The sequence below is a fragment of the Psittacula echo genome (genome assembly GCF_963264785.1).
Source record: "Psittacula echo genome assembly, chromosome: 6".
Lineage (NCBI taxonomy): Eukaryota > Metazoa > Chordata > Aves > Psittaciformes > Psittacidae > Psittacula > Psittacula echo.
Window position 1 is genome coordinate 61975645 of NC_137743.1, and position 72089 is coordinate 62047733.

The 72089-nt window shown below is 38.6% G+C and overlaps 2 protein-coding genes across 2 annotated transcripts in view; both read right to left on the reverse strand.

Annotated features, from left to right (window-relative positions):
* Positions 1 to 513: 513 nt before the first annotated feature.
* Positions 514 to 25239, reverse strand: LOC308223269 (secretory phospholipase A2 receptor-like; the record flags this gene model as incomplete). Its single annotated transcript, XM_080622024.1, is given in 24 exon segments — positions 514 to 922; positions 1159 to 1188; positions 1854 to 2030; positions 2420 to 2536; positions 2949 to 3089; positions 4455 to 4623; positions 5157 to 5395; positions 7723 to 7867; positions 8419 to 8549; positions 9428 to 9545; positions 10351 to 10493; positions 11832 to 11935; positions 12323 to 12387; positions 13628 to 13785; positions 14321 to 14356; positions 14827 to 14959; positions 15882 to 15966; positions 16467 to 16612; positions 16906 to 17079; positions 17083 to 17108; positions 18307 to 18313; positions 18318 to 18477; positions 23543 to 23624; positions 25230 to 25239. Coding segments are annotated over 24 exon segments (2814 nt in total). The 3' UTR covers positions 514 to 704.
* Positions 25240 to 44155: 18916 nt separating this feature from the next.
* Positions 44156 to 72089, reverse strand: part of LOC308222611 (secretory phospholipase A2 receptor-like) — a gene marked incomplete at its 5' end in the record, with an annotated part of 37964 nt that continues 10030 nt past the window's right edge. Inside the window, 24 exons of the mRNA XM_080620877.1 lie at positions 44156 to 44564; positions 44801 to 44830; positions 45496 to 45672; positions 46062 to 46178; positions 46591 to 46731; positions 48097 to 48265; positions 48799 to 49037; positions 51359 to 51503; positions 52055 to 52185; positions 53064 to 53181; positions 53987 to 54129; positions 55469 to 55572; positions 55960 to 56024; positions 57264 to 57421; positions 57956 to 57991; positions 58462 to 58594; positions 59517 to 59601; positions 60102 to 60247; positions 60541 to 60743; positions 62601 to 62770; positions 64780 to 64892; positions 67878 to 67985; positions 69328 to 69485; positions 70983 to 71171. Of these exons, the coding sequence (XP_080477003.1) occupies positions 44347 to 44564; positions 44801 to 44830; positions 45496 to 45672; positions 46062 to 46178; positions 46591 to 46731; positions 48097 to 48265; positions 48799 to 49037; positions 51359 to 51503; positions 52055 to 52185; positions 53064 to 53181; positions 53987 to 54129; positions 55469 to 55572; positions 55960 to 56024; positions 57264 to 57421; positions 57956 to 57991; positions 58462 to 58594; positions 59517 to 59601; positions 60102 to 60247; positions 60541 to 60743; positions 62601 to 62770; positions 64780 to 64892; positions 67878 to 67985; positions 69328 to 69485; positions 70983 to 71171 (3296 nt within the window). The 3' untranslated portion in view covers positions 44156 to 44346. The remainder of the gene's footprint in view (positions 44565 to 44800; positions 44831 to 45495; positions 45673 to 46061; positions 46179 to 46590; positions 46732 to 48096; positions 48266 to 48798; positions 49038 to 51358; positions 51504 to 52054; positions 52186 to 53063; positions 53182 to 53986; positions 54130 to 55468; positions 55573 to 55959; positions 56025 to 57263; positions 57422 to 57955; positions 57992 to 58461; positions 58595 to 59516; positions 59602 to 60101; positions 60248 to 60540; positions 60744 to 62600; positions 62771 to 64779; positions 64893 to 67877; positions 67986 to 69327; positions 69486 to 70982; positions 71172 to 72089) is intronic.

Here is a 72089-nt window from a genome sequence, read left to right on the forward strand (position 1 = left end):
TCAGGACACTGGATGCACCTCAAATGAATATATTAACTTGGGGATGACAAAGCCCAGATGCCATTATATCTCTAGACTAACTTGTTTTATAACACGAAATATGTATCACAGGCCAAACTACCAAAACTCTGGCACCTTCAATTCAAAAGTGACTTCATCTCTCTGCAAGCTTGAAAATCCACCTGGCAAGAATCCACGGTCTGAAAAGTAACTGCTCATTCTGCAGAAGGAATGGCTATTAAAAAAATAAAATCTATCCCATAATCCTTGGGGTATGTTTCAGAGTTCCTAAATTCGATGCCAAATTTTAATGCTGGCTCATGAGCAGATTCTGCAACATACAAAAACAAAACAAAAGCCCAATCGCTCCCAAAGGAAAAGGTTTCATGAGAATGCCTGCTGCTCTGGGGCCTTGGACATGACTGCCCCACATGAGCAGTTGGAAGTTTATAGTGTGGGAGTGTCTTCAGTTCCTGGCTTGCCCCAAAGGAGCCAATTTCTCAGTGGTTCTGCCTTGCATCCTCACTTCATCCTAACACAAAGCAAAAGCTCTCCAAGGGAGGGAGCCCCTATGGTATTCATATGAATGACTGCAAGAGTTTCTCTGGATATGGGTGCCCTGGGGGAACTCCCAAGAAGGAGAAAACCACTGCAGATCATGGAGTTTCACACGGAAGATGTGACCGCTTGCTAATTCTGAACAATTAATTGTTGTCACTTCTCTCAAAATCAGAAATGAGGATGCTTTCTTCCAAAGCAGGAACATCAGCATTGATCTGTGGCAAATAGGCGTTTCTGACCCACAGTATCCTGCGGAAGAGCTGGTTATTCTGCTTGTAGAGGCACCACAGAAAAAGGGAAATGGCAGCCAGCATCACCAGTGTCACAAGAACAGCCAGAGCGACAAGTCCATGGTCTGATGCTGAAAGGAAAGACAGAAATTATTCAAAAGAAAATATAGTTATAATAGATAATTCTAAATATAAACACATAGATGTTTTATGGAAAACATATTATTACTCCCCATATGTCACACATTTTAAATTACAAGTTTAACAGTGAAAAATGTTACCTCACAAAATACCAGCTCAAAATATTTTGTTACTTCTCATAAAAAAAAAAAAAAAAAGAAAAAAAGAAAGTACAGAGAGAACTTACCATTTTCAGAGGGTTCTGTTGCATCAATATCTGAAATCAAATACAGAACCATCATAAAATTGCCCACAGAGATAACAGAAGTTGTTATACATACTCACTGTAGAATTGATACTGAGAAGACAATCTATCTAAAACCATACAAGAGCAGACTGTTCTTTGTTTAATTTGACCCATGTCAACAGGATTCCAAATGGCCAAGTTAAACATGATCTAATCTGTTCCCTAAAATCCCTTAAACTTGGCAGGATATATTAACTGATACTTGTGCAAGGATGAGGAGCAGTATTTATCCACTTTTTAAAGTATAAATGCATGAGCAGAAGCCTGCAGTGGTAGCTACTGTGTCCAACTCAGGCACTTGGAGTGGGCTCTGGAAACACTCCAGTTCTCACAGACTCGCATTCCTACTAATGCAGTGTCTTTGTGGCTTTCCTATCATACGGGGTCTGGGGAGGTCAACCTGATGCTCTGCACATGGCTCACCCATACAACAGCAAGTCTACTGCAGTCAGCAATAACACAACGGCTGCCCAGGTTCCTCAAAAGGAGGGTACCACAGATGGGGTTTTTCTATTTTTAATAATACCAAGGGATGGAATTATTCATGAAAACTAAGAGCAAGTAAGCAAGCAACGAGGAACATGTAAAACAACGGTTATAAGGACACAACTGCCTTCTTTTATGGAAGCACATACCTGCATCCATTTTACATACAAATCCCTTTTTTTCTCTGCATGAAGATAATTGCCAGACACCATCTGTGGTCCTCAGGCTGACGCAGAAATTCCCTTTGAGATGATCAAATTCAGGCTCCCTGATGCCCCAGTTGGAGTAATTTAAGGGAGAACCATCAAACCAGGAGACTGTCTCATCTACCGGCAGAAGTCATAAATCATTATAAAATACACAGCATTTTGATAAATATCTCTGCTTCAGCTGGACTTACCCTCACATAAAAAAAGACTATTACAGAATGCCAGGATTTTGTCTGTTTGACCACTATATCACTTCATTTTTTTACATGAAGGATTTAAAAACATTCTATGTATTTGACATAAGACAGCCTGTAGTGCATCTTTAAGACGAAGATAAAGGCATTCACATACACACATTCATACTGAGTATTCAGTATACTAAGGAGTAACGATTACAAGAAAGCTTGACTGGTTTTACTACATCATAAACAGGTAATAAGAATAAAAAAAACCCTCAAAGGAAGATGGTAGCATTAAAATAACCAAAACCCACTGTCAAAACCTACTGTCTGTAACAAGCAGGATGTTCAACCAAACCATTTGCACAGAATAACCAAAACTGTGCAATTCTTCCAAAATGAAAGCATTTTCGTCTTCATCTTGAATAGTTAGAAGATTTGATCCTACAAATTAAACACAGAACAAGCTTTCAAACAATCTGTGCCATTAAAATGTAATACTGCATTTCAAAATGTTAATAGTGCGAGCCTTAATTGAAAAGCTTGGAAAAATCTGGTTATACATTATAAATTCTTAAATTTGCAATTAATGCGAGAATGCTCAGGCTGATGCAAAGCTGTTCTCACATGATTTTTAAAAAGTTTGAAGGGAAAAACTAATTTTATGTGTTATTCCAGAAATCAATATTTTGGATGGAAAGGAACTTAATTTTTTTAATGTAAACTGCATCCAACTTTGTAGTTGGCTTATGAACTTCACTATCAGCATCTTGAACTAGCGAAAACTCATGCCATGATTTTAGTAATTCCAGATAATATGTATCACAATGATATTTTGTAGCTACAAAATAGTTACCTTGATTTTTGCAGACTTCATATGCAGTATCCAAACTTGTGCCCTGCAGAACTGTGGAAAAGCTGTAGCAACTGTTTTTGAATTTGATCCAGGGAACACTTTTTTCTGAACATAAGCCTTTATAGACAGTGAGTTTCTTTTCTGTGATAGAAATAACAGCACAGCTTTATTGGCACAACAATATACACATTAATATAACATTCCACATTCTGATTTGGAGTAGCGCTAATAAGCATGTTATTGCATCATGCCTCTATTTTTCCAAGTGAAAATGTAGCAGTTGTATATATTTGTATCAGAATTGTAAAGCCGGCTTTATTTCTGATCAAAATCCTTGCTGGATTGCAACAGCAGTACCAGGACAGTCTAACTGGTGCTGTTGTGCAGATGGGAGTCATGAGCTAACTACAGGCACATATGAGCAATCCGGGCTTCCCAGCATCTCTCAGAGGGCTGGGGATTTCCAAGGACTGCATTGCACACATAACTGATGCCAAATACCGTGGCACAGAGGAGGGTTTCCCCCAGTAAGCAGCAGGCAGCCTTTCCAGTGGGCAACATGCTGCAGCAAATTCCTCTGACTCAGGGCAACTCCATCAGCTCACTGCAGCATCCCTTTTTGGCAGTGCTGTAGATCTGGCTGTGTTACCTATGGTCTCTCACACACTTCCTACTTTGCCACAAAACACATTAAAAAACCCCCTACATAAACCTTAGGCTGTATATGATTACAGAACTCGACATAAACAAATTAGAAAATTAGCCAGCTTAGTCACAAAAAACATGTGAAGGAATCATGTTTGTCTTGAAGGATTCCAAAACAGCCTTCTTCTCAACAGATCCTTAAGCTATAAAAAGCTGTAGGCAAACCCTTGGTGATAAATACCACCAAACAAGAACTATTTTGGGAACCGGATGCTGCCAAAGACTCTGTAGTCCTGGACTGAATGGAGTTCCAGACCAGAATTCTGGATTCAAATGAAGCCCAGGTAATGGACAGAGCAGTGCAGGAAACACATGGTTTAGGATACAGCAAAATATTCTTATCTTTACAGAAAAAAGCTGCAAAATATTTTATGTGCAATCAGTGAAGATGTGACTAATTTTTCACTTCTCTCTAAATGTTTCCCTTCTTCCATCCTATAGTTAGTTGCAGCAAACTGAATTTATTTCCCTTCAAGCTAGGTTATTAGCAATCATCATTTTTCACAGATAATATAGTGTTCACTGAAGAGACGAAGTAATTTTCCTGTGTCTTTTTCTATTATGAAAGTGCTCTTTCCATTTCCCTATGGACCAGACCTTATGGCAAATATTTCATGGGGAAAAAATGGTTTCACAAATAGGAGATGCAGCAAGGAAATGCTAGAAATATATTTAAGTTTTGAATAATACTATCATCACTGTTTAACCTCTAACTAATGAGTTTCTTTTCATGTACTTCCACTGTCAATGCACACATGTGCAACTACAAAAAGATTAATACAAAACTGAACTCCGACTTACTAGGTGGCACATGGCAAACGGCTCCTTGCAGAAGTCTTTCACAGTTAGCACTTTTCCAGTGCCCCCACGTATCGATGTAAACACAGCTGCCAAAGGCCTGTGACTCATCATCTTCCCAGAAGGTAAACAAAGACCTTGTCCCATCCGACCATTCAAAGTTAAGCCCATTCTGCCAAAACAAACTTCAGGTTAACTTTCTTATAGGTTTTTCTGATAGGCTTTAGCACCACAGAAGTTCATCTTCTGGTGGCATCCTCCCCAACTATTACAGAATGGCTTTTACTTTTCCGATGGCTGGTAGATCTAGAAGGATCTACAAAAAGCAGTTCCAAGGATCCTCACAACTTACTTCTGGGAGACCACAAACTACATCTAACCGGCTGTTTTCAGCTAGTGGTTATTTGGGCCATTGAGCCACTACAAATGAAGCAACATAATTTCATTGTTGACCCTACCAGGGATTTTTTTGTGTTTTAAAATGTTTTCTATGGCTTTTAGTTTTCAGTAGTCATTGCACCAAACCAGCTGTCATTAGATTTACACATTATGTTGCAAAAAACTTGTTAGGGCTCAAATTTTCCCGGGTTTCATTTCCAGATGCAGACTTCCTGTGACTTCAAATGAGTGACACAGCTCATTAGCTTGCTTCTGGAAACACTCCTTTGCAGAAACAAATTCACAGCCAGGGAATCCACTACATACATCTGAAGTGAACAGGCCGATCCAGTGGTTGTATCCCAGGCGATTCACAATGACTGTGAGGAAAGCTTGGTGATACTGGTTTGTGATGCTGACCAACTCTGCGCCGTTTGCCATGCAGGTTTTTAAAGCCGAAGACCATGTAAAATTCCCACGTAAGAGTTGATATGTTCTGTTTCCATATTCTAAGGTATCCGGCACAGGGTACGTTTCAGATGAGTTGATGACATGTCTGGATGTGTCTGTTATGAACAAAAAGAAAGGAGTTATTCATTTTTTAAAACAAGCAGCTTGAAAGTCAGTAAGAAATCACCTGGGATCTGGTCAGCCACAGTGGGCTGCAGAGTGCTCTTACCCCAGATACCTTGCATGTAATTTAGATTACTTCTTTTTTGACACATTATTTTTAGTTATTTCCAAGATCAGTTTACAGCACAAAGCCTGGCCTCACAAATGACTGCACTGGCACAATGAGAGGATGACAAACTGCAGTTTGTGGTACAAGTGCTTGGGAGCTTCTTGAGCTCATCTTTACTATCCATGAGCAAATGTATGGAAGACCACAGTACGGGCACTTGAAGAGAAATCCTTTGTGCATAGAGACTTCAGTCTCTTTTTGATAATAAACTAACACAGCAATGTCTAAAAAAAAAATGCAGGGCAGCAGTGGACTTTTTAGATTTAAGAAATAGAGAGTCTCCTATGAGAATAAAAGGTCAGGAGAAAGAGACCATTTCCATCCCAGCCCCATCTGCGATGCTGCTGTGGCTTGCTTTCCTACAGGAGGCAAATTCCTTTACTAATATGATGAATGCTCACAGTATACTTTAAGCAAGACTATTAAAATAAAGCAATGCCTCAGTTTTAATCCTGTTTGTCAGTTTGGATTAATTACCTCTGTCTATAAAACTTCTCTGTGATTACAAACTGAAGTGGGGTACTATGAGCTGGAGTGGTTTTTAGACTGGGCTCCCCTTAAGACTAAGAGTCAAGTATCTTAAAAAAGTAAATTAATTCATTATTTGTCATGCATAAATCATTTAAAATTAGAAATTTCTAAGCAAGGAAAGTTCTGCTCTTGAGCTAACTGAAGCACTCTATTTTGTTCCAGCTTTCACAGTGCACGTCACTGCTTGAAAAAAATGAAAAGGCAGGGAATGCAGTAGAACGCTGCCACAATCCTAAGCCAAGCATCACTAAGAGATCAGAACTCAGTTCAGATCAGCTGCTGGTTTATTTCATTTTAGTTTCCTATAGAAAATAATTATAAAAAGGGGAAATGGGATGCTGGCAGGATGGCAGAAGCAAAGCACTAGTTCCTCTTTCCAGGCACTAATACATTTACATCTTACATTCATCCAGCCAGGAAAACATGGGGTGTGTCCTGAGCATCCACTGCAGCCCCATTTCCCCCCAGTGCCCTGTAGCCTGGCTGCCCTATGGCAATAGTTTTCCTTCTTGCCTTTGAATGCCTTTTCCATCTGCCCGACAGAGCAGCAAGGGGTTAAAATACAAACGATCAGGAGGTAAATGAAACAAACCAGCACGAAAATGTATTTATTTATTTTTTCTACAGCTTGTGCAGGATTACTCCAGCATTCCCCGTAACTGCAGTTCACTATAAATGATGGCTATGGTTTGCTACAACCACACCTGAGCACTGCCCAGAGTTTGTATTTGTTTATTCTACTTCTCGACTCACTCTCCCACACCTCCTAGGCAGCCAGCAGGAGAGGTCGTTTCTTTAGACTCAGAGCTTAACTAAGAGGTGATATATGAAGATGAAGCATATTAAACCACACCTGCAGTATGTACAGCATCCAAGAACACTCTGTACAGGCTCAGATTACAGCCCCCCCCCTTTGCTTACAGTTAATAATTTGCTGCTGATCTATTCCGGTAACATGTCCTGACAGCTTCCCACTGGCAGGTCTGCAGCTGCCCCTGGGAGATGGCTCCAAAGCTGCGCCAGCACCCTGGGGAACCCAGCAGCTCCCCATCCCAGAGGTAATACAGGAATGCGACTGGAGGAAACCAAACAATGCATGGTCCCCGCAAAAGCTTCGTGCTCCTAACAAGGGAACTTTATGGTAATAAAATTAGACAAGTGTGAAAAGAAAAGCCAGACTCTATTTGATCAACCTGCCCATTGGCACTGTTTGGAGAAATATATTTTCTACAGTCTATTCCAATTTAACATTGCAAATCCCCCCCCAATAATCATATATTCCTCAAAATTACCCTCATTTTTCCTTTTGTGATTTCATGCAGTAACTCTGCTGCCATGACAGAAAACATGAAATTTCATCTCTATTCCTGATTCCAAGATAGGCAACAAAAAGCTCAAAGTTTGAAAGAAAACAACTTTTTTTTTTTTTAGAAATTAATTCTATATCACAGCTATTAATTAATTACTGTAGAGCTTGTCTGTCTAAATATCAAACAGTCTTAGAAACCTCTTATGTTCTTGGTTTTACAGACACCTATAACAAGTTGCTTCTGGATGAAAAAAAAGTACAATGAATTCAGTATAGTAAGAAAAGAGAAGCAAAGCAAAACAAAGCCTTACCCTGATCCTTTTGGCAGACAAACCCAAAATTTTTCTGACAGTTTTCTAAGTACCATTTTCCCGTAAAATAAAAATTAGGGTTATTTGATACCACTGTACATAGTGGAAGTTGTTCTTCGACGTTTGCACTGTTATAGCGCTGTCTCTGCAATCAATACAGAGCCTTATATTAAAAAAGACACTGTGTAAAAACAATAGATAATTATTACAGTAAAGTTGGAAGAATAATTATCTGAAAGTCAGTATTACAAATATTTAGGTAGAACAATGAACATACAATACATATACAAATAAAGAGAATTTAAAACAATAAGCTTACTTTCACTGAATAAACTGAAATGCTAAGACAAGCATGGATTAACACTGTGTTGAACAATAGAAATATGAAATTCATAATCTTATTCCTAAATTTTGCTCAGACCCAGCATATGGTACTAACCGTATAATTCAAACTTTGGTGCTTAAAAGCAATACAAGAGAATATGACTATAGCCACAAATTGCATAAATAACTGTCTCAATGGTGTCTTTTTTGCTACCTGTAGTTATACCCATAAATTTGTGCCCACAGCTGTCTGAAGCTGAAAAAATTAAGAGAAGACGAAGTTGCTCTAACAAGTTAGGCCTTGTCTTTGGGACATGATTTTGACGGCTAAACCAACTTCGTGCTGTCCCTAAACCCCCTGGAAATACTCACATGCACTACTTCAACTGGAGACCAGTTGGAATACATTGGAAGATTTTCATTTACCCACTTCTCATAATCATCACTCTGGAAACCTATCCAAACATTAGTTTTCTGTCCAAATAGATTCATTGTTATGAAAGCTGGAAAATGAAACAGGAATAAAATATTAACTGATAACCACTTATGGATAGATGAAGTCTCTTCCAACACACTAAAGCGCTGAAAAATTTCATTACTAATCAAGCACACTACATAGGTACTAGGAAGTAAGAACATGAGCAGTATTTCAGTGTCGTCTAACTATAAATTCAGTCAAGCTGCTTAATTTCTGTTGGGTTAAGGTCTAGTCCATTAACTAAGAAGTCTTCCAGAAATGTTTACAGCAGCTTGAACAATTTATGTATTAGTTCAGGGTACTGTCCCATTGAAAAAGCTTTGCTCAGTTTTAGTTGAAAGTAAGATTTCTCAACTAAAGACAGCCAGTGAGATTCCTCCCACCTCCAAATAAGTGATTTTACAAATGTATGAAATTCAATCCCAGATTTTTATAAATAGGGAATATAAATACTTCCCAAAGTACTGGCATTTAGTTCTGATAGTTCCAGTCTAGCACTGTGCTTATGGGCTGTATTGTAGCTCAGCTTTTAAGTGCTATTAAAGGAAGAAAAAGAGATTGCTTTCATAATAGTATGACGCTGCATTCATAATGTAGAAATTTTACATATCAAATTCTTAAATGAGCATTCCATTATATTTTTGTATTTTTAATGCATGGTAGTAAGCACAAAGAATTTTTAACTACTCCTCAAAATGTACCTGTCACACTGCTCAGTGAATATTTGAACCTTTATATTTTGGGAAATCGGGAAAGAGAAATGCTAATTTGTTTAAAGCAGTGGAACCATGAGTAGGATCTGAATGATCTTTTTTCCTAAATCACTATCCAAGATGAAACTTTACCACAGCATCCTAACAAAGAAGAAATTTTATTTATTTAACAATATTTTCAGTACTCAACCTTGTTCCAGTTCATCTTCAAGGGAAGCAAGTGACCCACCATAGCTACTGCAAAACACTTGTGCAGCGTACCAGTTCCTTAGATGCTCTGGATCCTTTGGAATTTGTATCAAAAAGCACTGTTCAAAAAACAAAAAACAAAAAAAATAGGGTTTGTTTTAAAAACTGTTTATCAATTACCAAAAGTAATCACCAAAACATTTCATTTAATATCAAATATTTCATTAGTTTCTGTTCTGCAATGGACCTCTCCAACACGCTTGGTATCAGTTTTTAGCTGCGATCAGGCTTGGATTCAAATCTGCTCTTTAAAGGCAAATGCAATCTGGGTTAAATTTATCATTGTGGTCACTGCACTTCAGCACTGTGATAAACTGCCCACCTCCATGCATACTGCTATTAAGGAATACCTGTATTTATGAGAAGCATGATGAAATAATTGCCTTTTGATGTTCAATTGCAAATAGACTTTGTTTTATAATTATCTTCGATGAACCCTATTTGAAAAAGCATCTTATCAAGGATGACAGCAGTTAGGGATCCATTTAGTTCAACAAGGGGTCAGAGATCTCTTTTGACAACATAAAAGACTCTTCAAATTGTCGTAAGTGGAAAAGAGAGGATGAAGCACGTTTTTTTATGCCAAACGCACAAATACACTTAAGATAGCTTTTGCATATCTGAGTATTCATTTCCTTGAACTAAAGTAAAATTTTTGACACCTTATTAAGACACCTTATTCTCTGTGCAAAGCTACTTAATCAGTGCAAACCTCTGTATCACTGTTTCAGTAGTTAAAACCTAAGGGCCCTGCTTTCAAAAAGGGAGAAAATCTTCAAATATTAAATAATCTTTAAGTGTCCCATTTCTGCCATAAACATGGAAATCATTTTGAATAATCAAACAGCAGAAAAAATGTTATACTTTTAATCCAAAGTGCAGCCAGCCTTTGGGACATACTCCTTGTTGGTTCTGGTCTTTTGGGATCTCTTTCTCTATTTTCCATGCAAATTTACGTTTGCAAATACAGGGAAGAGAGACAGTACAGTTTTCGTCACCCCAGAGTCCTGTGTAAAAAGAAAAATCACAGTTCAATACCGGCTTAAGAATTGGAACGGGTTTTTCCTTAGGTAGCTTAGACATTGTTAAGAAGGGTATCCTTTAGTGGTTGAGTAAGATGACATTCCATATCAAACACATTCGGACAAATCTCATTACAGTGGATCTGATGGTCCATGGGGCTCATACTTTTATCCCCAGTTTGATTTCATTAAATTTAACCAATTCCTCTACATTGAGTCACATAACACATGCCTGTATTGTCATGTATTTGAAAAAAAAAAAAAAAGGCATAGAAATGATGCCTTCCAGATAAAATAGTTTGACTGCCTTGACATTGAAAATTTTTGGAAGATCCAGGTACTGACATAAAATGCTGACCTGCTTAGGAGGAAAATACTTTTTCAGTGCACTGAACAAGCTGTTGACCAGCTCCCATCTGCTGGCCAGCTGAGGGGTGAGGGTGGGCATCTCTTCCTTTTGTCTGGTATTAGCTATAGTAACGCCAAATTTAACAATTTGAAAGCCATGAACCAAACCCCAAGATTACATGAGGAAAAAAAAAAAAAAAAAAAAAAGAAGGTTTTAAATCTTTTCAGTTTTGGCTTTTGAGGCTGAGATTACAAGGGAGCAGCAACTGGAATTCTTTTTTCCAGCTCTTCTCACAAATACAAAGCTGGGTATTTTTTCTTTGCATGGAACCTGACATGTTTACTTTAGCATATGACTTGCAGATCATCAGAAAACAGACACCGTGAGATGTTAAAAATCACTGGAACCAGCAGCACTGTACTTTATTTTTTAATTACTATAGTAAAACACAGAGCTGTGTGGTGATGTAAAGGCTAGCACCACGAACACAGTACCTCAAAATCCCTCAGCAGATGGGGCACGGGACATGACTTTGATGGATCAGAAATAAGCTAGAAACCTGAGTATCTGAAGTTGTATGCTGATGTAAAAACAGTTTAAAAATGTAGGAAAAATTGCTGCTCAGCCCATCTGGCTCATTTGGTTATGTGAAAACTAACTGTGAAAACTAGCAATGCATTAACATTTTTGCTGTGCCACATAACAGATTCTTAAGTAAAACTAAAGTATCAGTATCACTGGAATCTTTGTATTTTTATATTAGAGAACTGGAACTATTAATATACTTTTAAATCCCACAGATTAGTCTCTGGGCATATTAATGATATTTCATTATTCTTTTCATAACCATGAAAGCAGTTATGAGAATTATAACCATGGACTTGAATACAGATTGCACTTCCTCAGAGCAGTTATAAAATATATACAACCCCTTTGGCCAACAACTTAGCAGCAAAAGGAAATAAGAAATAAACCTGTTTGTGATGAAATGAAGCCACATCTTTTCCCTGGTTTCTCCTGATCTCTTTCCCTCCCTTCATTCCAGTTCTGGTATGTTACTGGTGATTCATCTCTCCAGCTGCACAGAAATGTTAAGAGTGAAGTTACACTTTCTCCTATCTTTACCTAAAAATATACCTTCCATTACAAGCATTTGTAAAGGAGATTCAAGGTAAAAAGGGCCCCTTTATTAACTAAGCATTAAAAAAGATCAGACAACCAACAACAACAAGGTTGATATTCATGCATTTGGCTTGCCTCTTTTATAACCCTTTTGGAAGAAATACTGTAACACAGAGATAAATTAACTGTAATATATTCTGAATGATATTTAATGAGAACCAAAGTTATCTCTTGGATATCCCACTCAGTTATCAAACCATTTTAGTGCATCAGACTGAATGGCAGCCTGCAAACAGGGCATGCCAAGTGCTACTGATGGCAGCTGAAGTGTAGGTATTCTTACCGAAATTCATCACTGAAGTTTTCGGCGTGCAATCCAATCCACCAGTGAACATCACTGTTTGATAGCTATAAAAAAAACATTTTGCCATATGTTTAGCTGTTGCTGCCTTCTTACCAAAGCATTAACAAACTCTAAACTCAGACTCTGTATTCCGACTAACAGCATTTCTATTCTGTTCCAGTGGGAAGAACAGGTGCTAAATCCTGCCCATGTTAATTTATGTCACTTCAGTAAGGTTATTCATGTAAGCAGAGCGTTATTTAGCCCCGTTTCCACTGGACTGCTGATGTATCTGCTGTAAAGTAGGAATTTACGATTTTATTAATTTGCAGCCCATCTGGCTTGAAAAGGACTGTAGACTTAGACCAGAATTTGGTTTTCCACAATTTCTAAAAAAATACAGTAGCAAATATTTCGTTTTAGCATTAATATACTGCTGGTTGTTAATGTTTCCAAGACATTTTCTATAAATGTTTACTGAGTTTGTATATCTCATGCAACAGATTCCTAGAGATCCTTTACAGACCGACTGTCGCTCTCATGGAAGGCTCTAGACCTTCACTCCTAAAAGGCAAAGTATTATGGAAAATCACAGAAATAATGTAATTCAAACACCCACTGTGCTGACTTGATTCTGCCTTAAGCTATGAACAGGCTTTACTTTCAGGGTTAGCCACTCAATAGTCACAGTTTTGGGGTCTTTGGAAAAGAGCTGCCAATAACAACAAAGTTCTGAATGTGCAGGATACTGGAAAAGCCACCCTGAAAAGCATAATTTTTTTTCCCCAGAAAGAACTGAAGTGCAGCCTATGTTGTGGCACCCACACTGTCCTTGGAGTTGCAGTTAGGATTTCAACAGCCTACAGCTTATAGAGCAGTCACAAATGAAGGAATTACACATTTCTGACAAAGAAAAGATTCAGGAATGTTGTCCAACTTGGTATTGCCTGCTCCTTGAGTTTGTTTTCCTAATCACAGCACGCAGCCTACACATTACAGTTTTTGAAGAAATAGTGAAAAATGTGATTTCAAATTCCATGCTAAAAACTGCCAGGGTCTTTTGAGGCAGAGCCACGCACCTGCACATTAGCAGAGATGATTCTGATATGTTACTGGCTTCCTTAGCTAAATAGGGCTTCAGGAAGGGATGTGGGAAATGAAGACAGCAAAGGAATTATTTCTAGAGTAAAATGTGTTTGGGATTCTGTCTGGAGCAACCAGCAACCAGACACTCCAAAAGACACAGTGGAAAATAGCCAGTTACTGCCCGAGGGTTTATTTCTTCAAAGGGGTAGTTTTTGTTACCTTCTTAATTTTATTTTGAATAAAGGCTTGTTCACCAGAATTATTTATTGTTGCCATTCCACTGCGAAGCCAGCCACAGACAAACTCATACGTTTCCCAGTCCGTTTGACTGACATGGAAGAGATATTCTGCTCCTTGATAATATGACCACGGCAGTTCTAGAAAACAATGGAAAGTGTCAAAGGTGTGCAGCGGTAAAAACTCATTTCAAGTCTTATTCTTTGTAACCACCATGGCCTGCTTTTAGCCATGTGTCAGAGGACAAATATGCCACAATTAACAGCAGAGCCATATTTAACACACAAATTTGGGGGGGGGAGGGGGGGAGGGGAGGATAGGAGGAGGGGAAGCACTAAAAATGCACTATGAGTAAATGTTTAAAAATCATTCTGTAGTGCAGTAATATTAAAAGAGTTGCCCAACCATTGCAAAAAGGCAGTTCTAATGCAAGGGAGAGGTTATCAAACTCGTGTCTTATTACTGGCAACATTCCTTTACCTAATCGAAGCAGTATCTGACGCTTCAGTGTTCCTAAGCAAAGGAGTGCAGATTTTGATCAGTAGCAACTAGTTTCTACAAAATTCTTTAATGTAAATTCTTAACTCAGGACATTTTAGTTATTTTTGCTAGTGACTTGAATTGTATTTCCAAGTTACAATGTTTCAAGATGTGAAAAAGAAAACGTTTTCATACCAGCTATGTACCAATCTGGGTTCTTTGGTTTAACACCTGCAAAAATACATAGATACATTAAAACATTGCTGATTTAGAATGTAAAGAGGTGTTTCATGGAAATTGCTTTCTCTGCATGGTAAGGATTCAATAAAAATCATTCTGAATATTGCTATTCTTGTTTAGGGACAAAAAAAAGAGCTTAACCTGGAATACAATAAAATAAATGCCACATTTACTAAACGACATTTTTAGTAAGCTTTACAAATAAGAAATTTGATTAACTCCTGATAACTAACTGCTAATCATTGCCATCCGTTTTTAAACTGACTGGATGTTAGACATGCTAACTGGCCAAGAAACCCTATTGTTCACATATAGTTTCGCTATGATTTCACGTAGAAGACCAACAAGGAGAACTCCAGATGTGGCTAAAAAGCAGGCTTTTAGGTATTTTTTTTTTCCTTGACTCTCCTGAATTGCAAGTAATTGGTATAACAGACAATGTATGTTAATTAACATTTCACCTTTTGGTATTTTGCATATCCATTCACGCTTTTCATTGCAGTGTGCTGGGAAGACCGTTCTATTTACTTTGAACACACCACAGTTTCTTGAATCATCTTCAACATACTTGCCCTCCAGAAACGAAGAAACAACCTGAAAACAACACATTCATTATCTTTTGCCAGCAATTCCAGATGAAGCATTTAAAAATCTCAATACAGAAAAAAATGAAGCATTTGGAGATGAGTCTATGGTAAGAAAATCATAAGCAACAGCTAGAGGTCCACTTCAGTTATGGTGGTAGAAACCAAGAACTAGGATCAACAGCCATGTTCTATCAACATCCTCAACTTTCCCATCTTATATCAGACTTCATCTTTGTAAAAATAATCAAATAGCTATGAAACCTAACAATTTTTTGACATGATTAGCAGTAGTTGCCCACATATAACAGCTTTGCTTTGGTTCAACATGTTGCATGACTGAACTATACACTGGCAGTCCAAAATGACTTAAGTAACAATGACAGAGGCGGCACTGCTCTCTGAGGCTGAAATCCAATTACCTTCTTCAGTTGTTTGATGTTTAAACCACAGGTAATAACCATTAGTGCTCAAGGATGCAAAATAAAAAGTGGTATTAAAAAAGGAAAGACTTAGCTCTGAATGCAGGCATGAACCTAACAGTCATAGAACAAAAAAGCATGTAAGCACAGCTCAAAGGCTTTCCAATGTGTGTGCATGTCTATATATGTAAATATATGTATGTATATGCACACACGTGTTCACTCTGCATATGTCCTGGGTTAAACACAATGTGCTTTGCAGCGAAGCACACATCTGCAGAACTTCATAGTCCTACCAAATTCCTTTCACAGTTGCACAGCCCTTTTGCACAGGCTGCTATTTTCACAGTTGTGTACTATTAATCCTATTGTAACAATTACTTGGACTATGTGGACATGAAAACCAAACAGTTTTCCTAGCCAACATTTGATCACAAGGCTTATTTTTGTGAACTTATGCTCACATATGACTTGAACGGTTACTGAAATATACAGTATGCAGATAGTTACAGGTGTTCTGTCAGACCACTGCCATGTCCCTCCAGAAACCAGGTTTCTCTTACTAAATCCAATCCAGAACTGTCTTTCTTCTGTCCTACGATAGAAACAAAGAAAAATGTAATTTCTCAAGTCCTTTTTCCTTAACTAGATCAGAAATTACCTTTTAAATAGTGTGAATATTCATAGTCATTTCTTCTTGAATTCAATGGATCATTCTACAAGGTATTTCTTAACATTTTAGTATCCTCGAAGTAAACTCTGGTTTTCCTACTGAAATGTTGAATTATATTTTAAAAGATGAAAACATTTAAAACAGGATTAAAATTGCCAAACCTCCATTTCAATGGGGAATGTTAGCTCACAAGAACATCACCTTGACATTTACAGTTGCTCAACAGCTACTGTAAAGATCATCTTCAAAAAGAATCACACTGCAGTATTGCTAATACGATTTTCACCCATTTCCAAGTTCATGCTAGAGTAGAGACTTCTTCAGCCACTGGCAAAGAGGATGGAAGAATCAAAGTTGTGGGTTATTTTTACATATTACTATTATCAAGATATATCTTATTGGCATTAAAAAACTAGATTTACCTATCAAAAATTGTATATAATAAATTGTTTAAAAATATCTCTTCATAGATATTGCTAAAACTAGCAAGATGTGCTCCAAAATCTTGGCATAACGCTTCGGCTTCATCCCATGTTCTTCTCATTAGAACTTTTTCATTGTGAAATACCTGCAATAAAATAAACACTGTCATAAATGCTGTTGATTTTGGAGAGCAGTTGTTTCAGAAACCCCTAAAAATCAAATATTATTCACAGGTTTTCCTACACCAAAGCCATATAAATTCCAAATATAGTTCTGATTCTTAGGACTTCCATTCACTTTCAAAAGCAGCAACGGATGGTAACAATTAACTTTTGTTTGCTGGCTGAAAGAAATAACGCTTTACCAAAAATGTTTTAGGAACAGACTATCCCTCAGCTGATGTGTAGAATCAGAAGTCAAAGCAAGTTTGTCGCATACCTTGTAGCAGCTGAGCAGATGAGCTTCTGACTCCCATCCAAAATAGCAGGAACTCAAATGCTTTTGAAAAGTAAGTTCAGGTTCTTCATAAGAGTTGATTTTTTGCTTGCACAATGACATTGCTTTGAAGTTCTCACAGCTTTTCACCTCCCAGTAACCAACGGGCTGCTGCCCTCATATAGCCACACATCCACCAGAATGGCCTAGAAAAGGGAATCAAGTGTTGAGTCTCAGAATAAAGCACTTGAATTTTGTGAATTTTTGGTGAAGTAACTGTTTTATTGACATTGGGTTCTGGATATATCCTCGATGAACTTATGAAAGTAGCAAATGGTTTCATCAGCAACAAGTTATAAGATTGTCTTGGCTGACAAGTTTGTAAATGAACGATGATGAAGGCTTCTGCTCACAAAATATAGGAGATGAAATGTAATTTCAAATAGTACTTTTGCAAACTGCTATAGTAAAGCAATAAATTATGAGTCCAAAAATGAGAAACAATTAGTGAAATGGAGTGCCTTCATTATTATTTTCTATGTTTCTTTTCTCAGGTACTGCTAAGAGGTTTATGTTTCAAAGGTTGAACAACACTTTTTCATTTTTTGTCTTCTTGGTACATTTTCTTGGATTACTATAAAAGACACAAAATCAAACAAGCTGTCCTGGTTTTGGCTGGGATAAAGTTAATTTTCTTTTCAGATTCTGATACAGTGCTGAGTTTTGGATTTAGTGAGAGAATATTGCTGATAACAGAACAGCTGTTGCTAAGTAGGGCTTACTATAAATCAAGTTTCTCACACAAAAAGCAAACAAACTATCAGCAAACTAAAGGAGAAGAAGATACTTCCACACAGTGCTGTTATTGACAGAAATGTATCAAAGGCAATCTCTGCCGTTTTTTTGCACATGAAATGCAAATTGAAAACTGACTGTTCCTGAAGAAAATTCATTACTTCTCTGGGACCTTTTTGCCAGTCTCAGGAAGCCCTGATGGCCTCCTTGGAAAGGCCAAAGAAAAAAAGTATGAAAAACATCTCACAGAAAAAGAAAAATGTCAAGGCTCTGCTGTGTCTGCAAGGACAGCGTGGCTGTTAATTTTCTCCCAGCCACAACAGAAGGTGGGGAGAGTGACAGCCAGCAGCCTGCCACAGGCTGGAAGCCCATAGTAACAGCACCCAGGGGGAAAGCGGAGAAGGAAGCTCTGGCCTCTCCACAACTCATCTAAATCAATCCATGGTAGGAAGTTACAGAGTCAACAGAAAATGTAAGCCATCTTTCTGCTCTCCTGAGCAGACAGGGAGGAAATGACCGGGACTCTTCAGCCACTGCTAAGCCACTGGTGACAGGCGAAAGAGCCCACTGCCGCCCTCCCAGCCATTTCTTTTATTGTTGGCATGTTACTCATGTGGCTAGTACTTGTTCCAGTTTGTGTAGCTCACCGAGTGACTTCTTCCTGCTGTACTCAGCCAAAAGTATTCTCCTGTGTTAAGATCTTGCAAGCCTGTCCAAAAATAAGTGCTCTCAGATTTTGCCATGCTCTGGATCATGCTGTTGATAAAAGCTTGCTCAAACCTTAATAAAATAGTCAAGACAAAAGGTTTGTTAGAATAAAGTAGATCAATTGGTATTTCAGTGAACAACTCTCATGAAATGATATAAATTATGTGAGAAAAGAAAACATATAAGAGGTACTCAATTTTCTGTATAGAATGCTGAGGGGAACTTCAGGCACAAGTCTGCAGCATAAATCACAATTTTTACTGGTATTTTTTATGGCGTATGGGCACATAAAAGAGACAGTAGATTGAGATATAAGATCACTGCTTGAACTACAAGATCTGAAGAAATAATATATTAATGATGCACAAATAAAAAAAATAAACTCCCTGTATGAAGGAGAAAAGATGGCAGAGTCTGAAAAAGCTACAGAAGAAAGAAAAGAAAAAGCTCTGCCCAGAAGAAAATCACAAAGAGAGCAAAGCAAACACAAGCATCTGGACATCTGCAGAGAAGAAAGCCTTTGCTGAAGCTTGAATACAAGTAAATAGGAACAAAGCAAGGGAGGACAGACCTCAGCTGCTTTCAAAAATTTACTCTCTCCCTCCAGTTACTAAGAACTCGTATAAAATGCATACATAGAAACATGGATAAAATATTAATTAATTTAGATTAAAAGATATACATTTTGGTTATAAAAATCAAATCTATTTTAATTTTCCAATATATCTTCCAAGTACACTAATAGCTCAGTGTTTTGTTAAGGACTTGCTCTGTCTGGTTACCAGCAGTTCCTATACATAAGAAAGAAATCCAGTGACTAAGTGGTTAAACACTGGAATACATTCAAAACTTTCAATTTGTCTGTAACGAACAGAAAAACCTGTTTAAATTCCCATGGAGAAAAAAAAATTCAAATTAAAATTTTAGTAGATTATGCTAATACTTATAGTTAGAAGTAACTACCAAACTATCAGTAACACCTTAGAAAAATATATAAAAGAAAAAATTAATAAGGATTATTTTCAGCCAGTGTATTTTTATATATATTTCTTTCAGTTTCGGTTCATATCTTCTTATATTTGCTATTTTTTTACTAACTGCAAAATTATGTTAAGAATTCTATTCATTAAATTAAAACCATATTCTATAATTTTAATTAAACACATGACTGGGAGAGAGCAACTGCTCTCTGCTGCAATATAGCAACAGCTAAACTTGACTCATTTATCTCTGTGGAGCCAGTAGACTTATGCTTATGTGAATCTAATGGGCTATGAAACTTGTCTGTGCAATCTTAGCACAGCACAGTCCCAAAATTCCTTATTGACATCCATGAATATAGTGGGAATTGATTTTACCTCCACATGTGCTTAACTAATTGCAGAAAATCCACCTTGCATAAGGAGAGGTATGATTCACTATTTATGCTCTAAGCATTGAGCGTTATTACAGTTATCAGCATCATACTTGAAGGCATACAGCTCAGTGATGCATAGCAACTGCAGTTAATAAAAGATGCAATCATTCCCATGGATTGCAAATTAAAGCATGTAAACCTGGTAACTCCAAAAAAATTTATACTCGACCAAAAATAAATTGGCGCTCTAAAAAGGAGAGATGCCCTGACATTTAAAATAACTCAAACAGAAAAAGATTTGTGGGGAAGGGCACAATCATGCTATAAATAACAGCATATAAATGATTGCTTGACTGACAAGGCCATTTTCCAAAATACAGGAAGACAGAAACATAATATTAATTTGATAATTACAGCTTTCAATAGATCAGAAAAGTGACAAGGCTGAAACATAATGTTTCGAGTGGTTTGTGTCTTGCTGCCAAATGCTTTCACTTGGTAAACAGCTACAAAATAGAACCATGGAACTAAGGGTGCCATCCCACATCATAGGGTACCAAATTGGAAACAAAGTAGTCATGGAAGAGTCCATTTCTGAAAGAAGTAATTGCCAATGATTCGTATCTCAAGAAGTTGTGCAAATCATAGTCATGCCAAGATTTCCAAGGAACATGAATCATCTTTTTCCCTAGGATAAAGCCCAATGCAACCTGGAGTCTCTCACAGCTGTCCTTGCAACTTGGTGAAGTCCCTTCTAATGTGAATTGTACTTAGATCCCTAATACAATGATATCAGACCAGACCATACCAGGACACATTCTCTGGCAGTCCTAAAACATTTCTCATTACATCTTTTACAGCTGTAGCAAGGAAGAAGTGTTTAGTATTTTAGTCAGCCTAGACTAATGTATTGTTCTACACATATATATTGTCAACCTCCTATGAATAAAAATATCCCCTTTTTGAATTTTTATGACCACATCTCTTCCATCCAGACTTCTAATCTGGACACTTAGAACTTCAGGAGTATTTGGCACTGAAATCAAGAAGATTTTTTTGTGCCAAGGGTGGGAAAATCTCTTTGCCTATTTGAGATTGAAGAAGGGGGGCATATTCTTCAGTGTTTTGCACAACTGTTGTTTTGTTTCGTTTTGGGGAAATGAATGATAATTGTAGCCATAATCAATAAACTTCAGCCACCACTTCTGTTCGCTGTTTGATTAACTGTGGAAACAAAGAACAAACACTCCAGTATTTTACAACCCATAAGGAAAGAGCTCCAGTCTCTACCAAGAATAAGTCAATGTCAAAATTAATTTTCATTTAAAATGTTCTAAAACGTTCAGGAATTACTATTCTTCAGTGTCCTGGTTTAGCAGCAGCAGTCACTTTTTCTCCTTCTTAGTAGCTGGTGCAGCACTGGTTTTGACTTTCGGCCTGGGAATAATACTGATAACACCGATGTTTTCAGTTGCTGGTCAGAATGTTTACCCTGACCAAGGACTTTGTGAGTCTCATGCTCTGCCAGGGAGGAGGGGAAGCTGGGAGGAAGCAGGGACAGGACACCTGACCCAAACTGACCAGAGAGGTTTTCCATACCATAGGACGTCATGCCCAGGACGTAACTGAGAGTTACCTGGAAGGGCTGGATCATAGTGGGGTGGGGGCGAAGTACTGGTCGGTGAGCGGTTGTATTCTCTTCCCTTGTTATTTCTCTTATCATTATTATTATTGGTGGCAGCAGTAGTGATTTGTGTTATACCTTAGTTACTGGACTGTTCTTATCTCAACCCATGGGAGTTGCATTCTTTCGATTCTCCTCCCCATCCCTCCGGGGGCGGAGGGAAGAGTAGAAACTGCGTGGCTGACTTGCTGACTGGCTTAAACTACAATATTCAGCAACACAAAGGGATAGTGCTCAAGACAAGTAAATTGACCCCTGCACCTACTAGAAGAAGCAGCTCATACTTTCCACTGTGCTGCAGAAAGCTCCCAGAAATCTTGCAGCACTGTCTTAAGCATGTGCTAGATAAATCATTCCCACAAAATTCTTTGCAGGATGTGGTTAAGGTAAAGCTGATGTGGTTCCACAGGACCTTCCTCCCTTTCTCAGAATAATCTTGTTCTTCCAGCAGATATCCTAATAACAAATAGGTCATGAAAAGGCTGGAGGTGTAGCAGGTCAAATCTCTGATTTCTCCTGCCTCGGAATTTTTCCTTCCAGACAACTTCTTGTTGGGAGAAATTTCATAAAGAGAGCTTGCAGGCTGCTAATTTCACAAAGCATTGTCTCATAAGCAGTAGTGATGAAGAAAGGTGGCAACGGAGCTGCTTAAAAGAATGTACTTTCATGCTATGAACACTACAAAACCCTTTCAGTAAAGGCTATCAAACCATCATGCATTTCTAATTAAATCCTCTCATCAGGTGAAAAATGATGTGCTGTCCCATGCATAAAACTAAGAGCTGGCACAATTGTTAGTGCAGGGTTTGCAGACAATGGGATGCTTACATGGTGGTGATAATCCCGCACCACACCACGGTTTTCGCAAAAACTTATTTTGCAAAAAATTAGCAGATACAACTATAACATTTCAACTATAACTCTCCATGCTAGCCTAGCTTGTGAGACTATTACGTAAAGGGCTTAAGGTCAGTCTACACAAGGAGGTATCTTCTTGCGATGTTGTTTCTTTAGTGTTTTTTTGTAGCACACAGGACCTCACCAATGCTTATTATTGAAATATCTGTTGCAATTTGTTACCCAAAATTATTCTCACGTCTGCTCAAAAGAAGAAATCTTTCCTATTCAAGATTATTTCTTACAATCAAGCTAAAAATCTGACTTCATTCTTGGTGACCTTTCCAGTAAGGAGAATTTTTTATCATTTAGTGAAAGAAAATATCTATACCTAACAGGTAGGTGAAGGAGGTTACTATATTCACAGTGTCCCCTTCAAACTGCTCTCCTCTTGTTAAATAGCAGTTACTGGATCAGTTTTGAGTCTGAGCACCTGTTATTGGGGGTGGGGTGGACAATTCCCAATTTGAGGCAAATAAATCAGTTACAGTGAGGAAGATGATTTTGGAACAGTCTGACATATAAGAAGATGAACTGATAAAGCCTCCCCTCTGTTATGGCATTAAAGACGTCTTGTTCTCTCCACCAGCTCTCAGATTTTTCCTACTACTAGAGAGGCTTCTTTCTACAACTACCTGACAGGAGGTTGTAGTGAGGTGGGGGTCGGTCTCTTCTCCCAAGTAACAAGCGATAGGACAAGAGATAATGGCCTCAACCTGCACCAGGGGAGGTTTAGACTGGATATTAGAAAAACCTCTTCGCCAAAAAGGTGGTCAGGCATTGGAACAGGCTGCCCAGGGCAGTGGTGAAATCACTGTCCCTGGAAGTGTTCAAAAACTGTATATAGATGAGGCCCTCAGCAATATGGTTTAGTGGTGTAATTGGCAGTCCTAGAGTAAAGGTTGGACTTGATGATCTTAAAGGTCTTTTCCAATTTAGTTGTTTCTATGATTCTACTGTATTTCTGTTAAAATATTTTAAGGCAATAGAGACAGAAATCAGGTCAACCTTATTAAAGATATGTTTTTAATTGGAAATCTGCCTGGATGGCAGCTCTTAAATGAACAATCTTCTTTTGAATTATTCATCTGTTGAAGGACCTGCCATATTTTAATTAAAATATTTATCAATTTACTTTCAATGCAGTCCAAGCTGAAACAAATCAGGACATGACATTTCCTGGTTAGAAGTTAGCTTACGGGTCTATCATCACTCCATTGCCAGGTTCCCAGAGAATCTGGATTCCTCTTATCCATTCCAATCCATACCCATCTGTCATTTCTGTAAATAAACAAGAAAAAATCTTAAGCCAAGTATATGCTTCAGCTCATTTAATAGAAAGACTGACCTATGTCACAGCATTATTTAGGATCAAGGAGTAAAACCAAAGGTTTACTACTACAAGCTGCAGCAGTTCAAAGAAAAAATGGGCATTAATGGCTAGGAACCTTTTCTGTATTTTCTTTAAGAATATCTATAGGTTGTCTTTACCCAAGCACAAAGAAAACTAACGGAATTGGGCAATTCCTTTGTTTGCTGAATCATCATTTCATCAGTGTCACTTGATATAAAGATTTCTTTCCTACACTTTTCTTCCAGAATCACACACAGTGTTCATTTGGCTTGCTTCTTTCTCTCATCCATCTTGAGTCATTTCTCTCTACACCCTCGACTCAAATATGCTCTCTCCCCTAAGCCACACAAAAACTTCTACTCATACAGAATAACTGGCTTTCTGTTTCCCTCAAATTTGTCACTGATTTAAGTAAACCAAGCATGGACATGTATTTCAATTATGTACCTTCGTAAAAGAAGCATAGACATAAATGAGCACATAACACCACTGACTCCAATGCGTGCATAAAAGAATGGCAATAGATATTTTATCCCATTTTACAGGATCACAATCAGAACTGTATTTTTTTTTCTAGATTTTACTTCTTCATTTTTTCGTAAGCAGGGGATGCTTACATTTCAGCTATGCTCCAAGAGACAAAGTTGCCCACAAAAATGGGTTTACAATGCAAATATTTACATCTGCAGTAACAGCCTTTACCGTACTTTTTACTATTGATACTATTATATATGATACTATACATTGTGTTATAGATATTATAATACTAGGAAATATGTGCTAGTCTAACTGCAAGGTTAGTTTTGTAATGCAACCTCTACTTCTCAAAATACCACTTTTGCGCTATGTAATGAAGTTTATGATAATTCACTTGCCCAAGAAAGGCAACAGACACTTTTCTGAATGATGGTGTCGGCTGCGAGCAGCAAACCATGAGTTTTCTATGAAATCAGACTATGTGAAACCCTATTGTAATAGATCTGAGGAAAAGGCGCTCTGATCAAAGTGGTCTGACAGTAATAGTAAAATATTGATGCCATAGTATAGGGCTGTTGTAAAATTGCATTGAGAGTACTATTCTATAAATTCATATTGTACCAAATACAGAGAAGGAATACAGAATATTTGAGGAAATTGGAGTTTAGGCTATTAGCAAGGATTAAGGATTTTCTTGTCTAGCCTTGACAAAGATGGAGAGGGAAAAGATATAATTATTCTTTACAATACATTAGAAGACTAAATCCCCTGAAAGAGAAGCCATTTAAGCAAAAAGGATGTAATTTCTGAAGGAACCACAACTCGGAAATAAATTTAGGCTCAAAACTGGAAAGAGATGTCTGACCACCAGAGGTCAGAGTTTGGAAAAGGCTCACGGAGAAGTAGTGCTGACAAAAGTGATTTTAAGACAGAACTTGGAAAGTTTATGAAAATAACGTTATTACATAGAGGGATGGACTCAGACCCCAACTTACCTGCATGAACAACGTTATGAAATCATGGTGCAATGTTCTTTGGCAAGACTGTGCCACTACCTTTCCGCATGTATCACCATAGGGATGCTACATTGAGCCTGAAATGGTTGACAGTGCAGCACCAACAAACAACATCTTAGCCCAGAGTATATGGACTAAGTACATGAAATCCAAGGGCAACAACATTTCATTTGGTAGTGTTCCCATTAGGAAAAAAAGCATCAGCCACCAACAAATCTCTTGTTTTTTTCTCAACTCCAGTATTATTTTTCTGACATTAGTGTGATAGTGTGATCACACCAGTGTGATCTTATCATACTGAATAGTCTTTCGCTTTTAAAGATATCACTAAGGAGCCTTTAAAGAACCTAAATGCCCCATATCACTCCAGAGGGAAAACTGTGAGCCAAACATTCACAGCTGTCAAGCAGCTAAGTGGCTTTTGGCAATCTGCCTTTAGGATTTTATTTTCTGTGATTGTTCTTTCCAATTATGAATCAGATATTGCTTAACCCTCCTCTCCATATCATTACCTACAGGCTTAGTGTAGTTTGAGCAATTGATTGTCACAGAGGAATATCTACTAAAAAGAAAATCTGAGACACTCATTTCAAAAGGATCAGCAGTAATTACCTGAGGAACTAGAGCAATTTTTCAATTTGTATTTGGCTTTTATGTAGTAATAATAATAACAACAAAACCAGTCAAGTGTGTCAGGTCAAGAATTTCTCCAGCTTACCTCCTAATTTACAATTACTGGCCGGCAAACATAACAACGTTTTCCAGCTAACTGGGCATTTACACATGAATGTGAATTTTTTGCTGCACTTCAGGTGTGTGTCTCCTCATTGCAAAGCATTTAAAATCCATCCTATGGACTGATGTGAAAAATGGATTTACCAGTGCCAGCGTATTCTTTGAGCTACATTCCTGGAACTGCCTCTAAAACCTAGATGATGCTGTGTATTAACCTAAAAAATAGGTGCAAATTGTGCTTTGCAATTAACTTCATGCTGATTAACAACGAAAGACCCTAAATCTCCAGCAATCCCTGCAGGATACCAATGGCTTTTCTCTCACACCAAACTAAAACTTCATAAAAGTCCATGTTGTGCAGGAGTGGATAAATATAGTTTGTATCAGTTTGAAGGGAATATAAGCCAGTCATTTTTCTACTTTTATAATGTAGCTGCTGAAATAGAAAAAGGTGGGTATTTTTTCTGTCCCTTAGGTCAGCTCCAACACAAGATTGAGAGCCTAAGTGAAGTTACTGTGACTTGTTCAGCCTGGTTCTTGACACAAGGTAACATGCATACTTCTGAGCCAACTCCCTAATGGTGCAATTTAAGGCACCATTTAATCCTAGGCAGTGCTGGCCTAAAAGTGCATATGAAGCCCATTTGACCCCCTGCGCTAGGCTACTGCCACTAGCTGAACCCCTATCCTGCTAATCACCTATTCTTTAGCAGAGGAAAAGAGCATCTCAGCTTTATTGCTGTTTTGGCCAGTGTGTTAAGATCATTTTTCTCTTGCAAACTCAAGTATTAGTGGGGCTTTCTAGACTCAGAACAATTACAGCAGCAGAGATATGCATATAAAAGGCAACTGATTTCTTTCCAATAGGGTGTCCTCACTGAAATGTTATTTCTAACCAATCCAAGCTGTTACTCTCATTGCATCCAGCATTGCTGCCTGCTATAAGCTGCGGAATGCTCACAAAAACAATACTAAAAGAATGAAAGTAACTGAACTGGATCTGTTCTGCCTGTATCATGTCCTTCAAAGTGAAAAGAGGTTATCTCCTATTTCTTCCAGAGAGAAGGCTGGCAGGCAAATTTTATATTCCTTTCCAATGGGAATAGCCTGGCTTGGCTGGCACAATTCTAGCTCTTATTTGCCTCTAAGGTGGAATCCGAGTAAAGAACAGAATAGACTAGGCAAGTTGCCCTTTCCCTAGTGAACCAAACCTGCTTCTGCTAATGTTTAAAAACAAACAGCTGTCAGTGAGTCATCGGAGAACTGTGCAAGTCAAGAGTAAAAAACCTGAAACCAAAAAAACCCCAAGGTGTGGCTAGCTGAAGTGAGTGCACTGAATGAATAATTTAGGTCAGAGTTTGCACTGAGTAAATGCAATGAACATGGACAAACTGCGTGCCACTGCACTTCAGCAGCTAATCACACTAACACTAACTTAGGATGATTCCTTCCTAGCTACCCAGTTTTTTTTGTTCTTGGTGAAATAATTCACTTGGTTTCTTCTCTCCTTTCTCAAATGAGCTTATTGTCAGACAAGTTACCCTTAACTCTCAATCTCCAAAATATCTTATATAATCACCTCTGAGTAATTTAAAAGCATCACATTATGTTATCCAAACAAACATTATTTAAAAGATTTTATACAAGATAAACCATCTATATATAGAGCATGCAAGTTTGGTTTTGTCTCTTATTAACATAAACATTGAGTAACTTTCATGACTTGTGTGCTTCTAAAAACAATTCACTGGGTTTTCAAGGAGGCATCTTTTCAGTCATTGAGTTTTAAAATTTAATCACTGTGTTGTACATTGGCAGCTTCTGAAAAAAACCCAATTTAGTTTGTTGATGAAAAAATTTAATCATATGACTGGCAGCATTTGAGTTTAAGCTGGCAAAAGTTCTGAAAAACCATGTTGCCAAACAAAAAAGCCCATATTACACAAGCATCTGACATCACACCAGTGCCTAATAAAGCTTTGCAGTGACAGTTTCTTTGATTAAAAATAGAGCCTCAGAATCATAAATTATGTAGCATTTAATTTGTTGATACCAGAAACCTCAACACACCCATCTAACGCCCATATAGTGTTATTGCAGTTATGCCAAATGGGATCTGTGCCAACCAGATTGCTGGACACTACATTATTCACATTTTCCAAAGACAGCACCCAGTGTAGTCAGGACACATTCCATGAATAAAGATGAGACCTATCTGAAAAACTGAAGTAACAACTTATCTCTACAGAATGTATCTGTAAAGAGTAGGAGCAACCATCATCTAGTTGTGCCAAAATTCAATGTAAAGAAGGAAACACTTATAACAACACAGACTTAAATTCATGTAATGGAAGATGCTCAAAGCCAATCCCTCTTTTCCTGCACTGCCTGTAGCAATGTGAAACATTTACCCAGTGTTCTTCCTTGACATTTTCCATGGAGGCAGTGGCATGACCAGCAGTTCAAATGCCATATCTAGCTGTTTTTACTGTGGGAAACACAGTCACCACACACTAGCTCATATTTGCCATTTGGAGTCAGCAGCAGCTTTTGCCATCTACTGCAGAATGTGACTAAAATCAAAATTTCAGCACATGGCTAGTTTGTTACTTGATTATTTTTCTCAAGATAGAATGAAGTGCCTTGATTTCTCCTGAATGACTAAAACTAGGCACATAGCCTCCAAGTGCTCCACAGAACCTTTTGGCCTCTTTCCAGGTCCTGATTCACAGCACTCACTCACTGGGGAAGAACTTCACAACAGCCAAACATCAGACTAGAAAATGACACAAGTGACAGCCTTTTTAAACCACTCCTGTACTATTAAAATACGGCCACCATAGACAGGAATGAGGAACTGCTATTTCCATAGGGAGGGAGCTTGACTTCTTAACAATTATTTTATTTTTTTTCAGTTTGTTTGACAACAGCCAGACTCTGAAGTTTAGCTGACAAAATTTGTTTCAAATGCAACATATTCCATATGGCAGACTTGCTGTTTTTCTTTACCAGAAAGATTTTAGAAAACAACACCCAACTCATTCCAAAACTGCAAGCCAAGTTATAGGTTTTAAGAGATATGTTTTTTCTTTCAAATTTATCGTGAACTGCAAAGCCCAGTGTTCACTGAAACCAGGCCTGTTTGGGTTCTGCAGGTGAAGGAAATTCTTCAGCAAGCTCTTTGCTACCTGTATGTATCAGAGTTGCGTATTTGGCTCACACACCTCAGCTAACATGTCCACTTGATCCCCTTGACTTCAATACAAACCAGTTCCCATCAGCTGGATCTCTGTGCACACACATGCTGCACTTGGTCAACAGGAGTTTTGGAGAAACTGCCAGGGCCAGTTGTCACATCCCATCAGCATCTTTGTCTGTTGATATCAGCGAATGTCTTTCTCTGGGTGTTGGTTTGGCTTTGACTCCTGCTGGGATATCTGTGTGCTCCTGGAACAACAAAAATAATACAAGCGGTACTTCAACATTCAGAGAACTGCTTAAAATTGTGAAGTAAGTGGTAAATGATACTGGTTTGTAGCACTTTAAACAGGGGCCCCTGATACCCGCACTGTGCAATTTTAATGGAAATTGCACCTTGGTGTAGTAGCTCTGTTGGCAGTATATATATCTATATATGCTCAATCCCCTCAAAAGCTGTTTTCTGTTGTCACTGTACCAGTGTAGGATTATTACTCAAACTACAATTGTAGAAGCTGGCTACAACTCAAATGATATTTTGTACCACATTGCATTTGTTGCAAAACACATAGTTTGAAGGAGTGGCTTAAAAGAACACCAGTTATTTAGCAAATGTAAATTCATTCAGGTGGAAGAGCTTTTACATTTAAATGAAAAAGCTTTTTCATTTTTTTTCTTCTTTAAACACACAGAGCAGAACAGTTTCAATAAAAGTGCTGGGGAAGAGCCTGTGGGTTTGAGTCTCACATGATGTTCTGGAGGCAAAATTCAGATTGTTGAAGGGAAGATGAAGATAAGACCTTCTCCAATGGCACACTCCAAAATGCTCTCACCACCTTTTGTGTGACCAGAAAGGGGCAAACTTTCAATGTGCAGCTCAAAGGATGTTACAAAGAGCAAAATTTCAGACTGATCTGGACTTGGGAGCACTTCTGAGATTAAAAGAACCTGTGTGAAAAAGGTGGACTCATTGGGGGCTAAACTGCTGGCATTTAAAAGTTGTGACTGATTAAGCTGTGAACTGAAGAGCAGCAGGTGTAGGGAACACACTGTTCCCCATGCAATCAGCTGAGGCTTGGAAATTGTGTCTTTTTAGGTGAAGGAGAGGCCAAAGAGCAGAAATAAGGAATGGAAACCAAAGTGCCTTTCAAATGGGAGATGAAGAAGGAAACAAACACTGCAACACACATACTTCTACACAAATGCTAAAAAGCCAAATGATAAATTGATGGAAGTCATGTGTCTAGTCTTACGCAAAGATGATGACATCCTAGACATGTGCAAGACATCACCGTACCAGAACGTAAAATATATAGAAAATATAAGAGTTACTTCTACTGGTGATGGAGTAGTGAAATTTATTAAGGAGATCTTACAATCACATCAAATTAGAAAAGTAGGGAACCAGCAGTTGACACAGAATTCACATAGACCAAAATGGCATCTTTAAGCATCTGTAGTACTGAGTCTGCAGAATGCCTGCCTGACCAAGGAGGACAGAATGGGTATGTTGACAGAGACAGATGGGCAAAAAAGGGCAAAGAGTGTGGGGAATACAACCAAAACTGTACTTCAGATAACCGCTGTGTTGTCAGGACTCTGCAGCATTGGAATGTAACACAGACTACATTCAACTCCATCAATACTGCTTCATGCAGTAGTGGAACAGGGAGGCCACTGAAGAGATTCAGCCCTTCATTTGGTCCTCATTAAGATGGAAAATCGTGTCCTACATCATCTGCTCACAGTTGCTGTTCCTGTGTTTATATTTAAAATTCCCACAGGCTTGGCAAAGGCCAAGCATTCACAGCAGTTACAAATAGTTTCAAAAGGAAGAGACATGTAAATGAGGAAGCTTGTGAAGAAGAAACAAAAAGGAGAACTAGAAACAGTAAATTCTAAAAGGTGGAGCTGAATCTGATGAGGGATGCACAGCACAGCATCAGTGTATGCCATCTACTAAAGTTTTGAGAACTGGTAAAAGGAAATGAGCACAGATAATCTCACCACTGGGTAGATTATTAGAAACAAGAAGTTTAAGTCGTCTTGAAGTAAAAACCACAGAAAAATTCATAAACCAACACGTTAAAGGAACGCACAGTGAAAGAACAATACAGAAGTGTGATCAGCAGCTAGCAAAAGGAATCCAGACTAATATTAAATCATTCCTTAGACACCTTAAGACCAAGAAACCCACTGCAGTCTGATGGCGCAAATGACAACTGTAGAGTGAAAAAAAGGAGAGGCCAAAACATTTCCAGAGAAGCTAAACGATGTATTTGCATGTGGTCACTGGAATAAACAGGTGAACCATGTACTTGAACCCTTCTTTCTGAGGGAGTGTGCAGAGACTCTGCCTGAAAGGTGCTAACTGTGAAAGGCTGTAATAAGGCTGAAATAACAGACCTACTAATAACCCTACCTTTCTCTTTAAGCTCTTTCTGTGCCGGGATGCTGGAGGGTGGCAATGTGACTCTGATCTTTAAAGAAAGATTCCAGGGTGGAAATGAGGGGACAGGATGGAAAACGCTAAAGGCTGGTAAGCCTAACATCAGTGCCAGGCAAAGCAGAAGAGCTGTGATAAAGGATAGAATTAGTGTGCATCCAGACAAGAATGATCTATCTGAGCAGTGCCAACACATCTTTTCTAAATGCAGTATTTACCATCTCAGCCTCTAGACAGTTTTTTTACAAGGTCAGCAAGCATGCAGACAAGAATGATCTGGCTGATGTGGTCCACCAGGTAATTTCTTGATCCAGAGGAAAACTCCTACTGCATGAACAAATCAGCAGGCACTCCTAACTGGAACTTGCTGTTCACATTTTTCTACTGAAGTGAGTGGGCTTTGTTGTAAAATAAATTATTTGCACCTTACTCTTGTTATTTCTGAGGGTGAGACTGAAATAGCTTTTGTTATTACCCACATACAGCTGGGACTTGAACAAGAACTACCTGTCTGTGACTCAACGCTCTCACAACTCAAGATAAAGTTTGTGGGTGGACAGTGCATACAAATGAGTTTACAGAACTCCTCTCTGTGCTTGACACCAAAGGTAAATTAGGGACAGTCTATGACAGTATTGCTATCAGCTTTTCATCACTGCACAAATACTGCTGGTGAACTGGTTTTGTGTGCTTGACGCAGAATATATGAGGGGGAATGAAGAAGACAAAAATGGTACATAACAGTACAGATCCCTTATGACTGAGATCAGCAGTGCTCCACACAAGCACTAACCATTAACAAGGTTCTAGACAAAACTTCAGAGTAGACTTCAAGCTATAAAGCCTTCAGGATTTGGTCACTTCAGAGATCATCTCTGTGAAGGACATACTCACATTATAGAGATCATCAGTTGTGTTCAAGCTGAATCTGTTCTTAATTCAGTAACTACCAGGCTAAAACAAGTTTTCAGTGTCTCTTTTTGGAGCTGATCTGCTTTATTCTAAGCACTGACATATTTCTTAGAGCACAAAGTGGAATTTTGGACTCCCTCTTCCCTTTCCCCACATATGAGTACTGTTACTACTGGAGCACAGTCTCACATTCTCATTGTTTCTTGTTGAAAGTTTACTTATTAGAGTCCACAGTTAGACTATATTCCCCTTATGAATCTAGCCCTTGACTTGACAGCCTGTACTCTTTAGAAAGACGAAGTGCTTAAAGTATATTGATTTTAACGTTAACTTAGTGATGCAACCACTAACTTCAGGAGGGAATCCTTATGGCAACAATAACTGTATTTGTTAAACCTAGCATTTATCTTTAACCTTTACTCCCACACACTTTTATAGCCACAAGCCCTGCCAGAGAGGACACCTTAAGGTCCTTTCCAACCCTAACTATTCTATAATTCTATGACAGACAGGCAAAATAGGAACAAGCTAAAGGGAAGCCAAGAGTCTTGACTTTAACAGCAAAAGTTAGTGGAGATTCCAAGTCAGAGCATATTTTATGCATTTAACAAAACATGTTTAAATGCAAAGGTTGGCCATAAAAAGAAAGCATGAGCAAACACAAACACAGTGCTAGAGATCCCTTTAAACAGAAGTTGCCTTCAATTACTTTACTTTTATAAACAATACCATGGATTTTGACAGATTGCTAATGCTGTAATATAACACCATAACAACATTGTAATGAAACATCTTGGGGTGGTAATCTCACATTTTTAACCCAATACATAACTGAAATAGACTTAAACTTAGTTTATCCATCATGCATCAGATAAACTTAGTTTATCGATTTCATGACCTTGTCATTTTAGCTCCTTCCTATTACTACTATTAGCCTGAACTGAGAAAAAAATTTATTTCAAGTTTAGTTGGAAAAAGAATAACTTTGGAAATTAAATTTTACCAACAGTTTTCTGGCATAACATGTATCTGTCTGGCAACAGAAGCAGTCTGGAAACAGTGATGGAATAAGGTACTTCATGCAAACGGGATTCCCCTTAGTAGCAAGATGTTTCTTCAACTTGCATAGTGTCGTGGTTTAAGCCAGTCGGCAACTCAGCCACGCAGTTTCTACTCCTCCACCCCCACCCCGGGGGGACGGGGAGGAGAATCGAAAGAATGTAACTTCCATGGGTTGAGATAAGAACAGTCCAGTAACTAAGGTATAACACAAATCACTACTGCTGCCACCAATAATAATAATGATAAAGGAAATAACAAGGGAAGAGAATACGATACCGCCCGTCGAAAACGAGCCCAACAGAGCAGAGAGCATGCCCTTCTGTGTAACTCCCAGTTACATCCCCGGGCATGACGTGCTGTGGTATGGAATAACTCTTTGGCTAGTTTGGGTCAGGTGTCCTGTCCCTGCTTCCTCCCGGCTTCCCCTCCTCCCTGGCAGAGCATGAGACTCACAAAGTCCTTGGTCAGAGTACTAAACATTCTGACCAGTAACTGAAAACATCGGCTTTATCAGTATTATTCCCAGGCCGAAAGTCAAAACCACAGTGCTGCACCAGCTACTAAGAAGGAGAAAAAGTGACTGCTGCTGCTGAACCCAAGACACACAGTACTTGGCAATTGTTTTCCCTAGAAGATACTACCCCCCCCCCCCCCCCCCCCCTTTAATAGGTGGAATACTCAAAGCAAAAAATGGGTGAGTTGGTCAACATGAAATAGTGATAGTAGTAAAGCCAGGAAACAGAGGTTTTTGCCTGTACCTGCCACCAAAACAGCAAAACAGTAAAATGCACAGCTTCTCTTTTCTTTCTGCCCAGCTCTTCTCTGAGATACAGGAATAAAGACTGGTTGATTCGTGGATTCAATGACTGACCATTGCCCTGATGTCATTTGGCTACTTGTTTGTTATTAGTATTATAATTGCCTAAGCATGGAAACAGTGATGCATGCCCTCATATCTTGAATATTCCACCCATCAGATTTGTTTGCTTGGTTGAAAGTTTGTTTTTTTATTCACAAGGGCAGGATGAAAGGAGCAGGATCCACAATTGAAGCATCTGACACAACTGGCATTTCACCAGCAGGAGGGGCTGGATCCCTTTTGCATGAATTCCTGTGCAAATATGCATATTTTGCCTCTGATCTTGAAGTGCTTGGTAACATACTAAGACTGTCATTCACGGTCACTGCAAGATGCTCGAGTTTAATGTTTTTGGTCACAAGTATTGTGTTCATTTTACGTAACTAATTGCAATTTAAATCAGTCCTGGAAGGGACAGTGGACTATTGCAGCATTCTGGAAATGGCACGGTTTGTAATTACTCCAGTTCATAATTTGTAATATCTGTCAGTACACACACACGAGTTACATCAAAATAACTTAAGAGGGCTGCAAATAATCAGGAAATGGACAAGTTCAGAATGTACTTTGCTAGCTACTGTATAGGCTACTGGATAGGACTTTAGCTGACCTTGTAACACCACCTACAGCATTACAAAGTCAAAAATATGCACATAGAATCACAGAACGGTTTGGGTTGGTAGGGACTTTAAAGATCATCTAGTTCCAAGCTCCCTGCCACATCTCTAGGAATAGGAAATTGATCGTCAAGCAGTTCAACTTCAAAAAGGTTGCCTAACAATAACATTCTTCTCTAACAGCCTGACACCTAAAATGACTGCACACTGAATTATGGGGAAAAAAACAAAAATCAGTTTGGCATCCCACATGATCTATTTGTTTTAAATAATGCATTCTGCTATGTCTATTTTGGCACTTACTTGCTAACAGCAGATGTCTCTGTGCTGCAACCAACGTATCAACCAGGAAAAGAATTCCAATGTTAAGCAAATGGTGAAAGTTGTTCCTGAATTTCTTTTCTCCCATCTCTCAGGTTGTGTTTGGTGTTTTTTTTGCTGGTTCTTTTTTTTTTTTTTTTTTTTTTTTTTTTTTTTTTTTTGTTTTTGTTTTTGTTTTTGTTTTTTTTTGTTTTCCCCCATGTTAGGTTGGGTTTTTGTTGGGGTTTTTTTTGTACCAGGATTTTTTTTTTTTTTCCTTTAATCTATTTTTTTTCTGTTTCCATTTCATGCTATAATTATAGCTAAGACTGGCCACAAGTTTAACACTGAACTGCACTGGAATTTGGTGTAATGCCCGTATCTAATGCTTCCTTTCTTCTATCCCTGAAACATTTAAGATGGGGGAAAAGATACCTGTATGGACTATATCGTCACCTCTCTGTCCAGGCTGAAGTGTAAGGGTTAGAGCATCCAGGTAGAGTAAGATGTAAATATAACAGCAGAGTCTACTTTCCAAAGATTATTATGCTTCCCTCCACTCACCTTCTTGTGATTTATATTTTTACATTAGGGTTCTGGATATTTACCACAATAGCTTTTGAATAACATTTTCTAAGGCACAGTCTGCAGTTTGATGCTCCTCTCCTCTTTAGAGCTTTGAAAATCCACTTTTCCTTATTGCAAAGTGGTCAAGAGGCAGACACAGTCTTCTCCCCCCCCCCCCCCCTCGATTTATGTCAGTATAAAATCTCATGATTCCTTAGGTGTTTGACTTATTTCAGCTTTAGAAGTGCTGAATCATACTACAGGGAGAAAATGAGTCTAAGACTAAATTGTTATCCATCTTAAATTCAGTTATATATTGCAAATTATCTCCTCCGTTTCTGCATAAAATACAAGCCACAGAACAGGTATTTCTTTTCCAGAGAGATCCACATTCCCTTTTGTATTTTGCCAGAATGTTTTGTGTGCTCATTTCCAATTCAGTCTCTTCTCTAGAGGGTCAATAATTAGCGAACTGACTTCCCCCAGCTGGTTTTGTTCAAAGTGCTGTCATCCTCCTGAATTCAGTCAACATCTATCAGAAACAAAGACGTCAAACAAAGCATATTTATGCTTCAGTATTCTCTTGTCAAGTTTTGGCCTTCAGCCAGAAAATCTTATTATTTTCCAAGTAAACTTTATTTCTCTTTCCCAGTAGTTAGTGTGGATCAAAAGAATGACTGCTTTAAAATGCAGTCATAAAAACAATACACTAGTGCTGATACAGCACTGTGCACCTTACGTTAAGGTTGCATTTGTTTTGGGTGTCCTTGTATTTGGTATCATGCTCCAATGTGAGCTTTCTAGGGCTCCAGCTTTTTTCAGCATCTATTGAATATTCCTCTGTCTCCAGAGGGAGACACAAAACCTCCTAGCTGTATTAGAGCCCTGTTTAAATACTATATCCATAAATGTTGAATAATGTCCATGTCAGAATTAATTTTCTTCTTTTTGATGTTATTATGCAAATGGATTAAATACATCTAGCTTCAAGAAGGAAATTTTTAATAATTTTATGATCCTGGTAGAACTGAGGGCAACCATTCCTGCCCTTTCTCATAACTTATGGCTTTGCTTTGAATGTCATGGGCCTTACAGTCTACCCAGCAGCTCCTGAACCAGATTTGGCCACAGACACACTCCAGCAGATCCACATGGAACTAGGAACAGTTATTTGTAAGTCTGCCAAAAGCTGCCCTGTAAGTCAGTCATACCTGAGAGCTTTGAACTGAGCAGTTGCTGTGCAGGAAGTTGCTGTGCAGGAAGTTGCTGTTTCCACTAAGTGTTACAAAGGAGGAGGAAAGAGGAGCCTGGGACATTGCTCTCTCCTTCGAGGGCTGCTGCTTCTCCCAGGCAGCTATCCCCACCTGGGATCCAGCTCCAGACCTGCTAAGGCAATTGGACCACTCAAAGGTACATCTCAAAGACAACTTCAAAGTACAACCCACGTGAACAAGGTCATCAGGTGTCCCATCACCTGGGTCTGTGACTTCTCTGGGGGAAAACAGAACTAAAATTAAAAAGAGTTCCTTCTTTGCATGTATCCTTTTGGTTTTGAGGTGCTGTGTTTGGTGGGGCAAGGCACTCCAGAAGCCTGCAGCAGTAAAACCAATGTCAGCTGCATTCCTGAGTATGGTGTGTTGGGAGGAGCCACTCTGCTATTTATAGTACAACTGTTTCAAAGGGTAAAGCAGCTGCTGTTTCTATAGGTATTCTATTAATTTGTTCTTTCCAGATGGAAAGCCTACTGAAGCTGTTCTGATGCATTTCCACATTTAACTGAAGAGAACCTTACTTTTTTTATAGTAACGATGTGTCACATATGTAAAACTCCATCTTCAATGTTCGTTTTTGAAACAATAATTAAAGCAATTAATTTGCTTCTCAACAGTTGCCATCCCACAGGAATACCAGGACATGATATGTGGCAGCAGAAACAACACCTTATCTTTTCAGAAAGAATCCTCCTAATGTTCCTTAATATTAAATAGCATAATATAAAATGCCTAAGTTATGTAAGCATTTAGGTAGGTGACAGATTTCAGATATATAATAGGTAAACCTGTTAGGATCAGGAGAAATGTCCCAAAAGAAAATAGTACAGATAAAGCAGAATTATGGGTAACCTGTGCTAGGACCATAACAAACGAAGCCTTACATGACTTAGAATATTCTTTTACTTTATATTAAAAGTTTATGTACTCCAGCTTATTGGCAGTGTCCAATGTTAGAGATTCTGCTTGCATACCTGAATGAACCTGGAAGCATCAAGCTCTGGGATGGAGTCCCAAATCCAGCATTGGTGAAGCCATGCAGCCCAAATCTGCTGAGGAGGTAGAGTCTGCCTTTTATCAGCACCATGCAAGCTTGCTTTTGGTTTCCAGCAAGGGCTTCTCACCTACAACACACACAAAGTTTAGGACAGGAAGAAGTGGCAAAGCAGGTTTAATCAGGTTATGGATGGGTTCAATGGCCTAAGATCATGCTTTAGAATAAATGACCTGAATAAATAGCTTTACAAAAGTACTTAACGGACTAATTTTCTGTAAAATACAGAGTTTTTTTTGTACAGCATTAATTTTTTTAAGATGAACATCCATCTATAAAAATCTGAGAAGATACAGGGATAGTTTTTGTTTTCCAATGTATTTTCTGAGACATTGATCCAGCCACTGCATTCTACCAGTCAACCCAGTAGTGGTAGATGGCCTTCAGCCACCCAGTGACTGCCACCATTAGCTGCAGGCTGGCTGCCTCTGTGGAATGCAGGTGTTTAGTCCTTTATGTGCATGATTCAGAGAAAGAATCTTCCCCTACTAGCATGCAGAGGAGTGTAACTTTAAGCCCACTACATGTTTCAAGATTTACCTTGTGTCTATAGTTTTAGCTGTTGCCACGAAAACTATATTTTGAAGCATTTATTTCTGAGAACAGTGGTAGAGATTTAGTTTGCAGGCTGAGGTTAAGAAAACATTAGGATTTGTTACAACAGCAACAAGCCAAGGAACAAAAATAAGCATCAAAAATAAAGGAAATTGTAGTAGAAGTGCTTTTGCTATTATCTAACTGTGCACTTCTGGAAATGACTGCCAGTTGAAAACCACTTCAGTAGTTACAAATTATTGTGGTGTTACTTGCAAGCACTGTGGCAGGCTGGGTCAAGTATACTTCCTTTGACAACTGCAGTTTCTTCATCACAGGAGGATTGGGAAGGTCTAGAAGAGCTGCAGTATAAGGATATAACATTATAAAAACTAAGACCTTGAAGTGAGGCTTTATTCCAAAATGATTCTCAACACCATTTTTTATGCTTAAATTTATATTATCAGAATCCAAATCATAGTCATCCTGCATAAAGATAATGGTTATAGAAAGAGGTCAGCAACTCTTACACTCTGAGCACTTTACAGAATAAATTGAGAGAAGGAGAAAATGAATCTGCTTTCGACAGTGCTGTGGAATGTTTACTTATGGAATAGATGTCTAAAATGTATAATAATTTTAATTTCTATGTCTTCATTTTCTTTTTCTCATGTAAATTAGTAAGTTAATGCCTGCATTGCTACAGTCAAGGAATAAAATGTTAAACCAAATCCATTTACAGTAAAGGGACCTGGTTGGAGTGTTTTCTGTGAATTATCTTTCCAGCAAAGGGACCAGAATGAAAACATACCTCAAGGATATATTTATTTATTTAATTAATACTCGGGAACCCAAGTGGATTTTCCCATCACTCACCAAACAAAAGAAAAAGCCACAGACCAACGTGCTGTTATATAAGACCTGCATTATTCCAATCAGAGCATTTCAATGCATCCCCTTAAAGTTGTTGAGAATGAACCCTGAGACTTGGAAAGGTGTTTTAACACAGCTTTGTAATGTTCTGGCTATGGCTAAGAACTGACACGGATATTTGCAGTCCCGTAACTTGGGAGCTTTGCTGGTTATTTAATTAAAACTTCCAAAGGATCCGAAGCAGATCCCTGATTTTTGTTCTCGCACAGCCCATTTTGCCAGCTCTGTGTGTTCCAGTGCCATCTACTGGCCAAACCGAGACTATGTTTCCAAGCCCCAAGATCAACTTTACTTCAGAACATAAGTTACCATCTCAGAACATCGTAACGCCTGTGAATTTGCTTCTGACAGTCATCTACACGAGGGCTGCACCAGATTGCAATAGATCAGCGCTGGCCTGAGGGGATTTAAAACCAACATTCCACTTATTACCAACGGAAATATCATTATTATAGCTCAAGAAGAGGTGCTTTTTATATTTATTTAAGTTTCTTTTAAGCTGAGGATTTAGAGCCCCATTGCTGAATGCATGCAATTTAGCTTTTAACCAAAACATTCTAAATGCCCTGGAGGAAAAGCATGCCACAGATTTCATCACAGTGAGTTTATTATTACAAGATCCTGAGGATGCCTGTTACTACACTAATGGAGGGGCAACGTGATGAAAGAAAAAAGCGGGAGGCCAAATGTAACAGGAATTTGTGCAATGGTGCCCTGGGAACCAGAGCTGGTCAAGTCTCACAGAGCATGCAAACCCCTACCTTTTCCCTACACACCTTTCAGACTGCACTCCACAGATTTCAAGCAGCCCCATGGCTCCTCTCTTGTCACGATCCAGCCACAGAAGTGTGTGTGAAGGTAGGGGAAGGGAGAAGGAGAGCAGAAGAGAGGAGGATCCCTGTACAAAAGGCAGCACTGCACCCAAGAGAAGCACAGCTGGAAGGGGCTTTGCTTGGGAGTCACGTTGCCCACTTACAGCCTTGTGCCTCAGCCCTTTGCTCTGTCCATTCATGCTGGACATCTCCAAGGTTCATATCTTCCCATTTCAAACTCCCATCCGGCTGGAATGTGACAGCTGCATGAGGCATCTCCTTCCCTCAGAGACATGCTGCAAGTACTGCTAAAAGGACCACGAGGTAAATTTTCTCCTGGAATGGATTTTGCAGAAATTAAGCACATGGATTTTTTTCCAGACCCCAACATCTGGTAGACAAAGTTTGTCATACGTTGATCTGAATGTATCTACCTCTGGTAGAGATATTCTTCCATTCCCCAAGTGGTATGAAAATATCCAACACTTTCAGTAAACACAGTCGAAGAAGCTGGCATGACACAAGAAAATGCAACATTCATTTACCTGCTCAGGCTCTGGTGAACCCAGTTCTTTGACATGGGAAGCACTTCATTGCTAGCCATGGAAGCTATTGCGCTACAGTCCATGCATCTCTACTTTGCTTGTGGCAGAAACAAATAAGTTCCCACACAGCCCAGCCTCTACAGTACAGCAGGAAAATTCCTCCAGCCTATCACTCATCCCTAATGGCCCCAGCTCCCAGGGCTGCTGGGAACAGGCAGTAGGCTGGGAGAATATCTGTGTGCCAGAGCCATGCTTCTAATCCTTCCTCCTTACCGAAGATGCTGTGGCTCCTTCCTCCTCCCAGCACCTCTTGAACACACATTCTGGGACATCTTTGTCCACGCCTTGGGAAACACTGAGGCCACTACACACTGAGACCACCACATGTGGAGACAGCTTGCAATGCCCAGATCTATGTTCAGCCACATAGTAAGAAAGGAGGCTGGTGCAAGCTGTTCCTCTTCTACCAGGATAAGGCAGTGTGAAGCCTGGGGACTGCTGCTATGAGACACTAAAGCCTGCAGCCAATTAAAGCTGGGGAAAGATTCAAGAAAATTACAGCACACAACTTTATTAAGGACACTTTAATTTTCCAGCTGAAATAATACAGTAAATCTCACTGCCAGTATCATCAAGGCCAGCAGTGGAACCATAGTCACCACATACTCTCATCAGGAACAGTACAGAAGACCTCTGATTAAGGGAAAACAAAAGATGGGTAACAAAACCCAGAACAAACACTAGGAAGCAATCAACAGTTACATTCTTGAGTGAATAATACCTGCAATTATAAAAGTTTAAAGATGAAAGATTTAAAAATAAATATTTAAGGGTCTGTTCCATCAAAACCATTTCAAAGTAGTGAGAAAATACTGCTTGAACTCTTTTTCCCTTAATGCAAGGTAACCTACATCAGAGTTAATATTAATCAATGATCACTATTTTGAGGTTAGGGTTATTTATTATGCCACTGCCCTTCAAGCATTCATATTCAAATGATCACAACATTCCTCAAGGAAAATTGATAAAATGCCTATGTCAAGTTTTGTGAACAAGAATGTACACCTTCATTAACCACATCAAAATCTGTCAAGAGCCTGCATAACTAATAATAACACTGTAGCCTGATGAATACACATCCTTAGAGAAAACACAGCTTACTCTGGCAAACAAAACCCATCCTGTAAGCCACTCTGCTTGCCATACTGTGAGAAGGCAGCATTTACGTGCTAGTCAGTGAATGTGAAGAATGGGATTTGTTGGTTTAAGTTCCTCCAACTGCAGTTTACATAGGTGAAATTCTCATGGGGAAGGGGGAAATGGTCACAACCTTTTTTCTTCTCTTCTCTTGGTGGTAAAGAAGCTATCACAGTTCATACATACAAACTGCAGATGATCTGGCAACTGTACTCAAAAGTTTCAGTCCACAAACTCTAATGACAGACTTCATATAAAAACAGCCCCATAGATAAATCTAGATGACTAAACCCAAACCTTTAAAACATTACTGAATACTAATGTATGGGGTCAAGCCATTAGCCAGAATATACACAGAAAAGCTCTTCATATTTTATACAATGGAAAAACCTCGGATTAAGAACTTGTGATAGCTACACCCATAGAAATTACATAAAACAGTAAGTTGAAAATTATATTGGGATCAAAACCATCTGCAGCCTCTTTGACAACATTTTTGAACAGTTCTGTAAACCAGCACAGAAATACTCTGTGTATTAAACACTTTTTAAAAATAGCCCTATACATAATCATGACACGAACAGGCAATTTTTGTTTCTAGCATAAGCCACGTGAAATGTAACTGAAAGGCAGCCATACATTCCTGTGCATGTGCACAAACTGTGTGTAAAAACATTTCAGTTGGCCTTAGCTGCTCGCTTAATTCGGAGGAATGTACCTCCATGTTAGGGCTCTTGCTAAATTGCTAGAATGAGTCATCATAAAAGAAGCAAACCAGCAAGCCCCTCAACAAATGCAGCCCTGCGCAGCAGCTCTTCAGAGGCCACTGAAGGCACAGTAAATCCTCTCTGAAATGGCTTGTCCTGACCAACCTTTTGTTTTTCCACACTGCAATAAAAACAAGAAATAACATCCCTGAGAACCTGCCAGGAACTTCCAGAGATGTGGGTGAAGGGCTGCTGAGGGTGGTCCCATGGAGGATCAGCGCTGCTGTCTTGGGCTGCTGTAACTGAGGTAGTGCTGAGACCTGAGCTGGGTCCTTCACAACCACCAGCCTGCGGACCAACTGGTCAGCTAAGTCTACCTCCTTTGTTAGCACCTTAGTACGAACACTGAAAGTGAAAACTGTCCTTCTGAGGGTCTGCTACATCAGCTTATAGGACTACAGCACCCTTTGGGAACAGCTTCCCCACTTATCATCCTTAGCTTTTGAGAGCAGGGTCTCAGAAGAGCACACATCAATACTGCTTGCAGAAATACTGTAGGTGAACAGTAAAGCAATTTATTACCATAATTTCAGCAACAGTTCTTTTTCTTCAAACCGATATTGCCCCAAAGTGTCTTTAAAAAAGGTTGATGGAATTCCATTTCTGAAATAACCTAGGTGAGATATCACCCAGTTACTTTTTATCAGGACACTGGATGCACCTCAAATGAATATATTAACTTGGGGATGACAAAGCCCAGATGCCATTATATCTCTAGACTAACTTGTTTTATAACACGAAATATGTATCACAGGCCAAACTACCAAAACTCTGGCACCTTCAATTCAAAAGTGACTTCATCTCTCTGCAAGCTTGAAAATCCACCTGGCAAGAATCCACGGTCTGAAAAGTAACTGCTCATTCTGCAGAAGGAATGGCTATTAAAAAAATAAAATCTATCCCATAATCCTTGGGGTATGTTTCAGAGTTCCTAAATTCGATGCCAAATTTTAATGCTGGCTCATGAGCAGATTCTGCAACATACAAAAACAAAACAAAAGCCCAATCGCTCCCAAAGGAAAAGGTTTCATGAGAATGCCTGCTGCTCTGGGGCCTTGGACATGACTGCCCCACATGAGCAGTTGGAAGTTTATAGTGTGGGAGTGTCTTCAGTTCCTGGCTTGCCCCAAAGGAGCCAATTTCTCAGTGGTTCTGCCTTGCATCCTCACTTCATCCTAACACAAAGCAAAAGCTCTCCAAGGGAGGGAGCCCCTATGGTATTCATATGAATGACTGCAAGAGTTTCTCTGGATATGGGTGCCCTGGGGGAACTCCCAAGAAGGAGAAAACCACTGCAGATCATGGAGTTTCACACGGAAGATGTGACCGCTTGCTAATTCTGAACAATTAATTGTTGTCACTTCTCTCAAAATCAGAAATGAGGATGCTTTCTTCCAAAGCAGGAACATCAGCATTGATCTGTGGCAAATAGGCGTTTCTGACCCACAGTATCCTGCGGAAGAGCTGGTTATTCTGCTTGTAGAGGCACCACAGAAAAAGGGAAATGGCAGCCAGCATCACCAGTGTCACAAGAACAGCCAGAGCGACAAGTCCATGGTCTGATGCTGAAAGGAAAGACAGAAATTATTCAAAAGAAAATATAGTTATAATAGATAATTCTAAATATAAACACATAGATGTTTTATGGAAAACATATTATTACTCCCCATATGTCACACATTTTAAATTACAAGTTTAACAGTGAAAAATGTTACCTCACAAAATACCAGCTCAAAATATTTTGTTACTTCTCATAAAAAAAAAAAAAAAAAGAAAAAAAGAAAGTACAGAGAGAACTTACCATTTTCAGAGGGTTCTGTTGCATCAATATCTGAAATCAAATACAGAACCATCATAAAATTGCCCACAGAGATAACAGAAGTTGTTATACATACTCACTGTAGAATTGATACTGAGAAGACAATCTATCTAAAACCATACAAGAGCAGACTGTTCTTTGTTTAATTTGACCCATGTCAACAGGATTCCAAATGGCCAAGTTAAACATGATCTAATCTGTTCCCTAAAATCCCTTAAACTTGGCAGGATATATTAACTGATACTTGTGCAAGGATGAGGAGCAGTATTTATCCACTTTTTAAAGTATAAATGCATGAGCAGAAGCCTGCAGTGGTAGCTACTGTGTCCAACTCAGGCACTTGGAGTGGGCTCTGGAAACACTCCAGTTCTCACAGACTCGCATTCCTACTAATGCAGTGTCTTTGTGGCTTTCCTATCATACGGGGTCTGGGGAGGTCAACCTGATGCTCTGCACATGGCTCACCCATACAACAGCAAGTCTACTGCAGTCAGCAATAACACAACGGCTGCCCAGGTTCCTCAAAAGGAGGGTACCACAGATGGGGTTTTTCTATTTTTAATAATACCAAGGGATGGAATTATTCATGAAAACTAAGAGCAAGTAAGCAAGCAACGAGGAACATGTAAAACAACGGTTATAAGGACACAACTGCCTTCTTTTATGGAAGCACATACCTGCATCCATTTTACATACAAATCCCTTTTTTTCTCTGCATGAAGATAATTGCCAGACACCATCTGTGGTCCTCAGGCTGACGCAGAAATTCCCTTTGAGATGATCAAATTCAGGCTCCCTGATGCCCCAGTTGGAGTAATTTAAGGGAGAACCATCAAACCAGGAGACTGTCTCATCTACCGGCAGAAGTCATAAATCATTATAAAATACACAGCATTTTGATAAATATCTCTGCTTCAGCTGGACTTACCCTCACATAAAAAAAGACTATTACAGAATGCCAGGATTTTGTCTGTTTGACCACTATATCACTTCATTTTTTTACATGAAGGATTTAAAAACATTCTATGTATTTGACATAAGACAGCCTGTAGTGCATCTTTAAGACGAAGATAAAGGCATTCACATACACACATTCATACTGAGTATTCAGTATACTAAGGAGTAACGATTACAAGAAAGCTTGACTGGTTTTACTACATCATAAACAGGTAATAAGAATAAAAAAAACCCTCAAAGGAAGATGGTAGCATTAAAATAACCAAAACCCACTGTCAAAACCTACTGTCTGTAACAAGCAGGATGTTCAACCAAACCATTTGCACAGAATAACCAAAACTGTGCAATTCTTCCAAAATGAAAGCATTTTCGTCTTCATCTTGAATAGTTAGAAGATTTGATCCTACAAATTAAACACAGAACAAGCTTTCAAACAATCTGTGCCATTAAAATGTAATACTGCATTTCAAAATGTTAATAGTGCGAGCCTTAATTGAAAAGCTTGGAAAAATCTGGTTATACATTATAAATTCTTAAATTTGCAATTAATGCGAGAATGCTCAGGCTGATGCAAAGCTGTTCTCACATGATTTTTAAAAAGTTTGAAGGGAAAAACTAATTTTATGTGTTATTCCAGAAATCAATATTTTGGATGGAAAGGAACTTAATTTTTTTAATGTAAACTGCATCCAACTTTGTAGTTGGCTTATGAACTTCACTATCAGCATCTTGAACTAGCGAAAACTCATGCCATGATTTTAGTAATTCCAGATAATATGTATCACAATGATATTTTGTAGCTACAAAATAGTTACCTTGATTTTTGCAGACTTCATATGCAGTATCCAAACTTGTGCCCTGCAGAACTGTGGAAAAGCTGTAGCAACTGTTTTTGAATTTGATCCAGGGAACACTTTTTTCTGAACATAAGCCTTTATAGACAGTGAGTTTCTTTTCTGTGATAGAAATAACAGCACAGCTTTATTGGCACAACAATATACACATTAATATAACATTCCACATTCTGATTTGGAGTAGCGCTAATAAGCATGTTATTGCATCATGCCTCTATTTTTCCAAGTGAAAATGTAGCAGTTGTATATATTTGTATCAGAATTGTAAAGCCGGCTTTATTTCTGATCAAAATCCTTGCTGGATTGCAACAGCAGTACCAGGACAGTCTAACTGGTGCTGTTGTGCAGATGGGAGTCATGAGCTAACTACAGGCACATATGAGCAATCCGGGCTTCCCAGCATCTCCCAGAGGGCTGGGGATTTCCAAGGACTGCATTGCACACATAACTGATGCCAAATACCGTGGCACAGAGGAGGGTTTCCCCCAGTAAGCAGCAGGCAGCCTTTCCAGTGGGCAACATGCTGCAGCAAATTCCTCTGACTCAGGGCAACTCCATCAGCTCACTGCAGCATCCCTTTTTGGCAGTGCTGTAGATCTGGCTGTGTTACCTATGGTCTCTCACACACTTCCTACTTTGCCACAAAACACATTAAAAAAACCCCTACATAAACCTTAGGCTGTATATGATTACAGAACTCGACATAAACAAATTAGAAAATTAGCCAGCTTAGTCACAAAAAACATGTGAAGGAATCATGTTTGTCTTGAAGGATTCCAAAACAGCCTTCTTCTCAACAGATCCTTAAGCTATAAAAAGCTGTAGGCAAACCCTTGGTGATAAATACCACCAAACAAGAACTATTTTGGGAACCGGATGCTGCCAAAGACTCTGTAGTCCTGGACTGAATGGAGTTCCAGACCAGAATTCTGGATTCAAATGAAGCCCAGGTAATGGACAGAGCAGTGCAGGAAACACATGGTTTAGGATACAGCAAAATATTCTTATCTTTACAGAAAAAAGCTGCAAAATATTTTATGTGCAATCAGTGAAGATGTGACTAATTTTTCACTTCTCTCTAAATGTTTCCCTTCTTCCATCCTATAGTTAGTTGCAGCAAACTGAATTTATTTCCCTTCAAGCTAGGTTATTAGCAATCATCATTTTTCACAGATAATATAGTGTTCACTGAAGAGACGAAGTAATTTTCCTGTGTCTTTTTCTATTATGAAAGTGCTCTTTCCATTTCCCTATGGACCAGACCTTATGGCAAATATTTCATGGGGAAAAAATGGTTTCACAAATAGGAGATGCAGCAAGGAAATGCTAGAAATATATTTAAGTTTTGAATAATACTATCATCACTGTTTAACCTCTAACTAATGAGTTTCTTTTCATGTACTTCCACTGTCAATGCACACATGTGCAACTACAAAAAGATTAATACAAAACTGAACTCCGACTTACTAGGTGGCACATGGCAAACGGCTCCTTGCAGAAGTCTTTCACAGTTAGCACTTTTCCAGTGCCCCCACGTATCGATGTAAACACAGCTGCCAAAGGCCTGTGACTCATCATCTTCCCAGAAGGTAAACAAAGACCTTGTCCCATCCGACCATTCAAAGTTAAGCCCATTCTGCCAAAACAAACTTCAGGTTAACTTTCTTATAGGTTTTTCTGATAGGCTTTAGCACCACAGAAGTTCATCTTCTGGTGGCATCCTCCCCAACTATTACAGAATGGCTTTTACTTTTCCGATGGCTGGTAGATCTAGAAGGATCTACAAAAAGCAGTTCCAAGGATCCTCACAACTTACTTCTGGGAGACCACAAACTACATCTAACCGGCTGTTTTCAGCTAGTGGTTATTTGGGCCATTGAGCCACTACAAATGAAGCAACATAATTTCATTGTTGACCCTACCAGGGATTTTTTTGTGTTTTAAAATGTTTTCTATGGCTTTTAGTTTTCAGTAGTCATTGCACCAAACCAGCTGTCATTAGATTTACACATTATGTTGCAAAAAACTTGTTAGGGCTCAAATTTTCCTGGGTTTCATTTCCAGATGCAGACTTCCTGTGACTTCAAATGAGTGACACAGCTCATTAGCTTGCTTCTGGAAACACTCCTTTGCAGAAACAAATTCACAGCCAGGGAATCCACTACATACATCTGAAGTGAACAGGCCGATCCAGTGGTTGTATCCCAGGCGATTCACAATGACTGTGAGGAAAGCTTGGTGATACTGGTTTGTGATGCTGACCAACTCTGCGCCGTTTGCCATGCAGGTTTTTAAAGCCGAAGACCATGTAAAATTCCCACGTAAGAGTTGATATGTTCTGTTTCCATATTCTAAGGTATCCGGCACAGGGTACGTTTCAGATGAGTTGATGACATGTCTGGATGTGTCTGTTATGAACAAAAAGAAAGGAGTTATTCATTTTTTAAAACAAGCAGCTTGAAAGTCAGTAAGAAATCACCTGGGATCTGGTCAGCCACAGTGGGCTGCAGAGTGCTCTTACCCCAGATACCTTGCATGTAATTTAGATTACTTCTTTTTTGACACATTAGTTATTTCCAAGATCAGTTTACAGCACAAAGCCTGGCCTCACAAATGACTGCACTGGCACAATGAGAGGATGACAAACTGCAGTTTGTGGTACAAGTGCTTGGGAGCTTCTTGAGCTCATCTTTACTATCCATGAGCAAATGTATGGAAGACCACAGTACGGGCACTTGAAGAGAAATCCTTTGTGCATAGAGACTTCAGTCTCTTTTTGATAATAAACTAACACAGCAATGTCTAAAAAAAAAATGCAGGGCAGCAGTGGACTTTTTAGATTTAAGAAATAGAGAGTCTCCTATGAGAATAAAAGGTCAGGAGAAAGAGACCATTTCCATCCCAGCCCCATCTGCGATGCTGCTGTGGCTTGCTTTCCTACAGGAGGCAAATTCCTTTACTAATATGATGAATGCTCACAGTATACTTTAAGCAAGACTATTAAAATAAAGCAATGCTTCAGTTTTAATCCTGTTTGTCAGTTTGGATTAATTACCTCTGTCTATAAAACTTCTCTGTGATTACAAACTGAAGTGGGGTACTATGAGCTGGAGTGGTTTTTAGACTGGGCTCCCCTTAAGACTAAGAGTCAAGTATCTTAAAAAAGTAAATTAATTCATTATTTGTCATGCATAAATCATTTAAAATTAGAAATTTCTAAGCAAGGAAAGTTCTGCTCTTGAGCTAACTGAAGCACTCTATTTTGTTCCAGCTTTCACAGTGCACGTCACTGCTTGAAAAAAATGAAAAGGCAGGGAATGCAGTAGAACGCTGCCACAATCCTAAGCCAAGCATCACTAAGAGATCAGAACTCAGTTCAGATCAGCTGCTGGTTTATTTCATTTTAGTTTCCTATAGAAAATAATTATAAAAAGGGGAAATGGGATGCTGGCAGGATGGCAGAAGCAAAGCACTAGTTCCTCTTTCCAGGCACTAATACATTTACATCTTACATTCATCCAGCCAGGAAAACATGGGGTGTGTCCTGAGCATCCACTGCAGCCCCATTTCCCCCCAGTGCCCTGTAGCCTGGCTGCCCTATGGCAATAGTTTTCCTTCTTGCCTTTGAATGCCTTTTCCATCTGCCCGACAGAGCAGCAAGGGGTTAAAATACAAACGATCAGGAGGTAAATGAAACAAACCAGCACGAAAATGTATTTATTTATTTTTTCTACAGCTTGTGCAGGATTACTCCAGCATTCCCCGTAACTGCAGTTCACTATAAATGATGGCTATGGTTTGCTACAACCACACCTGAGCACTGCCCAGAGTTTGTATTTGTTTATTCTACTTCTCGACTCACTCTCCCACACCTCCTAGGCAGCCAGCAGGAGAGGTCGTTTCTTTAGACTCAGAGCTTAACTAAGAGGTGATATATGAAGATGAAGCATATTAAACCACACCTGCAGTATGTACAGCATCCAAGAACACTCTGTACAGGCTCAGATTACAGCCCCCCCCCTTTGCTTACAGTTAATAATTTGCTGCTGATCTATTCCGGTAACATGTCCTGACAGCTTCCCACTGGCAGGTCTGCAGCTGCCCCTGGGAGATGGCTCCAAAGCTGCGCCAGCACCCTGGGGAACCCAGCAGCTCCCCATCCCAGAGGTAATACAGGAATGCGACTGGAGGAAACCAAACAATGCATGGTCCCCGCAAAAGCTTCGTGCTCCTAACAAGGGAACTTTATGGTAATAAAATTAGACAAGTGTGAAAAGAAAAGCCAGACTCTATTTGATCAACCTGCCCATTGGCACTGTTTGGAGAAATATATTTTCTACAGTCTATTCCAATTTAACATTGCAAATCCCCCCCCAATAATCATATATTCCTCAAAATTACCCTCATTTTTCCTTTTGTGATTTCATGCAGTAACTCTGCTGCCATGACAGAAAACATGAAATTTCATCTCTATTCCTGATTCCAAGATAGGCAACAAAAAGCTCAAAGTTTGAAAGAAAACAACTTTTTTTTTTTTTAGAAATTAATTCTATATCACAGCTATTAATTAATTACTGTAGAGCTTGTCTGTCTAAATATCAAACAGTCTTAGAAACCTCTTATGTTCTTGGTTTTACAGACACCTATAACAAGTTGCTTCTGGATGAAAAAAAAGTACAATGAATTCAGTATAGTAAGAAAAGAGAAGCAAAGCAAAACAAAGCCTTACCCTGATCCTTTTGGCAGACAAACCCAAAATTTTTCTGACAGTTTTCTAAGTACCATTTTCCCGTAAAATAAAAATTAGGGTTATTTGATACCACTGTACATAGTGGAAGTTGTTCTTCGACGTTTGCACTGTTATAGCGCTGTCTCTGCAATCAATACAGAGCCTTATATTAAAAAAGACACTGTGTAAAAACAATAGATAATTATTACAGTAAAGTTGGAAGAATAATTATCTGAAAGTCAGTATTACAAATATTTAGGTAGAACAATGAACATACAATACATATACAAATAAAGAGAATTTAAAACAATAAGCTTACTTTCACTGAATAAACTGAAATGCTAAGACAAGCATGGATTAACACTGTGTTGAACAATAGAAATATGAAATTCATAATCTTATTCCTAAATTTTGCTCAGACCCAGCATATGGTACTAACCGTATAATTCAAACTTTGGTGCTTAAAAGCAATACAAGAGAATATGACTATAGCCACAAATTGCATAAATAACTGTCTCAATGGTGTCTTTTTTGCTACCTGTAGTTATACCCATAAATTTGTGCCCACAGCTGTCTGAAGCTGAAAAAATTAAGAGAAGACGAAGTTGCTCTAACAAGTTAGGCCTTGTCTTTGGGACATGATTTTGACGGCTAAACCAACTTCGTGCTGTCCCTAAACCCCCTGGAAATACTCACATGCACTACTTCAACTGGAGACCAGTTGGAATACATTGGAAGATTTTCATTTACCCACTTCTCATAATCATCACTCTGGAAACCTATCCAAACATTAGTTTTCTGTCCAAATAGATTCATTGTTATGAAAGCTGGAAAATGAAACAGGAATAAAATATTAACTGATAACCACTTATGGATAGATGAAGTCTCTTCCAACACACTAAAGCGCTGAAAAATTTCATTACTAATCAAGCACACTACATAGGTACTAGGAAGTAAGAACATGAGCAGTATTTCAGTGTCATCTAACTATAAATTCAGTCAAGCTGCTTAATTTCTGTTGGGTTAAGGTCTAGTCCATTAACTAAGAAGTCTTCCAGAAATGTTTACAGCAGCTTGAACAATTTATGTATTAGTTCAGGGTACTGTCCCATTGAAAAAGCTTTGCTCAGTTTTAGTTGAAAGTAAGATTTCTCAACTAAAGACAGCCAGTGAGATTCCTCCCACCTCCAAATAAGTGATTTTACAAATGTATGAAATTCAATCCCAGATTTTTATAAATAGGGAATATAAATACTTCCCAAAGTACTGGCATTTAGTTCTGATAGTTCCAGTCTAGCACTGTGCTTATGGGCTGTATTGTAGCTCAGCTTTTAAGTGCTATTAAAGGAAGAAAAAGAGATTGCTTTCATAATAGTATGACGCTGCATTCATAATGTAGAAATTTTACATATCAAATTCTTAAATGAGCATTCCATTATATTTTTGTATTTTTAATGCATGGTAGTAAGCACAAAGAATTTTTAACTACTCCTCAAAATGTACCTGTCACACTGCTCAGTGAATATTTGAACCTTTATATTTTGGGAAATCGGGAAAGAGAAATGCTAATTTGTTTAAAGCAGTGGAACCATGAGTAGGATCTGAATGATCTTTTTTCCTAAATCACTATCCAAGATGAAACTTTACCACAGCATCCTAACAAAGAAGAAATTTTATTTATTTAACAATATTTTCAGTACTCAACCTTGTTCCAGTTCATCTTCAAGGGAAGCAAGTGACCCACCATAGCTACTGCAAAACACTTGTGCAGCGTACCAGTTCCTTAGATGCTCTGGATCCTTTGGAATTTGTATCAAAAAGCACTGTTCAAAAAACAAAAAACAAAAAAAATAGGGTTTGTTTTAAAAACTGTTTATCAATTACCAAAAGTAATCACCAAAACATTTCATTTAATATCAAATATTTCATTAGTTTCTGTTCTGCAATGGACCTCTCCAACACGCTTGGTATCAGTTTTTAGCTGCGATCAGGCTTGGATTCAAATCTGCTCTTTAAAGGCAAATGCAATCTGGGTTAAATTTATCATTGTGGTCACTGCACTTCAGCACTGTGATAAACTGCCCACCTCCATGCATACTGCTATTAAGGAATACCTGTATTTATGAGAAGCATGATGAAATAATTGCCTTTTGATGTTCAATTGCAAATAGACTTTGTTTTATAATTATCTTCGATGAACCCTATTTGAAAAAGCATCTTATCAAGGATGACAGCAGTTAGGGATCCATTTAGTTCAACAAGGGGTCAGAGATCTCTTTTGACAACATAAAAGACTCTTCAAATTGTCGTAAGTGGAAAAGAGAGGATGAAGCACGTTTTTTTATGCCAAACGCACAAATACACTTAAGATAGCTTTTGCATATCTGAGTATTCATTTCCTTGAACTAAAGTAAAATTTTTGACACCTTATTAAGACACCTTATTCTCTGTGCAAAGCTACTTAATCAGTGCAAACCTCTGTATCACTGTTTCAGTAGTTAAAACCTAAGGGCCCTGCTTTCAAAAAGGGAGAAAATCTTCAAATATTAAATAATCTTTAAGTGTCCCATTTCTGCCATAAACATGGAAATCATTTTGAATAATCAAACAGCAGAAAAAATGTTATACTTTTAATCCAAAGTGCAGCCAGCCTTTGGGACATACTCCTTGTTGGTTCTGGTCTTTTGGGATCTCTTTCTCTATTTTCCATGCAAATTTACGTTTGCAAATACAGGGAAGAGAGACAGTACAGTTTTCGTCACCCCAGAGTCCTGTGTAAAAAGAAAAATCACAGTTCAATACCGGCTTAAGAATTGGAACGGGTTTTTCCTTAGGTAGCTTAGACATTGTTAAGAAGGGTATCCTTTAGTGGTTGAGTAAGATGACATTCCATATCAAACACATTCGGACAAATCTCATTACAGTGGATCTGATGGTCCATGGGGCTCATTCTTTTATCCCCAGTTTGATTTCATTAAATTTAACCAATTCCTCTACATTGAGTCACATAACACATGCCTGTATTGTCATGTATTTGAAAAAAAAAAAAAAAGGCATAGAAATGATGCCTTCCAGATAAAATAGTTTGACTGCCTTGACATTGAAAATTTTTGGAAGATCCAGGTACTGACATAAAATGCTGACCTGCTTAGGAGGAAAATACTTTTTCAGTGCACTGAACAAGCTGTTGACCAGCTTCCATCTGCTGGCCAGCTGAGGGGTGAGGGTGGGCATCTCTTCCTTTTGTCTGGTATTAGCTATAGTAACACCAAATTTAACAATTTGAAAGCCATGAACCAAACCCCAAGATTACATGTGGAAAAAAAAAAAAAAAAAAAAAAAGAAGGTTTTAAATCTTTTCAGTTTTGGCTTTTGAGGCTGAGATTACAAGGGAGCAGCAACTGGAATTCTTTTTTCCAGCTCTTCTCACAAATACAAAGCTGGGTATTTTTTCTTTGCATGGAACCTGACATGTTTACTTTAGCATATGACTTGCAGATCATCAGAAAACAGACACCGTGAGATGTTAAAAATCACTGGAACCAGCAGCACTGTACTTTATTTTTTAATTACTATAGTAAAACACAGAGCTGTGTGGTGATGTAAAGGCTAGCACCACGAACACAGTACCTCAAAATCCCTCAGCAGATGGGGCACGGGACATGACTTTGATGGATCAGAAATAAGCTAGAAACCTGAGTATCTGAAGTTGTATGCTGATGTAAAAACAGTTTAAAAATGTAGGAAAAATTGCTGCTCAGCCCATCTGGCTCATTTGGTTATGTGAAAACTAACTGTGAAAACTAGCAATGCATTAACATTTTTGCTGTGCCACATAACAGATTCTTAAGTAAAACTAAAGTATCAGTATCACTGGAATCTTTGTATTTTTATATTAGAGAACTGGAACTATTAATATACTTTTAAATCCCACAGATTAGTCTCTGGGCATATTAATGATATTTCACTATTCTTTTCATAACCATGAAAGCAGTTATGAGAATTATAACCATGGACTTGAATACAGATTGCACTTCCTCAGAGCAGTTACAAAATATATACAACCCCTTTGGCCAACAACTTAGCAGGAAAAGGAAATAAGAAATAAACCTGTTTGTGATGAAATGAAGCCACATCTTTTCCCTGGTTTCTCCTGATCTCTTTCCCTCCCTTCATTCCAGTTCTGGTATGTTACTGGTGATTCATCTCTCCAGCTGCACAGAAATGTTAAGAGTGAAGTTACACTTTCTCCTATCTTTACCTAAAAATATACCTTCCATTACAAGCATTTGTAAAGGAGATTCAAGGTAAAAAGGGCCCCTTTATTAACTAAGCATTAAAAAAGATCAGACAACCAACAACAACAAGGTTGATATTCATGCATTTGGCTTGCCTCTTTTATAACCCTTTTGGAAGAAATACTGTAACACAGAGATAAATTAACTGTAATATATTCTGAATGATATTTAATGAGAACCAAAGTTATCTCTTGGATATCCCACTCAGTTATCAAACCATTTTAGTGCATCAGACTGAATGGCAGCCTGCAAACAGGGCATGCCAAGTGCTACTGATGGCAGCTGAAGTGTAGGTATTCTTACCGAAATTCATCACTGAAGTTTTCGGCGTGCAATCCAATCCACCAGTGAACATCACTGTTTGATAGCTATAAAAAAAACATTTTGCCATATGTTTAGCTGTTGCTGCCTTCTTACCAAAGCATTAACAAACTCTAAACTCAGACTCTGTATTCCGACTAACAGCATTTCTATTCTGTTCCAGTGGGGAGAACAGGTGCTAAATCCTGCCCATGTTAATTTATGTCACTTCAGTAAGGTTATTCATGTAAGCAGAGCGTTATTTAGCCCCGTTTCCACTGGACTGCTGATGTATCTGCTGTAAAGTAGGAATTTACGATTTTATTAATTTGCAGCCCATCTGGCTTGAAAAGGACTGTAGACTTAGACCAGAATTTGGTTTTCCACAATTTCTAAAAAAATACAGAAGCAAATATTTCGTTTTAGCATTAATATACTGCTGGTTGTTAATGTTTCCAAGACATTTTCTATAAATGTTTACTGAGTTTGTATATCTCATGCAACAGATTCCTAGAGATCCTTTACAGACCGACTGTCGCTCTCATGGAAGGCTCTAGACCTTCACTCCTAAAAGGCAAAGTATTATGGAAAATCACAGAAATAATGTAATTCAAACACCCACTGTGCTGACTTGATTCTGCCTTAAGCTATGAACAGGCTTTACTTTCAGGGTTAGCCACTCAATAGTCACAGTTTTGGGGTCTTTGGAAAAGAGCTGCCAATAACAACAAAGTTCTGAATGTGCAGGATACTGGAAAAGCCACCCTGAAAAGCATAATTTTTTTTCCCAGAAAGAACTGAAGTGCAGCCTATGTTGTGGCACCCACACTGTCCTTGGAGTTGCAGTTAGGATTTCAACAGCCTACAGCTTATAGAGCAGTCACAAATGAAGGAATTACACATTTCTGACAAAGAAAAGATTCAGGAATGTTGTCCAACTTGGTATTGCCTGCTCCTTGAGTTTGTTTTCCTAATCACAGCACTCAGCCTACACATTACAGTTTTTGAAGAAATAGTGAAAAATGTGATTTCAAATTCCATGCTAAAAACTGCCAGGGTCTTTTGAGGCAGAGCCACGCACCTGCACATTAGCAGAGATGATTCTGATATGTTACTGGCTTCCTTAGCTAAATAGGGCTTCAGGAAGGGATGTGGGAAATGAAGACAGCAAAGGAATTATTTCTAGAGTAAAATGTGTTTGGGATTCTGTCTGGAGCAACCAGCAACCAGACACTCCAAAAGACACAGTGGAAAATAGCCAGTTACTGCCCGAGGGTTTATTTCTTCAAAGGGGTAGTTTTTGTTACCTTCTTAATTTTATTTTGAATAAAGGCTTGTTCACCAGAATTATTTATTGTTGCCATTCCACTGCGAAGCCAGCCACAGACAAACTCATACGTTTCCCAGTCCGTTTGACTGACATGGAAGAGATATTCTGCTCCTTGATAATATGACCACGGCAGTTCTAGAAAACAATGGAAAGTGTCAAAGGTGTGCAGCGGTAAAAACTCATTTCAAGTCTTATTCTTTGTAACCACCATGGCCTGCTTTTAGCCATGTGTCAGAGGACAAATATGCCACAATTAACAGCAGAGCCATATTTAACACACAAATTTGGGGGGGGAGGGGGGGAGGGGAGGATAGGAGGAGGGGAAGCACTAAAAATGCACTATGAGTAAATGTTTAAAAATCATTCTGTAGTGCAGTAATATTAAAAGAGTTGCCCAACCATTGCAAAAAGGCAGTTCTAATGCAAGGGAGAGGTTATCAAACTCGTGTCTTATTACTGGCAACATTCCTTTACCTAATCGAAGCAGTATCTGACGCTTCAGTGTTCCTAAGCAAAGGAGTGCAGATTTTGATCAGTAGCAACTAGTTTCTACAAAATTCTTTAATGTAAATTCTTAACTCAGGACATTTTAGTTATTTTTGCTAGTGACTTGAATTGTATTTCCAAGTTACAATGTTTCAAGATGTGAAAAAGAAAACGTTTTCATACCAGCTATGTACCAATCTGGGTTCTTTGGTTTAACACCTGCAAAAATACATAGATACATTAAAACATTGCTGATTTAGAATGTAAAGAGGTGTTTCATGGAAATTGCTTTCTCTGCATGGTAAGGATTCAATAAAAATCATTCTGAATATTGCTATTCTTGTTTAGGGACAAAAAAAAGAGCTTAACATGGAATACAATAAAATAAATGCCACATTTACTAAACGACATTTTTAGTAAGCTTTACAAATAAGAAATTTGATTAACTCCTGATAACTAACTGCTAATCATTGCCATCCGTTTTTAAACTGACTGGATGTTAGACATGCTAACTGGCCAAGAAACCCTATTGTTCACATATAGTTTCGCTATGATTTCACGTAGAAGACCAACAAGGAGAACTCCAGATGTGGCTAAAAAGCAGGCTTTTAGGTATTTTTTTTTTCCTTGACTCTCCTGAATTGCAAGTAATTGGTATAACAGACAATGTATGTTAATTAACATTTCACCTTTTGGTATTTTGCATATCCATTCACGCTTTTCATTGCAGTGTGCTGGGAAGACCGTTCTATTTACTTTGAACACACCACAGTTTCTTGAATCATCTTCAACATACTTGCCCTCCAGAAATGAAGAAACAACCTGAAAACAACACATTCATTATCTTTTGCCAGCAATTCCAGATGAAGCATTTAAAAATCTCAATACAGAAAAAAATGAAGCATTTGGAGATGAGTCTATGGTAAGAAAATCATAAGCAACAGCTAGAGGTCCACTTCAGTTATGGTGGTAGAAACCAAGAACTAGGATCAACAGCCATGTTCTATCAACATCCTCAACTTTCCCATCTTATATCAGACTTCATCTTTGTAAAAATAATCAAATAGCTATGAAACCTAACAATTTTTTGACATGATTAGCAGTAGTTGCCCACATATAACAGCTTTGCTTTGGTTCAACATGTTGCATGACTGAACTATACACTGGCAGTCCAAAATGACTTAAGTAACAATGACAGAGGTGGCACTGCTCTCTGAGGCTGAAATCCAATTACCTTCTTCAGTTGTTTGATGTTTAAACCACAGGTAATAACCATTAGTGCTCAAGGATGCAAAATAAAAAGTGGTATTAAAAAAGGAAAGACTTAGCTCTGAATGCAGGCATGAACCTAACAGTCATAGAACAAAAAAGCATGTAAGCACAGCTCAAAGGCTTTCCAATGTGTGTGCATGTCTATATATGTAAATATATGTATGTATATGCACACACGTGTTCACTCTGCATATGTCCTGGGTTAAACACAATGTGCTTTGCAGCGAAGCACACATCTGCAGAACTTCATAGTCCTACCAAATTCCTTTCACAGTTGCACAGCCCTTTTGCACAGGCTGCTATTTTCACAGTTGTGTACTATTAATCCTATTGTAACAATTACTTGGACTATGTGGACATGAAAACCAAACAGTTTTCCTAGCCAACATTTGATCACAAGGCTTATTTTTGTGAACTTATGCTCACATATGACTTGAACGGTTACTGAAATATACAGTATGCAGATAGTTACAGGTGTTCTGTCAGACCACTGCCATGTCCCTCCAGAAACCAGGTTTCTCTTACTAAATCCAATCCAGAACTGTCTTTCTTCTGTCCTACGATAGAAACAAAGAAAAATGTAATTTCTCAAGTCCTTTTTCCTTAACTAGATCAGAAATTACCTTTTAAATAGTGTGAATATTCATAGTCATTTCTTCTTGAATTCAATGGATCATTCTACAAGGTATTTCTTAACATTTTAGTATCCTCGAAGTAAACTCTGGTTTTCCTACTGAAATGTTGAATTATATTTTAAAAGATGAAAACATTTAAAACAGGATTAAAATTGCCAAACCTCCATTTCAATGGGGAATGTTAGCTCACAAGAACATCACCTTGACATTTACAGTTGCTCAACAGCTACTGTAAAGATCATCTTCAAAAAGAATCACACTGCAGTATTGCTAATACGATTTTCACCCATTTCCAAGTTCATGCTAGAGTAGAGACTTCTTCAGCCACTGGCAAAGAGGATGGAAGAATCAAAGTTGTGGGTTATTTTTACATATTACTATTATCAAGATATATCTTATTGGTATTAAAAAACTAGATTTACCTATCAAAAATTGTATATAATAAATTGTTTAAAAATATCTCTTCATAGATATTGCTAAAACTAGCAAGATGTGCTCCAAAATCTTGGCATAACGCTTCGGCTTCATCCCATGTTCTTCTCATTAGAACTTTTTCATTGTGAAATACCTGCAATAAAATAAACACTGTCATAAATGCTGTTGATTTTGGAGAGCAGTTGTTTCAGAAACCCCTAAAAATCAAATATTATTCACAGGTTTTCCTACACCAAAGCCATATAAATTCCAAATATAGTTCTGATTCTTAGGACTTCCATTCACTTTCAAAAGCAGCAACGGATGGTAACAATTAACTTTTGTTTGCTGGCTGAAAGAAATAACGCTTTACCAAAAATGTTTTAGGAACAGACTATCCCTCAGCTGATGTGTAGAATCAGAAGTCAAAGCAAGTTTGTCGCATACCTTGTAGCAGCTGAGCAGATGAGCTTCTGACTCCCATCCAAAATAGCAGGAACTCAAATGCTTTTGAAAAGTAAGTTCAGGTTCTTCATAAGAGTTGATTTTTTGCTTGCACAATGACATTGCTTTGAAGTTCTCACAGCTTTTCACCTCCCAGTAACCAACGGGCTGCTGCCCTCGTATAGCCACACATCCACCAGAATGGCCTAGAAAAGGGAATCAAGTATCACAGTATCACAGTATGCTAGAGATTGGAAGGGACCTCAAAAGATCATCTAGTCCAATCCCCCTGCCAGAGCAGGAACACCTAGATAAGGTTACACAGGAATGTGTCCAGGCGGGTTTTGAATGTCTCCAGAGAAGGCGACTCCACAACCCCTCTGGGCAGCCTGTTCCAGTGTTCTGTCACCCTCACTGAGAAGAAGTTTCTTCTCAAGTTTAAGTGGAACCTCTTGTGTTCCAGTTTGTACCCATTACCCCTTGTTCTATCATTGTTTGCCACTGAGAAGAGCCTGGCTCCATCCTCGTGACACTCCCCCTTTATATATTTATACACACTAATAAGGTCACCCCTCAGTCTCCTCTTCTCCAAACTATAGAGACCCAGCTCCCTCAGCCTTTCCTCATAAGGGAGATGCTCCACTCCCTTAATCATCTTAGTTGCCCTGCGCTGGGCTCTCTCCAGCAGGTCCCTGTCCTTCTTGAACTGAGGGGCCCAGAACTGGACACAATATTCCAGATGCGGTCTCACCAGGGCAGAGTAGAGGGGAAGGAGGACCTCTCTCGACCTACTGACCACCCCCCTTCTAATACACCCCAGGATGCCATTGGCCTTCTTGGCCACAAGGGCACAGTGCTGGCTCATGGTCATCCTGCCGTCCACTAGGACCCCCAGGTCCCTCTCCCCTACACTGCTCTCTAACAGGTCGTTCCCCAACCTATACTGGAACCTGGGGTTGTTCCTGCCCAGATGCAGGACTCTACACTTTCCCTTGTTATATTTCATCAAGTTATTTCCTGCCCAACTCTCCAGCCTGTCCAGGTCCCGCTGGATGGCAGCACAGCCTTCTAGCGTGTCAGCCACTCCTCCCAGCTTAGTGTCATCAGCAAACTTGCTGACAGTACACTCAATTCCCTCATCTAAATCGTTGATGAATATATTAAATGATACTGGTCCCAGTACTGACCCTTGAGGCACTCCACTAGATACAGGCCTCCAACTAGACTCGGCCCCATAGACTACAACTCTCTGGCTTCTCTCCTTCAGCCAGTTTGCAGTCCACCTCACTACCTTAACATCCAGACCACACTTCCTCAGTTTAGCTATGAGGATGCTGTGGGAGACTGTGTCAAATGCTTTGCTGAAGTCAAGGTAGACCACATCCACCGCTCTGCCATCATCCATCCACCGTGTTATTTCCTCATAAAAGGCTATGAGGTTGGTCAAGCATGACTTCCCCTTGGTAAAGCCATGTTGACTGCCCCTCATAACCCTCTTATCCTTGACATGCCTTAAGATGGCACCAAGGATAAGGTGTTCCATCACTTTCCCATGGATGGAGGTGAGGCTGACGGGTCTATAGTTACCCGGCTCCTCCTTCTTGCCCTTTTTGAAGACTGGAGTGACATTTGCTTTCCTCCAGTCCTCAGGCACCTCTCCCATTTCCCAAGACTTGGTAAAGATGATGGAGAGTGGCCTAGCAATGACTTCCGCCAGTTCCCTCAGCACCCGCAGGTGCATCCCATCTGGACCCATGGATTTATGGATGTCCAGATTGCTCAACTGGTCTCTAACCCATGTGTTAGTGTTGAGTCTCAGAATAAAGCACTTGAATTTTGTGAATTTTTGGTGAAGTAACTGTTTTATTGACATTGGGTTCTGGGTAAATCCTCGATGAACTTATGAAAGTAGCAAATGGTTTCATCAGCAGCAAGTTTATAAGACTGCCTTGGCTGACAAGTTTGTAAATGAACCATGACAAGTTCCTCTCACAAAGCCACTGGTGACAGGGGAAAGAGCCCACTGCCCCCCCCAGCCACTTTTATTATTGGCTGTTACTCACGTGGCTGGTACTTGTTCCAGTTTGTGTAGCTCACGGAGTGATTCATTCCTGCTGTACTCAGCCAAGAGTATTCTCCTGTGTTGTTAAGGTCTTGCAAGCCTGTCCAAAAATAAGTGCTCTCAGATTTTGCCATGCTCTGGATCATGCTGTTGATAAAAGCTTGCTCAAACCTTAATAAAATAGTCAAGACAAAAGGTTTATTAGAATAAAGTAGATCAATTGGTATTTCAGTGAACAACTCTCATGAAATGATATAAATTATGTGAGAAAAGAAAACATATAAGAGGTACTCAATTTTCTGTATAGAATGCTGCGGGGAACTTCAGGCACAAGTCTGCAGCATAAATCATAATTTTTCCTGATTTTTTTTTTCTCCCAGCATTTGGGCATATAAGCTCAGTGCTTCAACTACAAGACGTAAAGAAAGGATAGATTAATGATGGACAAATAAAAAAAAGAAACTCCCTGTATGAAGGAGAAAAGATGGCAGAGTCTGAAAAAGCTACAGAAGAAAGAAAAAGCTCTCCACAGATGCATCCTATTGGAACTAGACACAAAAACCAGCGCTAAGAATCCGTAGCTGAAGGACTCAAAGCACAAGCTGATCTGACTAGGGAAAGAATCACTTTTTCGTTCTTTAATTTCTTCATCAAAGTTATGTGAGAGATTTACACCTTTTCGTAAATAGCAATTGTCACATATAGTAACCCATTTGTCACTTAAACATAATTTATTCATATGTAATTGGTATAGCATTATACAAAAATGCTTTACTTTATGAGCACATTTAATCAGGTTCCTATGAAAATATACAAGATAAATTTCCCAGTTTGATAAAGAGTATACAACCTTTTGATTTCACACATTGTGAAAAGAACGGCTGAATACCATAAGGATGCCATTAATGTAAAAATCTGAATGTATGGGTAACACAGAGTGAATGAAAACTCTTAGTTTTTTTTATTTCCCCTGTGTGTTCTTTTTTTTGTATCAACTGTCCTTCCTCTACAACCTATTTTTTAGTGAATATTTTATGATCAACGGATCAATACACTGAAAAGCTTTTGCATTTTACACAACACAGAACAAACCTCAGCAGTAATCAGAAAAAGAAAGTTAAAGTAACAACTAGCTTTTTTTGCCACTCCAGCGCTGGAACTGGAAGCTAACATCATAAACAGTGATGCCTACATCCAGCAAAAATCAAGTAAGTAGAAGTAAGCAGAAAAAGACAGCAGATGTGCTTCCAGTGGTGTGGAGCGTGCCCTCAGCTGCCTGTGACATCTGAGCTGCAAATGCTCAGCTGTGAAAATCTGTCCTTTGTGCTTTAACCTTTTTATCCTATTGTTGTCGTGCCACAGTACAGTGCTGTTTGCATTGTGCACAATCCTGAAACCACCTGGCCGGCCCAATTCCCAATGTAAACCCTTCTGTGGGGTAGTCTGTGTTTGCCTAAATTTTCTAGGTATCATTCACTGATTGCTGGTGGTTACATACTTCCAACATCCTAAATAGCGGAGAGATTTCCTTCTTCTTTTTTATGTGGATGTTAAAGCATCTATCACTATGTCCTAAATTTTAATTGGAATCCAACATACAGGGTAAATCACAGACAGCAAACACAAGCATCTGGACATCTGCAGAGGAGAAAGCCTTTGCTGAAGCTTGAATACAAGTAAATAGGAATAAAGCAAAGGAGGACAGACCTCAGATGCTTTCAAATATTTACTCTTTCCCCCTAGTTTCTGCATCAATAGAATCTCCATCTAGTTTCTCATCAATAGAAACATTTATAAAATATTAATTTAGAATAAAATTTTATATATTTTGGTTATAGCAATCAAATATATTTTCATTTTTTAGTACCTTTTCCAAATGCGGTGATGGAAGTTTCTTAAAGATGTTACATCTCTGTAGAAAGCATTTTGCTTAGATTCCTGCAAGCTCATGTGTGCACATTGCTACAAGTGTTTATTAGCCTAACAGTTGCTTTTTACTAAACTTATTTTCAATTAAACAACAAAGCAAAGCACAGCTTTGATTTTAGCCAATGTTAGTAATTAGGCTTGCCTCTTACACAAACATTATTTCATATCGGTAATATCTTTTGCCATGCAATACTTTATAAAGTTAGAGTAGCTCTTGTTAGAGGTATCTGCTGTCAATTAGGATTAACTACCTGTTTGTTACTGATACAAGTGCAGATGGGCAGAAATAACCACTGGAAGCACGTTCAAAACTTCGAGGGGTACTGTCGATTTTGTAACAATATCCACCATGTCTTTCCCATCCCTTAAAAGAAATGAAGATTATTTTATAGATTATTAATTATTATATACTTGTTAAAAGCTTGATCACCTTTTGTACTTTCTGTCTGATCATAACTGACATCCCTATATCCCTTTTCCTTTCTGCCATGGTTCAAGGTCGCTGAAAATATGAGTAAAGAAAGACTATATTAATGATGCACAAATGAAAACAAGAAACTCCCTGTGTGAAGGAGACAAGATGGCAGCCTGAAAAAGCTACTGAAGTTTAAATCCTTTTACCATGTGAAAAGGATATTAGAAAAGATGGGCATCAAGGACGATGAAAGGCATAGAGCTGCTTCCACACTGCACAGGCTGGGACTCTTCAGCCTGGAAAAAGGAGATGCGCTAGGGAGGGTAGACTAGACACAGGCCTGCAAACTGATAAGTGCCATGAAGGTGCGCAGCTACTTCAGTACAAGACTTTGGAAACATCAAACAAAGCTAAGCTGGCAGGAGGAAGGTTCAACATGGAAAGAAGGTGGCATTTTTTCATTCAAAGAGTAGTATATTTATAATGTTCTTTACTAAGTAATGTTCCAAATGCTAAGAGCTAGCATGAATTCAAGGGGAAACTTGACAAGCGCTTGGAGGAGATACCCAATGTGGGCTGTTGGATACTACAAACCTTAAAAGGCTCAGGAAATCCCCTGAATAGTTGGGGATCAAGGTAAAACTGGGGGAAGTATTATCTGCATTTGTCCTGTTCTGCTCTTCCCCAAACATCACTTGCAGTCACCTGTGGGAGGCAGAACAGGAGGCCAAATGATCCCTTATTCTGAGCAGCTGCCCTTCTGCTTTTGACAAGGCTTTGTGGCCTTAATAGCAGTTCTCTTCTTAAAAGTACAATTCTCTCCCATTACAGCAGCCATAAAGACAGACACTCAATTTAGTACCGTACTGTTATCTTTTGATGCACTACTTAAAGTGCAGAGGACTGCAGAAAATCACCAGTACAATCACAGTGAAGTTCTGCACACAGAAACCTCCAACTTGATTATTAAGCAGCTGACAGCTCCACAACCTGTTTCAAAAGCTGGTTGAAAGAAAATGTTTAAAGCAGTTATTTCAGTGTTGGGGAAAACTGCCCAGAGAACCTGACCTTTGCAATAAAATATTTATTCTCAGTAACAGCCTGCTGACTATAAAGAATATTTGACCTGCTAAGGGAAGAAAGTGCTAAGCACTTTTTGTGTCTTACGATGACAGTAAAGTAGGGGAAAAAAAGAGGGCTCAGGTTTCTGGTAACTTGATACGGACATTCTGCAAAAACTGCAATCAGCAGAACCACAGAAAACGTTAAAGGCCAGTTCATCTGATGCACAAGTCATAAAATCAACATGAGATGAAAGCTCAGTAATAACACATAAGACTATAAAGCTTTAGAAAAGCAAACAACTGTGCTGGAGGCCAAAGCTCCCCGAGAATCTACTAGCAATCCAACATGAATGACAGTATGAGGTTAACAAAGCAAAAGATCAAATGTGAGAAAATAGATACTATGTATATTTAAGGTAAGGCAGTCACAGAAAAACGGGGTGGGGAGGGGAAAGGGTAAATCTGGACGAAATAAAGACTTAGTCTAAGAAAATTAGGCCAATAACTAACAACAACAGATACACTGAACACTGAAAGAGTGAGTGAATACAAAATGTCTGAAATGAAATATAGCTTTGAGTAAGCTTAGTACCAACTTCTTTTGATTAAATGAGTATAACTTTCCACTTTAGGAAGAAAAGGATCTATCAAAACCAAGGGACTATAGCAGGACTCAGCAAATATTTTTACAGGGTGTGAAACATCAACAAGCAGACATTTATCCTAACTTTGCCAGAGCAGACCAAACTACTTATGACTCAAACTCTCAAGTCTCAAACCTGTGAGGTACCAGAAGTTGAAGTGCTGTCAAGCTCCCCACTACAACTGGAAGTCTGGATACTTTGTACATTGTTCACATGGTGAGGACTGTGACAAAGCTTTTTTACACTAATAACACACAGCATTCATGAGTGATGGAACTCATCGGTCCAAATGAAACGAAGGCAGTTACACTAAACTCTTGGACATGTTAAGTTAGAACCAAGCAGTAACTTCTGCCTCCATAACAGTATGACCAGATGCTGGATCCGATCACTGTACATCTGGGGAAAGACTGCACCCAACTCCAAACAGTTCAGCTTCAATCTTCTTATAATTCAATTGAACTGCTTGGGTTTCTTGATTTCTCAAGAAAAAGAACAGGAAATTAAAAAAGGAAGACACTCAGCTAAAGAGTAAAGCAAGTTAGAGAGATTTTTGTTGACAGAAAAGGAGGTTCCCAAAACTCCTCCAGAGTTTTGAATAAAATACAAAGTCTCCAAGTTTGCTCTTTTCACACTATGAAATGGAACCGATGGCAAATACAATCATGCTTCAACACATTACCTTTTACTACCAGAATGCAGAACATAAAAACCTGGAAACCTGCTGCAATATCCTATTTAGATAGCTGTGCTCCTTCCTATTTGTGTTTGAAAGCAAAAGGAATGCTAATATACGAGTGGAAAAGTTCACTCTCCATGTCAATGAAAGTGATTGTTTTTCACCCTGACATTCCATTTCAATGTATGAAAACCATGTGTGGAATAAGGCATCGTATAACAGCTATTATTTGCACAGATGGTGGACCAAAGGGTTTTCACTTTTGATCTAGAAAGAAATAGGAACTTGGGTCACAACTGCTGACAATGCAACAGGCCATGAAAGGCATCTTGAGAAAGCTTTTAATCTTACATTAAAATTTAGTTTACATACTTTTAAGGCAAACAATGAGATTTTTCCTAGCAAAACATGCGTGTCTTTAGAATGAAAAACTAAATTATCTACCTATTTACATCCATGTGTTTGGTAGCTACGTTTAGAGGCTTCCTATAGAATTCTATTTTAATATTAAGGCTTTAAAACAAAGAAAACCTACAAAACCCCTTACCTCTGGACAACTTGATTCCAGCTCAGGAGAGACATTACTGAATCCCCCTGCTTTTTTGCAAATGTAGAAAGATCTGTCTTCACATTTTTTAATCTTCCAACGTCCCTCCTGAGGAATAAAAAGAATCATATTCTGTACATACTCATACTGTCATGCATATCTATATGCACATCAGATTATTACACTTCCTCCTCCTATTTTAACTTTTCAGTAAAGCCAAATAATTTTTCTCACTCCATTTATTTATCCTGAGCTGGATCATTTATTTCTATCAACACTGTCAGACGGACTTTGCAAATCAATAATGTCTGTTTGAATAACTATTTGGGATGTAATCTATCTTAATTAACTAACATTATAGGCATGCAAGAGCATTTTTCAGAATAGATTGGAACTTTCTTCCTATCTTAGTTCTTTGTAAGATTAATCTTTATATTTGATCAGCTTTTATGCAAAATATTACAAAGTTTGTATGAATTAATTTTCAAATATCTATATACACTGCACATATCTTAAACTTCCTTTCCCTTTGTGTTTTATAAGCTGAGTAAAATATGGTTTTGTATATCTAAACCCCACAATTTTACTGCTTCCAATGGAAACCCACTTTTCCAGGTCACTGTAATTGTCTTGGCTTTCCCGTGAGCTTAAGTTTGCAATATGAACCCACTACTAGAGAGATAACAGAAACTCTTTTTGATACAGTTTTCACACTTAGACAAAACATACTTCAAAAAAAGAATAAAGGATTATAGTGCTACTTACATAAGCCATGTATTAGTGAATTTAAGTACTGTAATTGTAAAATCAATTTATGACCAAATTATTAAAAAAAAAAAACAACAAACCAAAAAACCAAAACAAAACCCACAAAACAAACAGGGCCACGAATACCGGTAAGACAGGACATAGTGTTATCTGAACATTACACCTACTTTTACAACACCTGACCAATTTGGGGTCAGTCCAGTCTTACTGCTGTCAACTTCCATAATTTTATGTAGGTTTAGGCTACTATCTGCTTTTGAAAGATGCTACGTAAAATTAATTGACTGGAAGATAAAATAGATACAGCTGACAGTCAAAACATGAATTTGAAGCTTTCAAGCAAGAACTGATGCATCACAAATTATGATATACACTACTTGGATTTTAAATTGCTTTGTCTATTAAAATACCTACTTGTATTTGTTCTCTTCCATTTGGCAAGTACGTAACATTTTTTATTGAACATAAGCTCAAAATCTATAACTAATTTTCCGTGCATCAGCACTGCAAACCGCATTAGTTTCTAAAGGCTACATTGCATTTATCACAACATAAACATATTAGGAGTCAAAACCCAGTCATACTACAGGTCATGGTTTAAAAAAATATGCACAGTGAGAAATTATCATGAGCTAAAATGAAAGTTTTTGTCTCATTCTTTCAAAAACAAAAGGAAACTTACAGGTCCTTGTGCTGAAACACAGAGTTGTCCTGTTCTTTCAAAGGTGTTAGGTTCTTGGCTGTACCAGTTAGAGAATTTTACTGGGGTGCTATCTGACCACTCAAAAATAGCAGAGGTGTTCTTACTGTATAACCCAATCCATGTTTCAGTCACATTTTCTGTAAAAGAATGAGTTCAGATTTTAATAGTGAAGAAATAATGCCTTTTGCTCTGCTAACATTAACACCACCATTAAAAATTATTAATAGAATTTTCAAAAAAATTACCTTCTTTTGATGGGGGGGGGAGGGAGGGAAAGCTGTATAAACCTTAAGAAAACTTACTGCTGAGATAATGTTCTACCACCCTTGAAGGCTAAATTGTTGTAAAAATAGATCAACGGACACAATAATATGCTTTGAAATCCTGCAAAATACAAATCAAGAGCACACACACTTTTTTGAAGTGCATGTGGGAGAAAGCCTGACATGGAAGGGAAAGATTTCTTTGTATAATCTTTCATGGCATACTCAGCTTTAGGTTTCTCTGAGTGGTGTTTGTAAGTTCCAGTGACAGCACAGTTGTAGCCACAGTGGCTGGCAAACAGGAAAGGCAGGGTTTGTGGTTTGATCTAATGTCTTACTTGGCCAGCTACAACAGCCAGAAAAAGCAGACAGACTTTCAGGCATGTAAGCCCTTCTCCTGAAAAGAAGCCTGAAGCAGGGATGAAATAGAAGCAGCAGACTTTGAAGATGAATACAAGCTGAGAACAATTACATCTATCCATTACAGCATCTCTGGCAATAATTGCATTTGGTATCTATGGAGGTTATTAACACAGATGAGGAAGATAATGCAGTGGTTAATCTCCTAAGACAGACAGGGCAGCAAAGAGGACAGGAGGTGGGAGGGATGATAATGAAAGATGATGTCCACTAAATCCAGGTTAACACACCATCCTGCAACCACAGCTGATGGGATAGGGTGATAAAAACATGTCACTGTGCCCCAGGTCCGGGAAGCTTAAACTCATGGTCAAACTGTGCAGCTCTGCCAGCACACTGATGTCAGCTGCAAGCACGAAGTACTCTCTTTTCTTTGCTGCTGTTATGACAACAAAGGTCTTGGCATTGCTGCAAAGAGCTTTTGTTCATTACGTCCCTTGTTTAATTATACTACCTCTTAGGACAATGTGGACTAGCAGGCCTCCTTTGATACACCCTGCTGCCATCAAAACGGATTCTGCCAACATAGCAGCAGCAGCAGCTTTGCAGCGTAGACCAGGCCAGCTTGAAAGTAAAAGATACTCTGAATTGCTTGTGGCTTCTAAGCAGAATTTTTGCGTAAGGATGATCACTGTGTATTTTGCAACAGTTTTGCAAGGGACAAGCCGAGAACAGGAAAGAACAAAAGCCAGCTTGTTTACTATAGCCTCACTGTGGTTACCTTGTTGATTAATTTCTTTAATTTCAGTATGGTTATTAGAGAAGGTGATGCTATGTATTTTTAAGACTCCTGGAAGGAGTAGGAATCACGCTTTTTTTTTTGTTTGGGAAACATCATTTGGGAGACCATGTAATATAGCGCTGAAGTGGCTAACAATGCTAAAGGGCTGCACAAAAGAGCATCACAAAACATATCAAGAAACATTGAACACTTTAACTCCCAAAACTCACCACTTTCAAGCAAGTTAAGGAGCAGCTCTGCATCTGCCATGGAGGATATACTAATGAGCCCACTATTGTCACTCTGGCATGAGATAGAAGCATCATTCCAGCTCTTCTCCTCTGTATGAAGTCTGTAGCAGTTGCGATTGTGTGGGTACCAGCCAGAATCACAACGAGTGGCATAATACTTCCATGTATCTTTTAATTAAGCACACATAATTATATTAAGATAGAATTACTAAGGTTATGCTATGTTCATAACACATTCAGAGCTACTTTTTTTATCTTCGTACACTGAAATCAGAGTTGACCAAGATGACTTAAGAAGGCCAAAACGCTTACCCTAGGGTAAGTACCAAACTGAAATTACTCCCACTTTATTTTATGATTCAACCATTTTGGCTGCTGGACTAGTGCAAACACACTAATGAATCTGTTATCCAATTTAAAAGAGTTGTATCTCCCTTATACCTCTGAACCTGATTCAAAGCCAGCTAAAGGTTTTTCAGATGCATAACCTACAAAAAGCTTGGGTAAGTCCTTTATCTGAAACAAGTGGGGAAACTTTCTTTGCAGTTATCAGGAAGAAGTTGAACCTATGTAAGCCATTCTTATCAAAACAAGAATTAATCTCTGAATAAACTCAATTCTATGTGTAACATCCCCCCAGAATGCGAGTCTGAGGCATTCTATGTACTATCTACCCTACACTCATGATATTAACACTCTAAAAAAATATACGCACAGTGCGTTTGGACATCAGAAGTACAGCATGCCATAAAAATAACTGCAAATTTTGTGCTGCGTTTATACAACTTTATTTACTGTGGGCCACTGATTAATTCCATTCAAAGCTGAAAATCTGGTTTTAAACTCCAGGGCATGGCTTTATTGTAATATAAAGAGAATGAGTATTCTGTAAGCCTCTGGTCATATAAGGAACCAATTAAATGCTATTAATATTGAAATTATTTGTTAGCTTCAAGACTCTCAACATGTTTTCCAAGACTGCATTTAAACAGAAGTGTTATTACATCACTTAAAGTAAACTGCATTCAACTTAAACTTGCAAACCTATACACTTAATCCAGCTAAGACTCTGTTCTGCTGACTTTA